Source organism: Phyllobates terribilis, unplaced genomic scaffold (assembly GCF_046119375.1).
Source record: "Phyllobates terribilis strain yellow unplaced genomic scaffold, ASM4611937v1 Scaffold_5__5_contigs__length_657084704, whole genome shotgun sequence".
In the NCBI taxonomy this organism is placed as follows: Eukaryota; Metazoa; Chordata; class Amphibia; order Anura; family Dendrobatidae; genus Phyllobates; species Phyllobates terribilis.
Window position 1 is genome coordinate 363,971,920 of NW_027362765.1, and position 72,089 is coordinate 364,044,008.

The window sequence follows — 72,089 nt, forward strand, 5'->3', positions numbered from 1 at the left end:
TGCTTAAGCAAAACCAGGGCTGCACAGCTCTCCCTTTTCCCTGTACTCAGATGTATTCACATCTCTTAGACATTAATACATCTGAGCAGCAACACTGCAGCGCTGGGAGGAGGGGAGCGCCCCTCAGCTACCCGGCCCAAAGTGCAGTGGAGTGAAGAGGTCACACACTGCTGACCTCATCACTCTGCTGCTGTCAGATCACTGAGCCACAGAGCAGCAAAGATCGCATCTTGCCTGCATATGAGGCAGTGTGGAATATTGTGAGAGGGAGCTGCGTGGGGGTGGGAGGACCAGATGGTCAATTGTTGGGACAGTATGGAGAGGAGGGAGCATGGGGGACAATATAGAGGAGTGGGGGGACCATTTGGAGAAATGGGGGGCTGTATGGAGAAATGGGAGTGTTGGGGGACAATATGTAGAAATGGGTGTTCAATATGAAGAAGTGGGGGGACAGTATGGAGAGGTGGGAGCATAGAGGACAATATAGGGGAACAGGATGGACAATTGGGAGCGTCTGATGACCATATAGAGAAGTGGAACTGTGGGGTGATTGTATGGCGAAATGTGGGACAATATGGACAAGTTGGGGGACCATAAGGAGAAGTGGGGGACATTATAGAAAGGTGGGGGGACTGTATGGGAAAATGGGAGCATGAGTGGGTGGTATGGAGAAGTGGGTGTACAATATGAAGAAGTGGAGGGACAGTATGGAGAGGTGGGAGTGTAGGGGACAATGTGGAGAAATGGGGGAACAGGATGGAGAATTTGGAGCTAGTGGGGACCATATGGAAAAGTGGGAGTGTGAGGGGATTGTATGGAGAAAAGGGAACAGTATGTAGAGATGGGAGCATGGGGGGACAGTATGGAGAGGTGAGAGAGTGGGCGACAATATGGAGAAGTGAGGGCACAGTATGGAGAAGTGGGGGAACAGTATTGGGGTATCAGCAGGATGAGGATTTTGTGCAGGTTGGGGATAGATGGGGACGGGGCTGGATGTGTGAGAAGTCAAATGTGTTTTCGTTGTAATCTCTGCAGACAAGTCCTGGCTGGAAGAAGTTTTCATGTCGGTCTGGGCCAGATGGAAAAGACGGGAAAATGAACGACTCCACAAGAGAGAACGTCATCTGTAAGTTACTATATATATATGTGCTGTAATTACTTGTAAGGTCGGCAGGTCTGGCAACTACCACTATATGTAGAGATTTATTCTCAGTAACAGCGCGGTCATTTGCTGAGGTTCCTCTTTACCCACAATCAGGGTGTGCCACCGTAGTTGTACCCACGGTTACCTTGTTAGGGGCCCACTCAGATGTTTCATCCCCCCACCCAGGGCTGAACCCCTAGCTACGCCTCTGAGTCCAATTTACTCTGAGCCCCTGAAATGAGGAGGATTTGTAGAACAATTGCTGCAATTCCTGAATGTTTCACAGGATATTTCTGTTCAACCCCTTTAACTAAACCTGAAAGTCTCCACTTCAGTCACCTCTCAGTTGTTTCATTTTAAATCCAAACTATTGGCCTGCAGAGCTGAAATCACCAGGATTCGTCACTGGCCAAAGATTTCTGGACCTAACCATGCAAATTGTCTCTTCAGAGAGGAAGAGACCTTGAACTCTAGCGCCACCTACTGGAAGTAGCAATCCTAAAAGTCACTATCGACCCTTTAAAAAGCCTTGTAATATTAGGGTGCGTGCACACGGTCATGAAACGCTGCGGATTGGATGCAGAGCACTTGCACTGTGTGAAAACCGCAGTGTTCTACATTACATTCAAAGTGGATGGGATTTCAAGAAATCCCCTGCCCACTATGCGTGTCCGTGCACAGTGTTTCAGGGTACTGCCCCTCGTCAGTGCAAAGTATGAGATATGATTTGGCTAGGTGAGAGGCTCTGGACTGAGGTCTAAGGGGTAAATTTTTTCCTTATGGAGTGACATGCCAGGTCTGGCATGCCAATATGAAAACTTACCACTTAGATCCCAGTCTTAACCTCTCACCCAGCCAAATCAGATCCCACACTTTGCACTGATGAGGGGCAACACCCAGAAACACCATGTCTACAAAATGAGATTCTGATTTGACTTTTATCCTAAGTCATGTGACAAGGCTCGTTAAAGGGTCGATATTGACTTTTAGGACTGTTACTTCCTGTAGGTGGCACTAGAGTTCAAGTCCTCTTCCTCTCTGAAGAAACAATTTGCATATTTAATTTCGCAGAGGTGCATGCAAGGTGTCTAAGCCAGACCTGGCATGTCACTTACCCCTTGGACTTAACAGTAATGTGTCCAGGGATGAGATCCAGACAGCTGAAGGAGGCAGCAGCAGCAGGGTGGAGGAGATGATGACATCACTAGTGGGAGGAGTCAGACACAGGGGAGGAGAGGATGACATCACTAGTGGGAGGAGTCAGCCACAGGGGAGGATAACATCACTAGTGGGAGGAGTCAGACACAGGGGGGGTGCACATCACTAGTGGGAGGAGTCAGACACGGGGGAGGAGAGGATGACATCACTAGTGGGAGGAGTCAGCCACAGGGGAGGATAACATCACTAGTGGGAGGAGTCAGACACGGGAGGAGAGGATGACATCACTAGTGGGAGGAGTCAGCCACAGGGGAGGATGGCATCACTAGTGGGAGGAGTCAGCTACATGGGAGGAGGGGATGACATCACTAGTGGGAGGGGTCAGCCACAGGTGAGGAGAGGGTGACATCACTAGTGGGAGGAGTCAGCCACAGGGAGGAGTGATGACATCACTAGTGGGAGGAGTCAGACACAGGGAGGAGAGGGGACATCACTAGTGGGAGGAGTCAGACACAGGGAGGTGATGACATCACTAGTGGGAGGAGTCAGACACAGGGAGGAGTGATGACATCACTAGTGGGAGGAGCAGTGACCCTGCTTCTTCTGCTATGTCCTGTTACTGTCTAGAAGAGTGCAGAGAATGGAAACAGTCGCGCTCTATTCACACACATGCGCCAAAACGGGACACAACGTCTCTTTTCACTTGTGATTTTCACAATTTTTTTCCACCAAATTTGATTCAAATATTTTTGCACACAGCTCCACTTTCTTCTGCCTTCAGCCGATACTGTGACTGTTTAGTTATTGTGACTTTTTAGCGCACAGATTTGCTGTGGATTTTTCTAAACCGCTGTGTAACGTTTCCCGGTTCATGAATGAAGCGCAAGGAAATAAACAGCTGCGGCAGCAGCACGGCGCAGGAAGCTCACTCACTCATTCACTTTGCTGGTACTGTGTTAAACAGTTTTTTTTCTGTGAAACATGCGAGAAAAAGTATCAGTGTGTGAACGAGCCGTAATAAGACCCTGCTTATTCCCGCTCCGCAGGCGTCTTATACACTTGTGTACACAGCTCCACTGCGCGGCCACACATCTCCGTCACTGCCGGTCACGTGTGCTCATGGCTACGCAATCGCCCCACTGAGAACAGCAAGCGTCACCATGACAACCGCTCCCCACACCACGTGACGCAGGGAACGCGACCTCACGTCCTGTCTTCTCGCGGGATCTCAAAATCTCGCGAGAGCAAACCGCGCTGAAAGGAGCGGAGACGGTGAGTGACGCCGGGAGCGGAGGGCCGGGTATGCTGCCGGGGAGCGGGGGCGGCGGCTGTGGCCGGAGGTGGAGAAGGGACCAGTGTGACGGTGCCGGCTCCGCTCAGCAAACTTCAACCTCCCACGGTCCAGGCCCGAGGCCGCCACTATAGTGTGTCTTTGTAATTCTCAGCTCCACTCGTGTATAATACACGGAGCACGTGACTGTCCGTCCACTGTACACGTCATCTCCATAAAGACCCCAAGAAGAATCAGCACAAGGGTCTGACCCCCCCCCCCCCCCTCTGGAGAGGTCCCGGCCCCCCACGTTCCCCCCTCTGGAGAGGTCCCGGCCCCCCACGTTCCCCCCTCTGGAGAGGTCCTGGTCCCCCACATTCCCCCCTTGGGAGAGGTCTCTGCCCCCTTGGGAGAGGTCTCTGTCCCCCACATTTCCCTCTCGGGAGAGGTGTCTGCCCCCCACGTTCCCCCCCTCGGGAGGAGAGGGGTCTCTGCCCCCGCACATTCCCCCCTCGGGAGAGGTCTCTGCCCCCTCGGGAGAGGTGTCTGTGTTAGTATAAAATTAGAGGTAAACTAAATGTTTCAAAATAATGACAGCAGGATTGTTAGTTACCATGGAGACACATTGGGCTGCGGAGGAGCTGGTGAAACAATGCAATAAGTGTAATCTGTGTGATGTGATGACTCCTGGACACTTCTGTCCTTTGACTTCTTTTACAGATGGCAGAAGAACTTGCAAAGCAGCTTGCAGGCTACAAGGCCCAACTGCAGCAGGTGGAGTCGGCGTTAGCTGCCAATGGAGAGAATGAAGATTTACTGAAGCTGAGGAAGGATTTACAGGTGAGATGAGTAATAGCGGATGGGGCTGTGCACATGTACCGCCGCTGATTCCTGTCACTGACGTCCACCATCAACTGTGGGAGCGCAGAGGATCGGTGGAGCACAACCCAGGGCCGTGTCATCAGATCCCACAGCTCTAGGGAGGTGCAATGCATTCTCCAAGGATGTGCCATCACTTAGTGATTGCTGGGGATCCCCACTGTTCCTGAGAATAAAGGGGCTGCAGTGCCTTGCACGGCCTCGGCCTTGGCAGCCGCACCACTGTGCAGAGAACTGCTTTCCTATGCAATCCCTATAGGTTGTTATTTGCAGGGGTCCCAGCTGTCCAACCCTTGTGACTCCCCCCTTTGGCAAAGATCATTGAAATTAGCATATCAGGTGTAATAAATCAATGTAAAACCGAATGTGAATTTAGAAAAAAATAAAGCAAAAAAGAAAGGCTCGGTACTCAAATTTGTCGTAAAATAAAAGTAAAAACTACCCAGTACTGACCTGGTGACGCCTCCATTGAGTCCCCAAGTGAGTTTGTTTTCGTCATATTTCTGCAAGTAAGTAACCGTCCTTTTCGGTAAATTCCCAGCTCTGATGTCCCTCTTCTTGAATATATGATGTTTTTTTCCAATATAAAAACTGGGGTCCCCACGTAACTAATAGTTTACGTATTTTGGCGCGACTAACTGAAGGCTATGTGACGGCAGATCCCAGCACTTCTCTCTGACACCAGCAGACGGTACATCCCCTGTAACTGGTGGAGCCTCTTGCAGGGCTCCACATTGCAGCCTGATGTGGTCTGTGGTGCGGGGTCAGCAGCGTCCCTCCTCGTATCAGATGCAAGCACAGGCTATACACCGTGTGTGCTGTATGTCCAGGTGTTGGTTGCAACCTACATACAGTAACATGGTGCAATAGAAAGATGCTGGTCAGCGGGGGCTTCATGTGGACGTGCTGTCAGCTGCCAATCGCTCTGGTCTACGGCAGCCATGTCCACCTCTGCAGACGGCATTGTACACTCATCTACTAGGTTTATGTACCTGTCGGTGATCCTATATGGAGTCCGCCGGTCTCGTAGTGTGCACATGTAAGGCTGGAGAAATACTACAGAACTGCACTCAGTATTCCCTCTCTATTTTTCCTTTTCAGGAAGTTATCGAGTTGACTAAAGATCTCCTGTCGTCCCAACCTTCAGAAGCCCCCGATAACTCTGATGACCTCACGTCAGCCAGCGACAGCCTCACCTGGAAGGTGGGGGACAGATGTATGTCCGTGTGGACAGAGGACGGACAGTAAGTGACCGGCGAGAAATTGTTTACATTTGCCATGAATCAGTTCAGTGTGGTGGTAAGAGTGGGCTATGGACCCCAAGATAGTAAACTGCTTAAACTAGGTGGGATATGTGCCGACCGCAGACGTCTGTAGACGTGAAGTTTTCTCTCTCCGTCCCCCATCAAGACTGCAGCTACTGCAAAAATGTGGTCATGCCAGAAAGCCTTATAGAGGGGGGCCTACGCTGTTTATAAATATATTATTATTATTACTGAGTAGAAACGTAGATTTTCAGCTAATTGCTTTGTCATGGCTGCCATATTCCACTACAGGCTGTAACATCCGATGCTGATGTGCTCGCGCCACATCGGCTCAATGCACCAACAGATTGTGTCCAGACTGATTGCACTGTGTGATGTTCGCGTCGTGCTGTGATACAAGCCATTACTCACACGCTTACAGCCCTGATCTCTTTACAGATGGTACGAGGCCGAGATCGAGGAGATAGATGAGGAGAATGGGACGGCAGCCATTACTTTCCTCGGTTATGGAAATGCAGAAGTGACTTCTCTGCTGAACCTGAAGCCCTTAGAGGAAGGCAGGAAGGCGAAGGAAGACAGCGGCAGCCTCCCAATGTCTAAGTGAGTACCTCTCCACATCCCTCGCCTCTTCAGTGTCCAGTATTCAGAGTGTTCACGGCTGCTCCGTACTTTACGTTATGTCCTCCTCCCTCCAGAAAAGAAATGATCGCCCAGCAGAGAGAATATAAAAAGAAGAAAGCGTTGAAGAAGGCGCAGAGAATAAAGGAGTTGGAGGCGGAACGAGAAGATCAAAAAGTGAAATGGCAGCAATTCAATAACAAGGCCTATTCTAAGAACAAGAAAGGACAGGTAAAGCCACCTGCTGAGGAGTAAGACAAGACGTCAGTGCTTGATCCCCAGCCACCTCCTCTCCAGAAAACCCTGAATCCTCTTTCAGGTGCCTTGGGAGGTTTGGTGGGAACTCGCACGGGAGCTGGTGCTATAAAGTGACACGTTGGCCTAACTTTTCTAGGAACATTGCATCATCCTAATGGTAACCACATTAAACCTCATATTAATATTAAGGTGGTCGTCTATTCATATGATACTGATGACCAATATCCTATTCAAGAGTAAAGGAACTGATGTGCGGCTTCCTCCGCAGCTGCTACACATTGAATGGAGCCATGCTGTGCCGCTGGGGCTAGTAATTACTGATCAGTGGGGGTGTTGGCTGTCGGACCCCCCAACCGGTCTGATTTTAATGATATCTCCTAATGATAGGTCATCAGCATCATGTGTCTGGACAACCCCTTTAAAACAGAAAATGACCTTTCGTTTAAGAGGTGGTTTTCTAAAAAAATATATATATATATTATATCTCCTCTTCATGATCTCGTGACTTTCCGTTTTTTCCTCCCCTTCTTCCAAGACCTATAACTTTTTTTATTTTTCCTTCAATGTGGCCGTATTAGAGCTTTTTTTTTGCGGGACAAGTTGTACCACATAGTGTACTGGTAAACGGGGAAAAAAAAATTTAAGTACAGTGAAATTGCAAAAAAAAGTGCAATTCCACAGTTGTGGGCTCTGGTACTAGTCCTCTCCCCTTGGTATATACTGTAATGGCTGTGTACATCATGTCCTGGCAGTGGAGTTGTGAATGTCGGGGTGAATCCCTCTGGGATTGCAGCGTGGAATGTGCGCTCACCATTTGTGTTCTGCTAATGGATCGGTTCCCCCCGTCTGCTGACGGTGACCGGACCGGGTGATTACATCCCTCCTGTACAGTCCCAGCACCTGGTCCGCAGCGGCCGCACTGCTTATAGTAAGTTACATTTACACACTTTAGTTGCAGCTGAAGGCGATCCGTTGTCACATCAAATTTTATGTGGAAAATATTTTTATTTTTTCAACTTTTCATGCTGATGATTGAGGCTCCTAACATCATGACATCTCATTGTAATTACACGCAGTATAATGAAAAATACCAATATTTATATATCCCGATCCATCAGTCGTTTATTTGTGATGTTTTAGCTCACCTCCTCCCCATCCATGCACAGTGACCTCTGCACAGATTACAGAGCATGCCCACAACACTCTCCCATACAAATCAGTAGTTAATGTCATATCACACCTTCTCCCCCTTTCTCCCTACACAATGATCTGTGCACAGGTTATAGAGCATACCCGGAATGCTCTCCCATTAAAGTCAATGATTCATGTCCTAATTCACCTTCTAATTCACCCTCCCTGTAAATTACCTCTGCAAAGGCCATAGAGCATGCTCACAGCACTCTGCCATACAAGATATGCGTACAGCTCACCTCCTCCCCCTCTGGACAGGCCACAAAACATGCCGAGAAAACTCTCCAAAAGGAGTCACTGAGTCCTCTACAGGCTACAGGTTACTGTGCTCCATGTGACTGCTGGAAATATCTACAACAAGGATGTCAAACACACAGAGGGCTAAAGTTGCTCGCCAACCAGTATACAGAATAATGGGCCCCACACAGTACTACATACAGAATAATGGGCCCCACACAGTACTACATACAGAAAAATGGGCCCCACACAGTACTACATACAGAAAAATGGGCCCCGCATAGTCCTCCGTACGGGACAATGGGCCCCGCATAGTCCTCCGTACGGGACAATGGGCCCCGCATAGTCCTCCGTACGGGACAATGGGCCCCGCATAGTCCTCCGTACGGGACAATGGGCCCCGCATAGTCCTCCGTACGGGACAATGGGCCCCGCATAGTCCTCCCTCCGTAGGGGACAATGGGCCCCGCATAGTCCTCCCTCCGTAGGGGACAATGGGCCCCGCATAGTCCTCCCTCCGTAGGGGACAATGGGCCCCGCATAGTCCTCCCTCCGTAGGGGACAATGGGCCCCGCATAGTCCTCCCTCCGTAGGGGACAATGGGCCCCGCATAGTCCTCCCTCCGTAGGGGACAATGGGCCCCGCATAGTCCTCCCTCCGTAGGGGACAATGGGCCCCGCATAGTCCTCCCTCCGTAGGGGACAATGGGCCCCACCTAGGGGTGGTGGTTCTGGTGTCGCGGGCCAAATAAAATCACCCTGTGGGCCAGAGTTTGACATGTATGCTCTGCAATAAGAAAATAAAAACCGATATGGAAAGAATATTTTAGTTTTCTGGTTTCAAAGTAAGAAAACAAAACCGGAGCCTGCCCCTTCCTTCTCCGGCCCCTACAGTGTGTATGTGGCCGTACATATACAGTGGGTACGGAAAGTATTCAGAACCCTTTCAATTTTTCACTCTTCGTTTCATTGCAGCCATTTGATAAATTCTAAAAAGTTCATTTTTTTTCTCATTAAAGTCCACTCAGCACCCCATCTTGACTGAAAAGAAATTCTACATTTCTGTTTTTCAATTTATTAAAAAAGAAAAACTGAAATATCACATGGTCATAAGTATTCAGACCCTTTGCTCAGACACTCATATTTAGGTCACATGCTGTCCATTTCCTTGTGATCCTCCTTGAGATGGTTCTACTCCTTCATTGGTGTCCAGCTGTGTTTAATTAAACGGATAGGACTTGATTTAGAAAGGCACACACCTGTCTATATAAGACCTCACAGCTCACAGTGCATGTCAGACCAAATGAGAATCATGAGCTCAAAGGAACTGCCCAAGGAGCTCAGAGACAGAATTGTGCCAAGGCACAGATCTGGCCAAGGTTACAAAAGAATTTCTGCATTACTCAAGGTTCCTAAGAGCACAGTGGCCTCTGTAATCCTTAAATGGAAGAAGTTTGGGACCACCAGAAGTCTTCCTAGACCTGGTCGTCCAGCCAAACTGAGCAATCGTGGGAGAAGAGCCTTGGTGAGAGAGGTAAAGAAGAACCCCAAGATCACTGTGGCTGAGCTCCAGAGATGCAGTAGGGAGATGGGAGAAAGTTCCACAAAGTCAACTATCACTGCTGCCCTCCACCAGTCGGGCCTTTATGGCAGAGTGGCCCGACGGAAGGCTCTCCTCAATGCAAGACATATGAAAGCCCACGTAGAGTTTGCTCAAAAACACATGAAGGACTCCCAGACTATGAGAACTAAGATTCTCTGGTCTGATGAGATGAAGATAGAACTTTTTGGTGATAATTCTAAGCGATATGTGTGAAGAAAACCAGGCACTGCTCATCACCTGCCCAATACAATCCCAACAGTGAAACATGGTGGTGGCAGCATCATGCTATGGGGGTGTTTTTTAGCTGCAGGGACAGGACGACTGCTTGCAATTGAAGGAAACATGAATGCGGCCAAGTACAGAGATATCCTGGATGAAAACCTCTTCCAGAGTGCTCTGGACCTCAGACTTGGATGAAGGTTCACCTTCCAACAAGACAATGACCCTAAGCACACAGCTAAAATAACAAAGGAGTGGCTTCAGAACAACTCTGTGACCATTCTTGACTGGCCCAGCCAGAGCCCTGACCTAAACCCAATTGAGCATCTCTGGAGAGACCTGAAAATGGCCGTCCACCAACGTTCACCATCCAACCTGACGGAACTGGAGAGGATCTGCAAGGAAGAATGGCAGAGGACCCCCAAATCCAGGTGTGAAAAACGTGTTGCATCATTCCCAAGAAGACTCATGGCTGTACTAGCTCAAAAGGGGGCTTCTACTCAATACTGAGCAAAGGATCTGAATACTTATGACCATGTGATATTTCAGTTTTTCTTTAATAAATTTGCAAAATTTTCTACATTTCTGTTTTTTTTTCAGTCAAGATGGGGTGCAGAGTGTACTTTAATGAGGAAAAAATGAACTTTTTAGATTTTACCAAGTGACTGCAGTGAAACAAAGAGTGAGAAATGTAAAGGGGTCTGAATACTTTCCGTACCCACTGTAGATCGGGCTGCTGAGTTTTGGGCACCCAGTCACTAATCACTGTCGGGATCTCTTGTGTTTTTGGATTCCCTATACCCGTCAGGACGGCCGCTGCTGCCTCTATTGGTCCCAGCAGTCGTGTGACTGATCGCAAGATCACCGGAAAGTAGGGCAGTATTTAATGTCTTATTTCTTGTACATTTCTTTTCTAGGTGAAGAGAAGTATTTTCGCCTCCCCTGAAAGCGTCACCGGCAAGGTTGGAGTCGGCACGTGCGGCATCGCGGACAAACCAATGACACAGTATCAAGACACGTCCAAATACAATGTACGGCACCTGATGCCCCAGTAACGCCCCGGACACCCTTAGGCTGACATCTTCCTTTTTATTGTTATATTTTTCTAAAACTAAATTATTTGTTGTCGTCTGAGGAAAAGCGCAACTCCGCATTCGTTACCGAGCCCAGGTACCAGGATGTCTACTTTTCGGTGGAACCAGGGGAGGTACAAGGGGCCACGTAGCGTTGTGTATACGGCGGAAGAGGCCTCCGTCGTGCACCAGATCCATAGGTGTAAATAATGAGAACCCGATGAAGTAATGAACGTGACCGCGATGATCAGCGACCTCCATTCAATCCGCACAGCGCTGCAGACCGTGCGGCAGGCGACTTCCAGGGATTGTTTAGTCTTATGTAAATCAAGTTTAATGGGGTTAACCACATTAAGGGCCAATTTCTGTGAAGCCCTGAATTGTTGTGCACCGTCATAAGCAATCGTGAGCTTCGCCATCACTTATTCCCTGCTGTGCATTGTAGATGTGCAGGACCCTTGTCCGGGTGCCACGTCTGTAGTCTGGGACCCCCGGACTAGAGCCCTGTGAACGTCCTACTTTGTGCCGGCATCACCTCCACATCTCCTGGTCTGTAATTCCTGCTACGTTGTGGTGTGACGAGGGCATGATGCCTGCAAATCAGAAGAGTCCCCGGTAGGTCGTCCGGGGAAGTCTTGACGATATTCATGATTTTGTGCCCAATTTTAGGGCTTTTTTTTTTTTTTTTAAAGATCTATTGGTCAGAAAGTGTCCGACCCCTTTAATAAACTTATAATGAAATATTCTGCAATTTTTTTACATACTTTAGTTTAGTTTGGGTTCAGTTATTAGCCATTTTCAAGGTCTCTGCTTCCTGTCAGTGAATGGTGCGTGTCACGGTTCAGAAGTGGCGCAGCCCCTCGTGGCCTGTAGACACGTCCTGTATATATGTAGTGGACCGTGCGGCCTCCACACACCCCGGTCATCGGACTTCTCTCTTGTATATAGGACATTTGTACCTCTGTGACCTTGTACAGTTTCCAAAATGTTCAGCAAAAACCAGGATGCTGCAAACTCCTCATCCGTTTATTCCCCCTCACCCATCCGGCAACATACAGCATTGATTTCTCACATAAAGTACAAGGCCCCCCCATCCCTTCAACAGCCGAACGCTTCCTGGGACAGGAAGGGGGCGCTACCGAGGCCACATCTGCAGCGACCACTCATTTAGCAGGTTAATGGTTTATTCTGTGCTGGATGGTGACTTATTTTCTATAACAAGTGTGAATTTCGGTTTTGTATGTAACTTTTTACCAAAATAAAACATTTTAAAATGATTGCTATTATCTATAAGTAATATAATACACTACATGGAGGAGGAGGAGGGGGATGTAGCTGCAGGGCTTCTGTCTCTGGAGGAGGAGAGGGGGGGATGCAGCTGCAGGGCTTCTGTCTCTGGAGGAGGAGAGGGGGGGATGCAGCTGCAGGGCTTCTGTCTGGAGGAGGAGAGGGGGATGCAGCTGCAGGGCTTCTGTCTCTGGAGGAGGAGGGGGATGCAGCTGCAGGGCTTCTGTCTCTGGAGGAGGAGGGGGATGCAGCTGCAGGGCTTCTGTCTCTGGAGGAGGAGGGGGATGCAGCTGCAGGGCTTCAGTCTCTGGAGGAGGAGAGGGGGGATGCAGCTGCAGGGTTTCAGTCTGGAGGAGGAGAGGGAGGATGCAGCTGCAGGGCTTCAGTCTCTGGAGGGGGCGGGGGGGATGTAGCTGCAGGGCTTCAGTCTCTGGAGGAGAAGGAGGATGCAGCTGCAGGGCTTCTGTCTCAGGAGGAGGGGGATGTAGCTGCAGGGCTTCTGTCTGGAAGAGGAGGGGGATGTAGCTGCAGGGCTTCTGTCTGGAAGAGGAGGGGGATGTAGCTGCAGGGCTTCTGTCTGGAGGAGGAGGGGGATGCAGCTGCAGGGCTTCAGTCTCTGGAGGAGGAGAGGGGGGATGCAGCTGCAGGGCTTCAGTCTCTGGAGGAGGAGAGGAGGGATTCAGCTGCAGGGCTTCAGTCTCTGGAGGAAGAGAGGAGGGATTCAGCTGCAGGGCTTATGTCTCTGGAGGAGGAGGGGGATGCAGCTGCAGGGCTTCAGTCTCTGGAGGAGGAGAGGGGGATGCAGCTGCAGGGCTTCAGTCTCTGGAGGAGGAGAGGGGATGCAGCTGCAGGGCTTCAGTCTCTGGAGGAGGAGAGGGGATGCAGCTGCAGGGCTTCAGTCTGGAGGAGGAGAGGGAGGATGCAGCTGCAGGGCTTCAGTCTCTGGAGGAGGAGAGGAGGGATTCAGCTGCAGGGCTTCAGTCTGGAGGAGGAGGGGGATGCAGCTGCAGGGCTTCAGTCTCTGGAGGAGGAGAGGAGGGATTCAGCTGCAGGGCTTCAGTCTCTGGAGGAGGAGAGGAGGGATTCAGCTGCAGGGCTTCTGTCTCTGGAGGAGGAGGGGGATGCAGCTGCAGGGCTTCAGTCTCTGGAGGAGGAGAGGGGGGATGCAGCTGCAGGGCTTCAGTCTCGAGGAGGAGAGGGGGGATGCAGCTGCAGGGCTTCAGTCTCTGGAGGAGGAGAGGAGGGATTCAGCTGCAGGGCTTCAGTCTCTGGAGGAGGAGAGGAGGGATTCAGCTGCAGGGCTTCAGTCTCTGGAGGAGGAGAGGAGGGATTCAGCTGCAGGGCTTCTGTCTCTGGAGGAGGAGGGGGATGCAGCTGCAGGGCTTCAGTCTCTGGAGGAGGAGAGGGGATGCAGCTGCAGGGCTTCAGTCTCTTGAGGAGAGGGGGGATGCAGCTGCAGGGCTTCAGTCTCTTGATGAGAGGGGGGATGCAGCTGCAGGGCTTCAGTCTCTGGAGGAGGAGAGGGGGGATGCAGCTGCAGGGCTTCAGTCTCTGGAGGAGGAGGAGGAGGAGGATGCGGCTGAAGGCCTTCTGTGCCCCTCACACCAAGAAGAGTTGGACCACCCCGCAGAGGAAAAATACTCATTTCCACAAAGCTGCAGTGATTCGGACGTTATAATAGCATTAGGCTTCATCATACAGTTGTGTTCGATTTTTATTTTTTTTTTTTTTTTGCTTCTGAACCACAATTTGCGTCCTTATATATATTTTTTTTTCTCAAATACTTGCCCCCTATGTACAAGAATATAACTACTATAATACTGCCCCTATGTACAAGAATATAACTACTATAATAATGCCCCTATGTACAAGAATATAACTACTATAATACTGCTCCCTATGTACAAGAATATAACTGCCATAATACTGCCCCCTATGTACAAGAATATAACTACTATAATACTGCCCCCTATGTACAAGAATATAACTACTATAATACTGCCCCTATTTACAAGAATATAACTACTATAATACAGCCCCCTATTTACAAGAATATAACTACTATAATACTGCCCCTATGTACAAGAATATAACTACTATAATACTGCCCCCTATGTACAAGAATATAACTGCCATAATACTGCTCCTATGTGCAAGAATATAACTACTATAATACTGCCCCCTATGTACAAGAATATAACTACTATAATACTGCTCCTATGTACAAGAATATAACTACTATAATACTGCTATGTACAAGAATATAACTACTATAATACTGCCTCTATGTACAAGAATATAACTATAATACTGCTCCTATGTACAAGAATATAACTACTATATTACTGCCCCCTATGTACAAGAATATAACTACTATAATACTGCCCCTATGTACAAGCATATAACTACTATAATACTGCTCCCTATGTACAAGAATATAACTACTATAATACTGCCCCTATGTACAAGAATATAACTACTATAATACTGACCCCTATGTACAAGAATATAACTACTATAATACTGCTCCTATATACAAGAATATAACTACTATAATACTGCTCCTATGTCCAAGAATATAACTACTATAATACTGCCCCTATTTACAAGAATATAACTACTATAATACTGCCCCTATGTAAAAGTACATAACTACTATAATACTGCTCCTATGTACAAGAATATAACTACTATAATACTGCTCCTATGTACAAGAATATAACTACTATAATACGGTCCCTATGTACAGGAATATAACTACTATAATGCTGCTCCTGTGTACAAGAATATAACTACTATAATACTGCTCCTATGTCCAAGAATATAACTACTATAATACTGCCCCTATTTACAAGAATATAACTACTATAATACAGCCCCCTATGTACAAGAATATAACTACTATAATACTGTCCCTATGTACAGGAATATAACTACTATAATACTGCTCCTATCTACAAGAATATAACTGCTATAATACTACTCTCTATGTACAAGAATATAACTACTATAATACTGCTCCTATGTACAAGAATATAACTACTATAATACTGTCCCTATGTACAGGAATATAACTACTATAATACTGCTCCCTATGTACAAGAATATAACTACTATAATACTGCCCCTATGTACAAGAATATAACTACTATAATACTGCCCCTATGTACAAGAATATAACTACTATAATACTGCTCCTATGTACAAGAATATAACTACTATAATACTGACCCCTATGTACAAGAATATAACTACTATAATACTGCTCCTATATACAAGAATATAACTACTATAATACTGCTCCTATGTCCAAGAATATAACTACTATAATACTGCCCCTATTTACAAGAATATAACTACTATAATACAGCCCCCTATGTACAAGAATATAACTACTATAATACTGCCCCTATGTAAAAGTACATAACTACTATAATACTGCTCCTATGTACAAGAATATAACTACTAGAATACTGCTCCTATGTACAAGAATATAACTACTATAATACGGTCCCTATGTACAGGAATATAACTACTATAATACTGCCCCTATTTACAAGAATATAACTACTATAATACAGCCCCCTATGTACAAGAATATAACTACTATAATACTGTCCCTATGTACAGGAATATAACTACTATAATACTGCTCCTATCTACAAGAATATAACTGCTATAATACTACTCTCTATGTACAAGAATATAACTACTATAATACTGCTCCTATGTACAAGAATATAACTACTATAATACTGTCCCTATGTACAGGAATAGAACTACTATAATACTGCTCCCTATGTACAAGAATATAACTACTATAATACTGCCCCTATGTACAAGAATATAACTACTATAATACTGCTCCTATGTACAAGAATATAACTACTATAATACTGACCCCTATGTACAAGAATATAACTACTATAATACTGCTCCTATGTCCAAGAATATAAGTACTATAATACTGCTCCTATGTCCAAGAATATAAGTACTATAATACTGCCCCTATTTACAAGAATATAACTACTATAATACAGCCCCCTATGTACAAGAATATAACTACTATAATACTGACCCCTATGTACAAGAATATAACTACTATAATACTGCTCCTATATACAAGAATATAACTACTATAATACTGCTCCTATGTCCAAGAATATAACTACTATAATACTGCCCCTATTTACAAGAATATAACTACTATAATACAGCCCCCTATGTGCAAGAATATAACTACTATAATACTGTCCCTATGTACAGGAATATAACTACTATAATACTGCTCCTATCTACAAGAATATAACTGCTATAATACTGCTCTCTATGTACAAGAATATAACTACTATAATACTGCCCCTATGTACAAGAATATAACTACTATAATACTGCTCCTATCTACAAGAATATAACTACTATAATACTGCTCCTATGTACAAGAATATAACTACTATAATACTGTCCCTATGTACAGGAATATAACTACTATAATACTGCTCCTATGTACAAGAATATAACTACTATAATACTGTCCCTATGTACAGGAATATAACTACTATAATACTGCTCCTATCTACAAGAATATAACTACTATAATACTGACCCCTATGTACAAGAATATAACTACTATAATACTGCTCCTATGTACAAGAATATAACTACTATAATACTGCTATGTACAAGAATATAACTACTATAATACTGCCTCTATGTACAAGAATATAACTATAATACTGCTCCTATGTACAAGAATATAACTACTATATTACTGCCCCCTATGTACAAGAATATAACTACTATAATACTGCCCCTATGTACAAGCATATAACTACTATAATACTGCTCCCTATGTACAAGAATATAACTACTATAATACTGCCCCTATGTACAAGAATATAACTACTATAATACTGACCCCTATGTACAAGAATATAACTACTATAATACTGCTCCTATATACAAGAATATAACTACTATAATACTGCTCCTATGTCCAAGAATATAACTACTATAATACTGCCCCTATTTACAAGAATATAACTACTATAATACTGCCCCTATGTAAAAGTACATAACTACTATAATACTGCTCCTATGTACAAGAATATAACTACTATAATACTGCTCCTATGTACAAGAATATAACTACTATAATACGGTCCCTATGTACAGGAATATAACTACTATAATGCTGCTCCTGTGTACAAGAATATAACTACTATAATACTGCTCCTATGTCCAAGAATATAACTACTATAATACTGCCCCTATTTACAAGAATATAACTACTATAATACAGCCCCCTATGTACAAGAATATAACTACTATAATACTGTCCCTATGTACAGGAATATAACTACTATAATACTGCTCCTATCTACAAGAATATAACTGCTATAATACTACTCTCTATGTACAAGAATATAACTACTATAATACTGCTCCTATGTACAAGAATATAACTACTATAATACTGTCCCTATGTACAGGAATATAACTACTATAATACTGCTCCCTATGTACAAGAATATAACTACTATAATACTGCCCCTATGTACAAGAATATAACTACTATAATACTGCCCCTATGTACAAGAATATAACTACTATAATACTGCTCCTATGTACAAGAATATAACTACTATAATACTGACCCCTATGTACAAGAATATAACTACTATAATACTGCTCCTATATACAAGAATATAACTACTATAATACTGCTCCTATGTCCAAGAATATAACTACTATAATACTGCCCCTATTTACAAGAATATAACTACTATAATACAGCCCCCTATGTACAAGAATATAACTACTATAATACTGCCCCTATGTAAAAGTACATAACTACTATAATACTGCTCCTATGTACAAGAATATAACTACTAGAATACTGCTCCTATGTACAAGAATATAACTACTATAATACGGTCCCTATGTACAGGAATATAACTACTATAATACTGCCCCTATTTACAAGAATATACTATAATACAGCCCCCTATGTACAAGAATATAACTACTATAATACTGTCCCTATGTACAGGAATATAACTACTATAATACTGCTCCTATCTACAAGAATATAACTGCTATAATACTACTCTCTATGTACAAGAATATAACTACTATAATACTGCTCCTATGTACAAGAATATAACTACTATAATACTGTCCCTATGTACAGGAATATAACTACTATAATACTGCTCCCTATGTACAAGAATATAACTACTATAATACTGCCCCTATGTACAAGAATATAACTACTATAATACTGCTCCTATGTACAAGAATATAACTACTATAATACTGACCCCTATGTACAAGAATATAACTACTATAATACTGCTCCTATGTCCAAGAATATAAGTACTATAATACTGCTCCTATGTCCAAGAATATAAGTACTATAATACTGCCCCTATTTACAAGAATATAACTACTATAATACAGCCCCCTATGTACAAGAATATAACTACTATAATACTGACCCCTATGTACAAGAATATAACTACTATAATACTGCTCCTATATACAAGAATATAACTACTATAATACTGCTCCTATGTCCAAGAATATAACTACTATAATACTGCCCCTATTTACAAGAATATAACTACTATAATACAGCCCCCTATGTGCAAGAATATAACTACTATAATACTGTCCCTATGTACAGGAATATAACTACTATAATACTGCTCCTATCTACAAGAATATAACTGCTATAATACTGCTCTCTATGTACAAGAATATAACTACTATAATACTGCCCCTATGTACAAGAATATAACTACTATAATACTGCTCCTATCTACAAGAATATAACTACTATAATACTGCTCCTATGTACAAGAATATAACTACTATAATACTGTCCCTATGTACAGGAATATAACTACTATAATACTGCTCCTATGTACAAGAATATAACTACTATAATACTGTCCCTATGTACAGGAATATAACTACTATAATACTGCTCCTATCTACAAGAATATAACTGCTATAATACTGCTCTCTATGTACAAGAATATAACTACTATAATACTGCTCCTATGTGCAAGAATATAACTACTATAATACTGCTCCTATGTACAAGAATATAACTACTATAATACTGCCCCTATTTACAAGAATATAACTACTATAATACTGCTCTTATGTACAAGAATATAAGTACTATAATGCTGCCCCTATTTACAAGAATATAACTACTATAATACTGCTCCTATGTACAAGAATATAACTACTATAATACTGTTCCTATGTACAAGAATATAACTACTATAATACTGCTCCTATGTACATGAATATAACTACTATAATACTGCTCCTATGTACAAGAATATAACTACTATAATACTGCTCCTATGTACAAGAATATAACTACTATAGTACTGCTCCTATGTACAAGAATATAACTACTATAATACTGCCCCCTATGTACAAGAATATAACTACTATAATACTGCTCCTATGTACATGAATATAACTACTATAATACTGCCCCCTATGTACAAGAATATAACTACTATAATACTGCCCCCTATGTACAAGAATATAACTACTATAATACTGCTCCTATGTACAAGAATATAACTACTATAATACTGCCTCTATGTACAAGAATATAACTATAATACTGCTCCTATGTACAAGAATATAACTACTATATTACTGCCCCCTATGTACAAGAATATAACTACTATAATACTGCTCCTATGTACAAGAATATAACTACTATAATACTGTTCCTATGTACAAGAATATAACTACTATAATACTGCCCCTATGTACAAGAATATAACTACTATAATACTGCTCCTATATACAAGAATATAACTACTATAATACTGCCCCTATGTACAAGAATATAACTACTATAATACTGCCCCTATGTACAAGCATATAACTACTATAATACTGCTCCCTATGTACAAGAATATAACTACTATAATACTGCCCCTATGTACAAGAATATAACTACTATAATACTGCTCCTATGCACAAGAATATAACTACTATAATACTGACCCCTATGTACAAGAATAACTACTATAATACTGCCTCTATGTACAAGAATATAACTACTATAATACTGCCACTATGTACAAGAATATAACTACTATAATACTGCCCCCTATGTAGAAGAATATAACTACTATAATACTTCTCCCTATGTACAAGAATACAACCCCTGGCAAAAATTATGGAATCACCGGGCTTGAAGGATGTTCATTCAATTGTTTAATGTTGTTTAAAAAAAGCAGATCACAGACATGGCACAAAACTAAAGTAATTTCAAATAGCAACTTTAGGGCTTTAAGAAACACAAAGAAATCAAGATTAAAAATGTGGTACTCAGTAAGGGTAATTTTTTTCAGACCAAGCAGAGGGAAAAAATTATGGGATCACTCAATTCTGAGGAAAAAATTATGGAATCATCCTGTAAATTTTCATTTCCAAAACTAACATCTGCATCAAATTAGATCTGCTCGTTAGTCTGCATCTAAAAAGGAGTGATCACACCTTGGAGAGCTGTTGCACCAAGTGGACTAACTTGAATCATGGCTCCAACATGAGAGATGTCAATTGAAACAAAGGAGAGGATTGACAAACTCTTAACAGAAGGTAAATCATCACGCAATGTTGCAAAAGATGTTAGTTGTTCACAGTCAGCTGTGTCTAAAATCTGGACCAAATACAAACAACATGGGAAGGTTGTTAAAGGCAAACATACTGGTAGACCAAGGAAGACATCAAAGCGCCAAGACCGGAAACTTAAAGCAATATGTCTCCAAAACAGGAAATGCACAACAAAACAAATGAGGAACGAATTAGAGGAAACTGCAGTCAATGTCTGTGACCGAACTGTAAGAAACCGCCTAAAGGAAATGGGATTTACATACAGAAAAGCTAAAACATAAGCCATCATTAACACCTAAACAGAAAAAACAAGGTTACAATGGGCTAAGGAAAAGCAATCGTGGACTGTGGATGACTGGATGGAAGTCATTCAGTGATGAATCGCGAATCTGCATTGGGCAAGGTGATGATGCTGGAACTTTTGTTTGGTGCCGTTCCAATGAGATTTATAAAGATGACTGCGTGAAGAGAACATGCAAATTTCCACAGTCATTGATGATATGGGGCTGCATGTCAGGTAAAGGCACTGGGGAGATGGCTGTCATTACATCTTCAATAAATGCCCAAGTTTACATTGATATTTTGGACAGTTTTCTTATCCCATCAATTGAAAGGATGTTTGGGGATGATGACATCATTTTTCAAGCTGATAATGCATCCTGCCATAGAGCAAAAACTGTGAAAACATTCCTTGAAAGAAGACACATAAGGTCAATGTCATGGCCTGCAAATAGTCCAGATCTCAATCCAATTGAAAATCTTTAGTGGAAGTTGAAGAAAATGATCCATGACAAGGCTCCAACCTGCAAAGCTGATCTGGCAACAGCAATCAGAGAAAGTTGGAGCCAGATTGATGACGAGTACTGTTTGTCACTCATTAAGTCCATGCCTCAGAGACTGCAAGCTGTTATTAAAGCCAGAGGTGGTGCAACAAAATACTAGTGATATATTGGAGTGTTCTTTTGTGTCTTTGTTTTTCATGATTCCATAATTTTTTCCTCAGAATTGAGTGATTCCATAATTTTTTCCCTCTGCTTGGTCTGAAAAAAAATTACCCTTCCTGAGTACCACATTTTTAATCTTGATTTCTTTTAGTGCTTCTTAAAGCCCTAAAGTTGCCATTTGAAATGACTTTAGTTTTGTGCCATGTCTGTGATTGGCTTTTTTTCAACAACATTAAACAACTGAATGAACATCCTCTGAGCCCGGTGATTCCATAATTTTTCTCAGGGGTTGTATAACTACTATAATACTGCCCTCTATGTACAAGAACATAACTACTATAATACTGCCCTTTATGTACAAGTACATAACTACTGTAATACTGCCCCTATGTACAAGAATATAACTACTATAATACTGCCCCCTATGTACAAGAATATAACTACTATAATACTGCCCCTATGTACAAGAATATAACTACTATAATACTGCCCCTATGTACAAGAATATAACTATAATACTGCCCCCTATGTACAAGAATATAACTACTATAATACTGCTCCTATGTACAAGAATATAACTACTATAATACTGCCCCTATGTACAGGAATATAACTACTATAATACTGCCCCCTATGTACAAGAATATAACTACTATAATACTGCCACTCTGTACAAGAATATAACTACTATAATACTGTCCCCTATGTACAAGAATATAACTACTATAATACTGCCACCTATGTACAAGAATATAACTACTATAATACTGCTCCCTATGTACAAGAATATAACTACTATAATACTACCCCCTATGTACAAAAATATAACTACTATAATACTGCTCCCTATGTACAAGAATATAACCACTATAATACTGCTCCTATGTAAAAGAATATAACTACTATAATACTGCCCCCTATGTACAAGAATATAACTACTATAATACTGCCCCCTATGTACAAGAATATAACTACTATAATACTGCCCCTATGTACAAGAATATAACTACTATAATACTGCTCCTATGTACAAGAATATACCTACTATAATACTGCCCCCTATGTACAAGAATATAACTACTATAATACTGCTCCTATGTACAAGAATATAACTACTATAATACTGCTCCTATGTGCAAGAATATAACTACTATAATACTGCTCCTATGTACAAGAATATAACTACTATAATACTGCTCCCTATGTACAAGAATATAACCACTATAATACTGCTCCTATGTACAAGAATATAACTACTATAATACTGCCCCCTATGTACAAGAATATAACTACTATAATACTGCTCCTATGTGCAAGAATATAACTACTATAATACTGCTCCTATGTACAAGAATATAACTACTATAATACTGCTGCTATGTACAAGAATATAACTACTATAATACTGCTCTTATGTACAAGAATATCACTACTATAATACTGCTCCTATGTACAAGAATATAACTACTATAATACTGCTCTTATGTACAAGAATATCACTACTATAATACTGCTCCCTATGTACAAGAAAATAACTACTATAATACTGCTCCTATGTAGAAGAATATAAGTACTAGAATACTGCCCCCTATGTACAAGAATATCACTACTATAATACTGCCCCTATGTACAAGAATATAACTACTATAATACTGCTCCTATGTACAGGAATATAACTACTATAATACTGCCCCTATGTACAAGAATATAACTACTATAATACTGCCCCTATATACAAGAATATAACTACTATAATACTGCCCCCTATGGATTAGCATAGAGCAGTGCGGCCTTGTGAGGTGGCCTGATATCAGCAGGCTTGTCAGGAGCAGTCGTGTTTCCCTCTCATTCATTATGGATTGCTCTCCGTGATCTTGCAGTTTGTCCTTGCACACAGGAGACTGAAATAGTCAGTTTCTCATTAGCTGGAATAGCTGAGCCGGGACTACGAGCAGGAAGATTTTAAGCCGAGGAATTGTGCTAATCTCAGGAGAATTTGTGCTGCACAATAAAGTATCAGCTGTGTGGACAATGCTGATTATGTAATATCTTTTGGTTTTGTCCTTAGTGAACCTTAATAGAAGGAACCAATCTCACTGCACCTACATTGTCTCTCACCTGACTGTAAATAATGCTTAATGTCACCTCTCTTACAGTAAACATTCCAATTTCCTTTGCTTGTACAGGAAAGAATCCAAAGTTTCAATGCTGATCTAGTAAAGAATCACTTGTCTCACTTCTCTTATGGAAAAAAAAAAATCCATATTTTCACTGTTCATTCAGTAAAACATTCTTAAGTCTTACTGTACAGTAAAGAATCATTTATACGCAAAAAATCTAAATAAAAACACCACAATACAGAGACTTTTTTTTATTGTTTTGTTCCTTTCTTGGTTTCGCACCAGTTTACATAATACATAAAAAAAAAAAAAAAAAAAAACCTACGAGAACGAAATAAAATTAACAAGTTCGGCAATAATTTAGGCATTACTATAAAGAACGTCTTTACCAACAGGGAAAGTTAAATTAGTTATTCTTCTTTTACACCAGAGATGTTACAAAGGGGAAGACGTGAGAGTCAGTACGAGAGGCGACATTTACCTTGTGCACCATAATAGAATTAGTCATTAATGCTGTAAATGGGGGGAGGGGGGATTCAGTTTTTCTTTTTAGTTGCTTTAAAACAATTGTTTGAGACGTTCCAAAATTAAGAGTTTTTCAAGTGGAAACTGCTTCAGTAAACGCTCTTTTTTTTTTTGCGGCCTCTGGATTAGGCAGTGGCTCTAGAATGGCGCAGATTGTGTCAGGAGCCGCTCCCAACAGGTGACATGAATTCTTTTTTCTTAAAAAAAAAAAAAGTCATGATCAGTAAGGGAATGTTCAAACTGATTTTTTTAATGAGTTTTTAAAGCAGATTCTCCAAAATTCAACAATCAAAATTTGTGGTTTTTGAACAGTTTCTGCTCAAAAAAAACTTCTGAAAAAAAAAAAAACTGCCTGAACATACTCTACTCGAATGTGGATTTCTCACTGAAATGAATAGGATGAGTTTTCCAAAAAGTTTTTAAGGAGGATTTTGGAGCAGATCCACTCCAAAACTCTGTGTGAACATAGCCTAGTAATAGTAAAGGGCAATTCCATTCCTATCTATATTGACCTCATGGCCGTACAGGGGCCATATTTCCTGGTCTCTATTACCCGCCATACATAATGCCGTTATTCGGGTTGGGAAGTGACAACTTCTCTGTGCACATTTCTGCATCACCAACAGTGGTGGTCACTCTCCAGTTCCATAGGACGACTGGCTCAATTATCTGTAGTGCATCAATATTAAATACTGCCCCCCCTATGGGATAAAATATGGAACCTCACCTCGCAGAAACATTTTTATGGGCGACTGTAATTGCCCTTTAATTATTTTTTTTTTTGCAATTCAAAACAGTAAAAATGACATTCTAAAATAATAACTTAGCACCGCTCATCAGCACAACATGTGAAGGATGGTAAAATAAAAGTGCACTATTATTTACTAAAAAAAAATAAATAAAAAAAAAAACCAGCGTAAAAGTGGCATCTCATTTAAAATTATTAGTTGAATTTTTAGGATCAGTAAAAAAAATGGCTGATCTCTTCTGAAAACAGTGCCACACCTGTCTAGTGGCTTTGTCTGGTATTGCAGCTCAGCTCCCTTAAAAGTGAATGGTGCAGAGCTGCAATACCAGATATGTCCTAATGACAAGTGTGGCGCTGCATATGGAGTATCCCTTTAAGCATAAGGCTTATGATCTGATGAATACAGCATCTGTGGTTGTACTTTTATGTATAAGTTCAGCCGGAGAAGAAGCAGTGAAAAGAATCATCTAAAATGCACATTGACATAAATAGTAAATATTTAGAAACACTAAAAAGTGCAAAAGGGTAAAAATAAAAAAAAATGAAACAAAAAGTAACATTTTGGGTTTTGCACCAGGAGCGTGCAGGAGCGATGGCGGAGGGGATAACACAACCCGCAGGATTACTGCATGTTCAGACCCAAAGGACCAGGTCACTGCTTTCATCTGTTACATTGTGTCTTGTGTATCTTTAACACAAAAAGATAAAATGCATCTAATTTTTAAAGGGCTACTAACATTACTGAGACACGAGGTTTGGGATGCCTCGTACCTCAGCGAGGTCACACGTTGCTGGTGGACTCAGGATATAGCTACGTAGTTGTCAGATCACCATCTGCTAAGGCACATCCATTAGTTGAACACATGGGGGTTGATGGGGGAATGTAGCATTTTAGTCTTTGATTTTTTATTTATACATATTGTTTTTTTTATTCCAATTTTCCCTCCAATCCCTCTATATCCTTGTTAATGTGACTATTAACCTAAAATGCAAGCCATCAATGATCATTACTAGTCATAAATGGCCCCCCATCATTAGTATACGTAACCTGGGGGGTATCACTGTAGATACGTTCCTGTACTGTATATGCCTCCTTAATAGGGTATGGATACTTTTGCAACCAACACTTTTATTGCTCTGATGCACTTAAAATAAAAGTTAATCAATTTTGCAACTAATCTGGATTAAAAAATAAATAAATAACATCATCTAGCATTTTATGTATGCAGCTCCTATGCAGACCTATGTGTCTCCCCGGTTACAGATAACTAAACCTGCAGTCAATGTGTCACTTTTTTAAGTTTCCGTTCTCTGAAGGTTCTAAGGAGGTGTGAGCGTAGTAACATTTGACAGTTTTGTTTGCAATTTGTCATCATGGAGTCACATAGCTCAGCATAGGAGCTGTATACACATAAATGAAGAAAATTCGGGGTTGAATGCATTGATGCAGTATAAAAATATATATATATATTAACATAATCATGCACACTCAACCAATCTGAGCATGCATTTTTATGGCCAGAGGTGAAACACCCTCATACCAGACCTTCAATTTACATTGTTTGGTCTTCTAAAATCCAGAGTATTAGTTTTAGTGTAAATCATTCTTTCCACCCCACAGTAAAACTCCCCAAAAAAAGAAAATACAAGAGAAATAACAAAATAAAAATTATCCAATGAACCTAAAAACACTACAGGATAGAAGAGTCTTAGAAGACGCAGGAGTTCACGCTCTAAAAAAAAAGGAAAAAAACGGATCGCAACGTCACGCAACTTACAAAGTTGAACATTTACTTGTCTAGAAGACAGTGTGACGAAACAGCAGCCGCCCCACGGAGCGAGCGACCTTACACTGCAGGCTACAAATAGTGCTTTCATTTCCCGTAAAGATAACGGACCAGCGCTCGTACGACCCTCTGAGTCGGTAGCATTATAAATTAAAAGGGTCCTGATTCAAGATGGCGCATTGTGAACATGTAGGAAACACTGTTAAAAAATTTCCATTATATGGAATAGTATAGAACTGAAACACGAAGTCTAAGCAAAGCTGTCACCAGACAATCACGGGAACCTATTGTTTAAATCAGGCTTTTGTGTTAAATGTATTTTTTAAAATGTTAACTTTTTTTTTCCCATACTACAATCTGCATGAGTAAAAATTTTACAAAAATGTTGCAATTTCATGCAGATTATTGGGGCCATTTCAGACTCGAACTTCTTGTTTCAGGAAACATCACATGTATTGTATTGAGGCATCTAATGAGCATGTGCAAAAGTCATTATGAAGGGAGGAGGTGAGCTGTGATATCAGCTGGGTATAGAGGTGTTATCACAATCATTGTACAGGAGGAGGTGAGATGTGACATCGCTTATTGTGAATGGCAGATCCTGTGTAATCAGCTGTGTATAGAGGTGTTATCAGTCATTGTACAGGAGGAGGAGGAGGTGAGCTGTGACATCACCTATTGTGATTGATGGATCCTGTGTTATCAGCTGTATATAGAGGTGCTATCAGTCATTGTACAGGAGGAGGTGAGCTGTGACATCACCTATTGTGATTGGTGGATCCTGTGTTATCAGCTGTATATAGAGGTGTTATCAGTCATTGTACAGGAGGAGGTGAGCTGTGATATCAGCGGTGTATAGAGGTGTTATCAGTCATTGTACAGGAGGAGGAGGAGGTGAGCTGTGACATCACCTATTGTGATTGGTGGATCTTGTGTTATCTACTGTATATAGAGGTGTTATCAGTCATTGTACAGGAGGAGGTGAGCTGTGATATCAGCTGTGTATAGAGGTTTTATCAGTCATTGTACAGGAGGAGGAGGAGGTGAGCTGTGACATCACCTACTGTGATTGGTGGATCCTTCCTGTGTTATCAGCTGTATATAGAGGTGTTATCAGTCATTGTACAGGTGGAGAAGGAGGTGGGCTGTGATATCAGCTGTGTATCGAGGTGTGGTGTGTCATTGTAATCCTGTCCATGATGATAATGAGACTACTGAAAACTGTTTCTGAAAGGACAGGAAGTACGAGTCTAAAAAAGCCCCAGTGGTCAGTGTGAAAACTGCAGGATTACTTAATTTTTCTTTATAAAGATTGTGATATGAAAGCAAAATTACATTGCCAAAAATGTTTAAAAATTACACGTAAATACAAAAACCTAATTTAAACACTAGGTCACTTTTTCTGGTGATCACTTCTGTATAAAAGGGCAGCTCCACCTAAATTTAGTTTAAAAAAAAAAATCTCATTAGTAATGCAGGTCAATATGGTGAACGGCAAGTCATGGCTACTGCTTCCATCACAGCTGGCAAGTGTGTCATATTGGTCATACTGCCGGCTAGGTGCCAATTATCAGTAGTGGTCAGGCCACCAATCAAGACAGACGATCTCCTGCCGCCGCTGCCTTATTAATCAGATTTTTTTTGTAAAACTGAGATAGAGAACTCTTTAAACTATCAACCAAATCCTTGTTGGTTTTGCAAAATGCTCAGGCGGTGTGATTATAGAAGTGCCACAAGTTCTGCGCATGCTATAACAAGAGGCCATGCTGAGGCTTGTAGTTCTGCCAGAGTTTTGTCTAGTGCATCCAAAATAAAAGTTATGAGCAAACAAAAAGTTATTTAGTGAATTGTGAAAAATGTAAATGCGATATCGTCACCAAGTGTGGACGTTCCAGCGCGAGTTGCCAAATACCAAGTCCTTAGAGGTCAAGATGATCAAAGGCTGGGACAAACTTCTTGTAAACTTGGCTGATGGAAGTAAAGAAACTTTTTGCTGGTAGATTGAATATGTATCAAGGACCATCTCAGGAAGGAACTAAAGAATAGTAACTGTAACTGGTCTCCGGAATGAAGGGTACTACAAGACCCAGCAGAGAGCACGCCGTTGACCACAATGAGGAAATTCTTTGTTTTACACCATTCCGTGGTGAGTTTGTATAAAAGTCTTCTAAGATGCCGAATTAAGGCAAAGACCACATGACAATGAATCTCATCTTCAAAGATAACATACAGATTTTGTATGGAATATGTAACACCGTAGGCAGTTGTGCTAAAAAGTTTAGACCGCTGTAGTGACCTCCGAAACTGCGGGAGTTGTGTGGTCTTCAGGGAATGCCCTTATTAAGAGAACGAGCTGGTCAAAAGTTGTTTTTTTTTGGTCCAGCAAAACAGAAGAAAATCCCCTACAACTGTCCAACTCCATTCAGGGCTGGAGATCTGAGGAACAAAAATTTTGATTGACTCCAATAGTGCAGAACTAGTGAGTGCGGGCAGCCAGTCTGATCCACTGCCGTCAGCCCAGGACTCTTAGGCGGGGACAGCCAGTCTGATCCACTGCCGTCAGCCCAGGACTCTTAGGCGGTGGCAGCCAGTCTGATCCACTGCCGTCAGCCCAGGACTCTTAAGCGGTGGCAGCCAGTCTGATCCACTGCCGTCAGCCCAAGACTCTTAGGCGGTGGCAGCCAGTCTGATCCACTGCCGTCAGCCCAGGACTCTTAAGCGGTGGCAGCCAGTCTGATCCACTGCCGTCAGCCCAGGACTCTTAAGCGGGGGCAGCCAGTCTGATCCACTGCCGTCAGCCCAGGACTCTTAAGCGGTGGCAGCCAGTCTGATCCACTGCCGTCAGCCCAGGACTCTTAAGCGGTGGCAGCCAGTCTGATCCACTGCCGTCAGCCCAGGACTCTTAAGCGGTGGCAGCCAGTCTGATCCACTGCCGTCAGCCCAGGACTCTTAAGCGGTGGCAGCCAGTCTGATCCACTGCCGTCAGCCCAGGACTCTTAAGCGGTGGCAGCCAGTCTGATCCACTGCCGTCAGCCCAGGACTCTTAAGCGGTGGCAGCCAGTCTGATCCACTGCCGTCAGCCCAGGACTCTTAAGCGGTGGCAGCCAGTCTGATCCACTGCCGTCAGCCCAGGACTCTTAAGCGGGGGCAGCCAGTCTGATCCACTGCCGTCAGCCCAGGACTCTTAGGCGGGGGCAGCCAGTCTGATCCACTGCCGTCAGCCCAGGACTCTTAGGCGGGGGCAGCCAGTCTGATCCACTGCCATCAGCCCAAGACTCTTAAGCGGGGGCAGCCAGTCTGATCCACTGCCGTCAGCCCAGGACTCTTAAGCGGTGGCAGCCAGTCTGATCCACTGCCGTCAGCCCAGGACTCTTAGGCGGGGGCAGCCAGTCTGATCCACTGCCATCAGCCCAGGACTCTTAGGCGGGGGCAGCCAGTCTGATCCACTGCCATCAGCCCAAGACTCTTAGGCGGGGGCAGCCAGTCTGATCCACTGCCGTCAGCCCAGGACTCTTAAGCGGGGGCAGCCAGTCTGATCCACTGCCGTCAGCCCAGGACTCTTAAGCGGGGGCAGCCAGTCTGATCCACTGCCATCAGCCCAGGACTCTTAGGCGGGGGCAGCCAGTCTGATCCACTGCCATCAGCCCAAGACTCTTGAGCGCGGGCAGCGAGTCTGATCCACTGCCATCAGCCCAAGACTCTTGAGCGTGGGCAGCGAGTCTGATCCACTGCCATCAGCCCAAGACTCTTGAGCGGTGGCAGCCAGTCTGATCCACTACCGTCAGCCCAGGACTCTTAGGAGTGGTATAGCAGCTTGATACTAGCACTGGAATATCCCTCATCGCTGCCCAGGCTCTGCCGGCTACTGTGGTCCTCCAGGTCACTGATGCTGGTGCTGCTAGAACTGTCCACTTCTAAGTTGGAGAATTCTGTGCTTTCGATGTCCACCTCGATCTCTTCTGTAGGGGAGAAAGAACATAATCATCAATTAGGGAATCATCATAACAAAATATTCCCGACCTTCATCACTGCACGTGGGCACAGGACGTCTGGATCATGCTACAATGTCTACCCTGGGCTTATGGGTTCGGATTAGCAGCATCACCATGTCCATCACCATTTCCAACCACCCAGTGTACGGGCACTGCAGCACAAGACGACGCAGCGCCAGACTGGTGCTCCTGCCCTTTCCAATGATCAGAGTGATACCATATTTCACAAGAGTGGCATATTTTATAACAGAGGAATTCCCTGTTAAGGTGTAAGAACGGCTCTCGTCAGTCTTACCTCGTTCAGAGTCAGACCGGTCAGAGGACATGCTGGAACCGACACTGTCCGCTCGCACGCGCTCCGGCTCCGCACAGCCCTGCAGCTGCTCCAACCTTCTCTTCAAAAACCGCTGCTCCCTTTCCAACATCTCCATCTGGTGTTGGCCCTTCCGCGCAGAGTCTTCAAGTTTCTACAGGGACATAAAAAAAATTACCTTTACACCCCCCAAAGTGACATCACTGATCTCAAATCCCAGGGGATCACTGTTCCTCTTGGCGTGAATATCCGAGACTGGGGCTTTTGTAACAATCCAGTCATGCCCCGTGCACCCAAACTACTTGATGGAGGGAGGACTTCACATCCTCTAACATCCTCACACGTATATAAAATCCCCGGGACTCAGATCTGCCCCCCATCCTCCTTCCCTCCACAACATTTAGCTCTGATGCCTGCTGTCCATACCTTGATGTGCAATTTGGCTTTGTTTAGTAGCCCCAGGGTGGTGTGCCTGCTGCTGTCGGCCTCTAGGGGTATAAGGTCCTTCAGCCGTTCTAGGCAGAGTCGTAAGTGGGCCCTCCTGAAAAAGAAAGTCACGCACCTGTCACATGATTTCTCAGGGGGGTTTAATTAAAGGGGTTGTCCACTACTCTTATATTGAAGGCCTATCCTTAGGATTGGTCATCAATATCAGATCCGTGGCGTTGCGACACCTGACAACCACCACTGATCAGCCATTCCTGGAGACGGCCTGATTTGATCAGTTGCAGGCTGCACAGCACACCTGACGGCTGCACCGCACACCTGACGGCTGCACAGCACACCTGACGGCTGCACGCCACACCTGACGGCTGCACGCCACACCTGGCGGGTGCGGTGGGGGACTGCACATCTGCCCCTGTTGGAATGGATGTGCATCTCTGTAGCTGATCACATCAACCGGGAACAGCCGATCAGTGGAGGTTGTAGGGGGTCCGACAACCTTAGGAAGGGCTCAAACCTCTATTCTTGACACAGTATTAATTCTATTTGCACAAAGACACTTAAGAGGAGAATCCCCTTAATAAGAGTCTTTACCGGTCTGCGCTGGCCCAGGGGTGAACACATAACAGGGACCCCTCGTCCGCACTCCTGTTCCCATCTCTGTTCTCACTACTAGATTATTTTTATTCCATTTTTATTAGCTCTGAAACGGTCACCGGATGCCAGAGAATTTCACTCCGAGTCTTTATCTGTACAGAACACGCTTGGCGCGGCGCCCGCACTACGTCTGACCTGTCCGTATCACACTCTATGTTGCCAAATGTGTCTCTCGGGGCCAAACTGGCGGCTAATGCTTCATCACCTCATCTTATAATAGCCCCCCCACCTGGGGTGATATATGTAAGTTATGGGTCAGGGGTCGCCTCATATATATAAATTATGGGTCAGGGGTCACCTCATATATGTAAGTTATGGGTTGGGGGTCACCTCATATATATACAGTATATATATAAGTTATGGTTTGGGGGTCGCCTCATATATATACAAGTTATGGGTCGGGGGTCGCCTCATATATACACAAGTTATGGGTCAGGGGTCACCTCATATATACAAGTTATAGGGAGGGGGTCACCTCATATATATATAAGTTATGGTTCGGGGGTCGCCTCATATATATACAAGTTATGGTTCAGGGGTCGCCTCATATATATACAAGTTATGAGTCAGGAGTCACCTCATATATACAAGTTATAGGGAGGGGGTCACCTCATATATATATAAGTTATGGTTCGGGGGTCGCCTCATATATATACAAGTTATGGTTCAGGGGTCGCCTCATATATACACAAGTTATGGGTCGGGGGTCGCCTCATATATATACAAGTTATGGGTCGGGGGTCGCCTCATATATATACAAGTTATGGTTCGGGGGTCGCCTCATATATATACAAGTTATGGTTCAGGGGTCGCCTCATATATACACAAGTTATGGGTCGGGGGTCGCCTCATATATATACAAGTTATGGTTCGGGGGTCGCCTCATATATATACACAAGTTATGGGTCGGGGGTCGCCTCATATATATACAAGTTATGGTTCGGGGGTCGCCTCATATATACACAAGTTATGGTTCGGGGGTCGCCTCATATATACAATTTATAGGGAGGGGGTCGCCTCATATATACACAAGTTACGGGTCGGGGGGTCACCTCATATATACAAGTTATGGTTCGGGGGTCGCCTCATATATATACAAGTTATGGTTCGGGGGTCGCCTCATATATATACAAGTTATGGTTCGGGGGTCGCCTCATATATATACAAGTTATGGTTCGGGGGTCGCCTCATATATATACAAGTTATGGGTCGAGGGTCACCTCATATATATATAAGTTATGGTTCGGGGGTCGCCTCATATATACACAAGTTATGGTTCGGGGGTCGCCTCATATATACACAAGTTATGGGTCGGGGGTCGCCTCATATATACACAAGTTATGGGTCGGGGGGTCACCTCATATATACAAGTTATAGGGAGGGGGTCGCCGCATATATATATATACACAAGTTATGGTTCGGGGGTCGCCTCGTATATACACAAGTTATGGGTCGGGTGTCGCCTCATATATATAAGTTATGGGTCAGGGGTCGCCTCATATATATAAGTTATGGGTCGGGGGTCGCCTCATATATATAAGTTATGGGTCGGGGGTCGCCTCATATATATAAGTTATGGGTCGGGGGTCGCCTCATATATATAAGTTATGGGTCGGGGGTCGCCTCATATATATTATGGGGAGGGGTCACCAGATTTTGCAATAACCTCCCACCCCTCCCCCACCATATCACCTGGGGGGAGTTATTATAAGTTATGGGGGGGGGGTTTTTTTCGCCTGATCTTACATATATCACCATATCACCTGGGGGGAGTTATTATAAGTTATGGGGGTTTTTTTTTTTCGCCTGATCTTACATATATCACCATATCACCTGGGGGGAGTTATTATAAGTTATGGGGGGGGGGGGGTTTCGCCTGATCTTACATATATCACCATATCACCTGGGGGGAGTTATTATAAGTTATGGGGGGGGGGGGGGTTTCGCCTGATCTTACATATATCACCATATCACCTGGGGGGAGTTATTATAAGTTATGGGGGGGGGTTTCGCCTGATCTTACATATATCACCATATCACCTGGGGGGAGTTATTATAAGTTATGGGGGGGGGGGTTTCGCCTGATCTTACATATATCACCATATCACCTGGGGGGAGTTGTTATAAGTTATGGAGGGGGGGGGGGGTCGCCTGATTTTATAACAACTCCCCCATCCCCAGGGTGATATATGCAAGTTATGAGGAGGGGGGGGGGGGGGGGAACCTCACATATGTAAGTTATGGGGAGGGTCGCCTCATATGTATAAGTTATGGGGGGGGGGGTCGCCTCATATGTACAAGTTATGGGGAGGGTCGCGTCATATGTATAAGTTATGGGGGGGGGTCGCCTCATATGTACAAGTTATGGGGAGGGTCGCGTCATATGTATAAGTTATGGGGGGGGTTGCCTGATCTAATAACAACTCCTCCCTTCCCCCAGTGTGATATATGTAAGTTATGAGGAGATGGGGGGGGGTTCGTCGCCTGATCTTCTAATAACCCCACCCCCCGGGGTGATGTATGTAAGTTATGGGGAAGGGGGTCGTCTGATCTTATAATAACCCCCCCCCCCCCTCGGTGATTATAAACTGTTTATTGTTCTGGCTATAACCCTAATAAATCATCGGCTGCAGGGGACAATGTGTAATAAATCCTGTGACCCCGTCCTAACCTTGTGTCCCCCCAGCCTCCCACATTCCTTGAGTCCTCACTCCCCCATGCGGACCCCAGCCTTCCTCATACAGTCCCTGCACTCTCAGGAGTTTCTCACATTAGCCCAGATCCAGAGGAGGATGAGGGTTATCACTGACATCACTGCCCCCGCCGGCTGTCACCCAGCTTTCCCCGACTCCTGAGAGACACATCCCACATGGCGCAGTCTCAGCCAATCACATGGCGCAGTCTCAGCCAATAAGTATCCGGCAGCGACTCACCGATTCTTCTCCAACTCGTTGTGCGTCGACCTGAAGAAAGAGAAAGAAATCATATCAGTAACAAGCAATGATGGGGGTTGTAGTGCTGCGCAGGTCTCCGAGAGTGTATCATGCATGAAAAGCTGAGATGTAACTGTTTAACCAGCAGTATCACACATAATGGGCTTAGATACACAGTTCAGCAGAGAGTATCACAAATAACAGGCTTAGATACAAAGCTTAGCACATGGTATCACACATAATAGGATTAGAAAATAACAGCCAGAATCACACATTAAGTTTTTAGATACATCAGCTCAGCAGTCAGTATCACATATGATGGGCTTAGATGCAGCAGACAGTATCACACATGATGGGCTTAGATGCAGCAGACAGTATCACACATGATGGGCTTAGATGCAGCAGACAGTATCACACATGATGGGCTTAGATGCAGCAGACAGTATCACACATGATGGGCTTAGATGCAGCAGACAGTATCACACATGATGGGCTTAGATGTAGCAGACAGTATCCCACATGATGGGCTTAGATGCAGCAGACAGTATCCCACATGATGGGCTTAGATGCAGCAGACAGTATCCCACATGATGGGCTTAGATGCAGCAGACAGTATCACACATGATGGGCTTAGATGCAGCAGACAGTATAACACATGATGGGCTTAGATGCAGCAGACAGTATAACACATGATGGGCTTAGATGCAGCAGACAGTATCACACATGATGGGCTTAGATGTAGCAGACAGTATCACATATGATGGGCTTAGATGTAGCAGACAGTATCACACATGATGGGCTTAGATGCAGCAGACAGTATCACACATGATGGGCTTAGATGCAGCAGACAGTACCACACATGATGGGCTTAGATGCAGCAGACAGTACCACACATGATGGGCTTAGATGCAGCAGACAGTATAACACATGATGGGCTTAGATGCAGCAGACAGTATAACACATGATGGGCTTAGATGCAGCAGACAGTACCACACATGATGGGCTTAGATGCAGCAGACAGTATCACACGTGATGGGCTTAGATGCAGCAGACAGTATCACATATGATGGGCTTAGATGTAGCAGACAGTATCACATATGATGGGCTTAGATGTAGCAGACAGTATCACACATGATGGGCTTAGATGCAGCAGACAGTATCACACATGATGGGCTTAGATGCAGCAGACAGTACCACACATGATGGGCTTAGATGCAGCAGACAGCATCACACATGATGGGCTTAGATGCAGCAGACAGTATCACACATGATGGGCTTAGATGCAGCAGACAGTATCACACATGATGGGCTTAGATGCAGCAGACAGTATCACACATGATGGGCTTAGATGCAGCAGACAGTATCACACATGATGGGCTTAGATGCAGCAGACAGTATCACAAATGATGGGCTTAGATGTAGCAGACAGTATCACACATGATGGGCTTAGATGCAGCAGACAGTATCACACATGATGGGCTTAGATGCAGCAGACAGTATCACACATGATGGGCTTAGATGCAGCAGACAGTATCACACATGATGGGCTTAGATGCAGCAGACAGTATCACACATGATGGGCTTAGATGCAGCAGACAGTATCACACATGATGGGCTTAGATGCAGCAGACAGTATCACACATGATGGGCTTAGATGCAGCAGACAGTATCACATATGATGGGCTTAGATGTAGCAGACAGTATCACACATGATGGGCTTAGATGCAGCAGACAGTATCCCACATGATGGGCTTAGATGCAGCAGACAGTATCCCACATGATGGGCTTAGATGCAGCAGACAGTATCCCACATGATGGGCTTAGATGCAGCAGACAGTACCACACATGATGGGCTTAGATGCAGCAGACAGTATAACACATGATGGGCTTAGATGCAGCAGACAGTATAACACATGATGGGCTTAGATGTAGCAGACAGTATCAGATATGATGGGCTTAGATGTAGCAGACAGTATCACACATGATGGGCTTAGATGCAGCAGACAGTATCACACATGATGGGCTTAGATGTAGCAGACAGTATCAGATATGATGGGCTTAGATGTAGCAGACAGTATCACACATGATGGGCTTAGATGCAGCAGACAGTATCACACATGATGGGCTTAGATGCAGCAGACAGTATAACACATGATGGGCTTAGATGTAGCAGACAGTATCACACATGATGGGCTTAGATGCAGCAGACAGTATCACACATGATGGGCTTAGATGTAGCAGACAGTATCACATATGATGGGCTTAGATGTAGCAGACAGTATCACACATGATGGGCTTAGATGCAGCAGACAGTATCACACATGATGGGCTTAGATGCAGCAGACAGTATCACACATGATGGGCTTAGATGCAGCAGACAGTATCACATATGATGGGCTTAGATGTAGCAGACAGTATCACATATGATGGGCTTAGATGTAGCAGACAGTATCACACATGATGGGCTTAGATGCAGCAGACAGTATCACACATGATGGGCTTAGATGCAGCAGACAGTACCACACATGATGGGCTTAGATGCAGCAGACAGCATCACACATGATGGGCTTAGATGCAGCAGACAGTATCACACATGATGGGCTTAGATGCAGCAGACAGTATCACACATGATGGGCTTAGATGCAGCAGACAGTATCACACATGATGGGCTTAGATGCAGCAGACAGTACCACACATGATGGGCTTAGATGCAGCAGACAGTATCACACATGATGGGCTTAGATGCAGCAGACAGTATCACAAATGATGGGCTTAGATGTAGCAGACAGTATCACACATGATGGGCTTAGATGCAGCAGACAGTATCACACATGATGGGCTTAGATGCAGCAGACAGTATCACACATGATGGGCTTAGATGCAGCAGACAGTATCACACATGATGGGCTTAGATGCAGCAGACAGTATCACACATGATGGGCTTAGATGCAGCAGACAGTATCACACATGATGGGCTTAGATGCAGCAGACAGTATCACACATGATGGGCTTAGATGCAGCAGACAGTATCACATATGATGGGCTTAGATGTAGCAGACAGTATCACACATGATGGGCTTAGATGCAGCAGACAGTATCCCACATGATGGGCTTAGATGCAGCAGACAGTATCCCACATGATGGGCTTAGATGCAGCAGACAGTATCCCACATGATGGGCTTAGATGCAGCAGACAGTATAACACATGATGGGCTTAGATGCAGCAGACAGTACCACACATGATGGGCTTAGATGCAGCAGACAGTATAACACATGATGGGCTTAGATGTAGCAGACAGTATCAGATATGATGGGCTTAGATGTAGCAGACAGTATCACACATGATGGGCTTAGATGCAGCAGACAGTATCACACATGATGGGCTTAGATGTAGCAGACAGTATCAGATATGATGGGCTTAGATGTAGCAGACAGTATCACACATGATGGGCTTAGATGCAGCAGACAGTATCACACATGATGGGCTTAGATGCAGCAGACAGTATAACACATGATGGGCTTAGATGTAGCAGACAGTATCAGATATGATGGGCTTAGATGTAGCAGACAGTATCACACATGATGGGCTTAGATGCAGCAGACAGTATCACACATGATGGGCTTAGATGTAGCAGACAGTATCACATATGATGGGCTTAGATGTAGCAGACAGTATCACACATGATGGGCTTAGATGCAGCAGACAGTATCACACATGATGGGCTTAGATGCAGCAGACAGTATCACACATGATGGGCTTAGATGCAGCAGACAGTATCACACATGATGGGCTTAGATGCAGCAGACAGTATCACACATGATGGGCTTAGATGCAGCAGACAGTATCACACATGATGGGCTTAGATGCAGCAGACAGTATCACACATGATGGGCTTAGATGTAGCAGACAGTATCACATATGATGGGCTTAGATGTAGCAGACAGTATCACACATGATGGGCTTAGATGCAGCAGACAGTATCACACATGATGGGCTTAGATGCAGCAGACAGTATCACACATGATGGGCTTAGATGCAGCAGACAGTATCACACATGATGGGCTTAGATGCAGCAGACAGTATCCCACAATGGGGTTAGATACAGCATCTCAGCAGACGGTATCAGATATAAAAGGATTAGATACAGCCGGCCCCTAGCTCTTGGAGGGTATCCCGGTGTCTCAGGACATCTTGTATGTTGCACAGAGTTCACTTGAGGTTAGGAGACGCAGAATAACAGGAACCGGCGGAGAACATGTAAGCCGCTTAGTGCCAGACACATAAAGCTCATGTTCTGGCCGCACAGTAACCCGGCCCCAAATATCATAGCAGGCGGATGACAGCGTGGATCCCCTCCGGGGTCATAAACCTGCAGGACGCGGCCCCCCTCCCTGTAATGGGACTGGGGTATCATGAGGTCACACAGTCCAAGATGGAGGAGCCAAAAAATGCTGAATGGAAAATCTAGATCACGGGGGTTTGTGTTTTTCTGGGCTGGATGTAGATACAGATTATCTCCCATCTGGAATCACTTTACTCCACTTTTAACCCTCCTGCTGCAAATGGGACTGGAGGCCTGAATGGTAAATCTGCGGATGTGAGCGATGCAGCAGAGCCCAGATTGTCATTTAGCACGGCTCGTGATCCCATCTCTGATTCTCCCTAATTTTTTAAAGTTAAATGATAAACTCGGCTCTGCTACATCTCTTCGTATTGGATTCCTCAAATATTGGAGCACGTCTTTCCAAATCCTGTTCTTTTCCACTGATTCAAGAGTCTTAAAAAGACCCCAAATAAGAACAGGAAATCCTTGTTTTCTAGAAGCGCAGACACAATGTTCACATCCAGAAATAAAGGCCAAATCTCCCGGGTAAAACTTCATTTCTGGAAACTGCATCAAAAACAGAGACAACTCTACCCAGCATTGTCCACTCTTAAATTGTAGAGGTCGCTGATGTCATTTCCTGCCGGTCCTGCGTATAGAGCCACGCTGAGAAGAAGCAAAACAGGAAACCCTCATAGTCAGTTCTGCAGAAAACTGCAGCTTTTACATAGAAGCAGCTCCTTGAAAATTAGGGCATGTGCACCCGATACCCAGTTTATATACTCTCCAGAGCACAACTCACTATCCTGCTGGTGCAGTCACTGTGTACATACATTACATTACATTACTGATCCTGAGTTACATCCTGTATTATACTCCAGAGCACAACTCACTATCCTGCTGGTGCAGTCACTGTGTACATACATTACATTACATTACTGATCCTGAGTTACATCCTGTATTCTACTCCAGAGCTGCACTCACTATTCTGCTGGTGAAGTCACAGTGTACATACATTACATTACTGATCCTGTACTGATCCTGAGTTACCTCCTGTATTATACTCCAGAGCTGCACTCACTATTCTGCTGGTGCAATCACTGTGTACATACGTTACATTACTGATCCTGAGTTACCTCCTGTATTATACTCCAGAGCTGCACTCACTATTCTGCTGGTGCAGTCACTGTGTACATACATTACATTACTGATCCTGAGTTCCATCCTGTATTATACTCCAGAGCTGCACTCACTATTCTGCTGGTGCAGTCACTGTGTACATACATTACTGATCCTGTACTGATCCTGAGTTACATCCTGTATTATACTCCAGAGCTGCACTCACTATTCTGCTGGTGCAGTCACTGTGTACATACATTACTGATCCTGTACTGATCCTGAGTGACATCCTGTATTATCCTCCAGAGCTGCACTCACTATTCTGATGGTGCAGTCACTGTATACATTACATTACTGATCCTGAGTTACATCCTGTATTATACTCCAGAGCTGCACTCACTATTCTGCTGGTGCAGTCACTGTGTACATACATTACTGATCCTGTACTGATCCTGAGTTACATCCTGTATTATACTCCAGAGCTGCACTCACTATTCTGCTGGTGCAGTCACTGTGTACATACATTACTGATCCTGTACTGATCCTGAGTGACATCCTGTATTATCCTCCAGAGCTGCACTCACTATTCTGATGGTGCAGTCACTGTATACATTACATTACTGATCCTGAGTTACATCCTGTATTATACTCCAGAGCTGCACTCACTATTCTGCTGGTGCAGTCACTGTGTACAATACATTACATTACTGATCCTGAGTTACATCCTGTATTATACTCCAGAGCTGCACTCACTGTGTACATACATTACATTACTGATCCTGAGTTACCTCCTGTATTATACTCCAGAGCTGCACTCACTGTTCTGCTGTTGCAGTCACTGTGTACATACATTACATTACTGATCCTGAGTTACATCCTGTATTATACTCCAGAGCTGCACTCACTATTCTGCTGGTGCAGTCACTGTGTACATACATTACTGATCCTGAGTTACATCCTGTATTATACTCCAGAGCTGCACTCACTATTCTGCTGGTGCAGTCACTGTGTACATACATTACATTACTGATCCTGAGTTACATCCTGTATTATACTCCAGAGCTGCACTCACTATTCTGCTGGTGCAGTCACTGTGTACATATATTACATTACTGATCCTGAGTTACATCCAGTATTATACTCCAGAGCTGCACTCACTATTCTGCTGGTGCAGTCACTGTGTACATACATTACATTACTGATCCTGAGTTACATCCTGTATTATACTCCAGAGCTGCACTCACTATTCTGCTGGTGGAGTCACTGTGTACATACATTACATTACTCATCCTGTACTGATCCTGAGGTACATCCTGTATTATACTCCAGAGCTGCACTCACTCTCCTGCTGGTGCAGTCACTGTGTACATACAATACAGTACTGATCCTGAGTTACATCCTGTATTATACTCCAGAGCTGCACTCACTATTCTGCTGGTGGAGTCACTGTGTACATACATTACATTACTGATCCTGTACTGATCCTGAGTTACATCCTGTATTATACTCCAGAGCTGCACTCACTATTCTGCTGGTGCAGTCACTGTGTACATACATTACATTACTGATCCTGAGTTACATACTGTATTATACTCCAGAGCTGCACTCATTATTCTGCTGGTGCAGTCACTGTGTACATACATTACATTACTGATCCTGAGTTACATCCTGTATTATACCCCAGAGCTGCACTCACTATTCTGCTGGTGCAGTCACTGTGTACATACATTACATTACTGATCCTGAGTTACATACTGTATTATACTCCAGAGCTGCACTCATTATTCTGCTGGTGCAGTCACTGTGTACATACATTACATTACTGATCCTGAGTTACATCCTGTATTATACTCCAGAGCTGCACTCACTATTCTGCTGATGCAGTCACTGTGTACATACATTACATTACTGATCCTGAGTTACATCCTGTATTATACTCCAGAGCTGCACTCACTATTCTGCTGGTGCAGTCACTGTGTACATATATTACATTACTGATCCTGAGTTACATCCAGTATTATACTCCAGAGCTGCACTCACTATTCTGCTGGAGCAGTCACTGTGTACATACATTACATTACAGATCCTGAGTTACATCCTGTATTATACTCCAGAGCTGCACTCACTATTCTGCTGGTGCAGTCACTGTGTACATACATTACATTACTGATCCTGAGTTACATCCAGTATTATACTCCAGAGCTGCACTCACTATTCTGCTGGAGCAGTCACTGTGTACATACATTACAGATCCTGAGTTACATCCTGTATTATACTCCAGAGCTGCACTCACTATTCTGCTGGTGCAGTCACTGTGTACATACATTACATTACAGATCCTGAGTTACATCCTGTATTGTACTCCAGAGCTGCACTCACTATTCTGCTGGTGCAGTCACTGTGTACATACATTACATTACTGATCCTGAGTTACATCCTGTATTATACTCCAGAGCTGCACTCACTATTCTGCTGGTGCAGTCACTGTGTACATACATTACTGATCCTGAGTTACATCCTGTATTATACTCCACAGCTGCACTCACTATTCTGCTGGTGCAGTCACTGTGTACATACATTACATTACTGATCCTGAGTTACATCCTGTATTATACTCCAGAGCTGCACTCACTATTCTGCAGGTGCAGTTGCGGTGTACATACATTACATTACTGATCCTGTATTTTCCTCCAGAGCTGCGCTCGCTATTTTGCAGATTTCGAGCTATTTTCTCTGACTCTTAATCTCTATTACTAATATCTGGTCAGGATTTATTTATTGCAGTGAATTGCTCTTGATTTTAGTGTAGGGTTTCGCTGGACAGTCAGGATCGGGGACGTTGGTTGTGATCTTGTATATTTTGGCTAATACCGCTGGTATTTTTCATCTTTGCAGGACACAGCGGGGTCCTGTAGTAGGGGGGGGGGGGCGCATTGGGGTGTCTGTCCCTTTGGGGTGCACTCATATAATGCTGGGCAGCCCCCTGATACAGCTTATTGGACACGCTCATACTATTGTAAGCCACTGTGGTGCACTACACGTATCTGTGTGATTGGCGCCTTATCCGTGTGCATTTATAATACACATATGATGGGAGTGTGAGTGGTCGGCCATCAGCACATACACCTGTGCTCCCTCCGCCTTTCATAACAGGACCATGACCCTCCGGCAGGATATTAGTATGTGACCCCATATTGCTGACGGCCTCTTCTTTTCTTTGACACTTTTTTTTTTATTTCCAGTAAATCACTCTGCGTCTGCCCAGATCCTTGTATTTTGGGAAGAATCGGTTTTACACCAGGTGTTTTACCGCCATCTGACGTAGGAAGAGTTAACGGCCTCATCGTACGGTATTAGCTCAGCCAAGGATGTATTCACAAGCATGCTGACGGTCTCCAATAACATCTATCAACATTATATCTATTCACAAGCATGCTGACGGTCTCCAATAACATCTATCAACATTATATCTATTCACAAGCATGCTGACGGTCTCCAATAACATCTATCACCATTATATCTGTTCACAAGCATGCTGACGGTCTCCAATAACATCTATCAACATTATATCTATTCACAAGCATGCTGACGGTTTCCAATAACATCTATCACCATTATATCTATTCACAAGCATGCTGACGGTCTCCAATAACATCTATCACCATTATATCTATTCACAAGCATGCTGACGGTCTCCAATAACCTCTATCACCATTATATCTATTCACTAGCATGCTGACGGTCTCCAATAACATCTATCACCATTATATCTATTCACAAGCATGCTGACGGTCTCCAATAACATCTATCACCATTATATCTATTCACAAGCATGCTGACGGTTTCCAATAACATCTATCACCATTATACCTGCTGCTTTGGAATATAATAGGACTGGGGTAAATGTGATGTGGAGGCAGAAATTGCTCAAGAAAGGGAACAAGACTTGTGTGAACTGAAATGTAGATTCATTTAGACAACTAGGCAGGTGGACAAGTGAGCATCCCTGCGAGAGCGACAATGGGCACCCAAGAACCAAAGAAATCTAGCAGAACTTCTAACAATGGGACAGAAGTTGACAGTTTGGGGTGTCCCTTTAACATGTGTGAACCCCCCGTTCTGTATAACACGTCGGATCGGTTCTTACCTGTTTGTGCTGCTTCCTAGATTACTACTTCCGCTACTACTACACCTCTTGGATTTTAGTCTTCTTGTTTTAAGCCTGTGAAGATCCGAGCTGTCGCCAGAGGGGAAGCTGGAGGCGTAGCCATGTTCACACTCTGCGGACATAAAAAAAATCAGGAGTCAGAATCTGTGCTATAACAACGGCAGTGGTACTGCTGGGACTTGTAGTTTCCCTTTTATCAATTAATTCTGGGAAAGCTGGGTAATACATATTCTAGTCAGCCGCCACCATTAAAGCTCCCAAAAAAATTAAATAAATGTGCAATCAGTAGGACGGGATATTTATGGTTTATTGGATGGTGGATTAGGGGAATATCTATGTATATTCATCATCTTCTATATAAATGAGATACATTGTTGCACTTTTATAAAGGGTACAGAAAAGTTACATTATTAATATATAAAGATGTTTTTTTTCTGGTCACCAGGAGTGAATACTTTGTAACCGTCACCTCCAACTTCACAATCAGAACTCTGTACCATCCACCCTTCACAAACTGAGTCACCGCATAGTGATCTGTGCAGGGGCACGAGTGCCCAGCGTCGTGGCATCTGGGGCGTCATTTTACACCCGACACAGAAGAAAGTCAAATAAATCCCCCCCCACCCGCTACTTATTCACACATATATTTATAGCATTTCACATAAAAACCACAAGTTACCCTGTGTGCAGCAGCGGCATGTCTAACACTCGGGCACATCCAACTCCACACACAGGGGTGGGGATCACACATCAAAACAACCAGAGACCCCATCATTGCTACATGCACACTACATCTCCCACAATGCAATGCACCAAAAAAAAAAAAATGAACATTTCTTTTAAAAAATACAGACAGACGACATCTTTACCTCGCTCCCTCCTGTCCAGATAATCGGCAGCATCTAAGAGCCTCTGAATATTTAACATTCGTACGCAGTCCATAATGCAGTTTGTAGCCTTCAAAAAAATGTGAATTTGAAGTGCAAAAAAAAAAAAAGTGCTAGAATTATTTGCAAATAAATTATAAAAAGTTTCAAAATGTCTCTGATCCGTAAAAGACTAAATGCTGTTTGCATGAAATTAATAGAGATTTTAAAGGGCCCAGTAAGTTTTTGCAGCAGAGCAAGGCCTCAATAGGGCAGAGGAGCCTGATGAGGGTTTCAGTGCAGAATAAAAAGAAGGCGGAATGGCAGCTGATCCGTGCAGAGAGGAATGTTCTGCAGGGTGGAAAGAAGAAAAAAAATAGGTAATAAAAGGGGAAATGTGGTGTGAGCTGCAGGAGGGACTGGACTGTGAGCTGCCCACACTGCACTGACATCCAGATAAGAGTTTGTTTACTTCTTGCAGCAGAGACAGAGGGCTGGTCCCATGCAAGCTGAGCTGCAAGGAGCACTGGGAGTTGTAGTTTTCCATTCTGCAGTGAGCACATTCTTAACCCTCTCATTGCTAGAAGTTACTATTTTTTTTTTTTTGGTAGAAACAAAAGGACCCCTTGTCAAAAGCCAAACTTATAAATATGCAGATGTGACATGCAGCAGACAAGCTGGGGGCTCAAGACATTAGCATAAATGCAAATTGACCAGAATCTCCACACAAATATCCTAATAAACCCAACTTTTCAAAAGTTAAGATTTCTAGAAACAAAATGTCAGCTGCATATTCAGGAGTTACATTTGCAATATTGTATTTATATTATTGTGATCTTTTCTATTTTGATACTGTTTTTTTTTTTACTTTTGTTGCTTTTCTATCTATCACAGCGGTTTGCGGGGTTGGATTCTTTGTTACAGATTTGACATAAAGGCCTGGTCATGTGAAGGTCCTGCATCCAAAACTGACATTGGGGGAGATTATTTGCCTCCAGGGGGTCTCTCATCCATTTAAGTTATTTTCTAAGTAGGCTTGATGGTATGTGACCTGTGTGGGATCATCGCATCTGTGGGGGTCTCAATCAGTTCTTCTGTAGGGCTCCTGGGGCCACAGTGCAACACTGGTTGGTAATACAATTGCTCTTTGGTTATCATAGGAGGCAGATATTGACCTACATGCATAGATGTAGGGTTACACAATTGCAGTTGTTACTGTGAGTATTGTGCCAAGTGTGATCTTGCACCTTCCTTTTCTGGAGTCTAACAGACGCTTATTTCAGGGGACATAATAAAATCAGGCAGAAACATATGATTTATACAATTGTTTGACCCATAGAAACCACAATGTGGCCAGATCCCATTGCAACCAGTCGACAGATACACGTGGCATGGCAGGATTATAGTGACCGGTAGGTGTACCCTTCCTCACCCCATCACACTCCTCCGGCATGGCAGGATTATAGTGACCGGTAGGTGTACCCTTCCTCACCCCATCACACTCCTCCGGCATGGCAGGATTATAGTGACCGGTAGGTGTACCCTTCCTCACCCCATCACACTCCTCCGGCATGGCAGGATTATAGTGACCGGTAGGTGTACCCTTCCTCACCCCATCACACTCCTCCGGCATGGCAGGATTATAGTGACCGGTAGGTGTACCCTTCCTCACCCCATCACACTCCTCCGGCATGGCAGGATTATAGTGACCGGTAGGTGTACCCTTCCTCACCCCATCACACTCCTCCGGCATGGCAGGATTATAGTCACCGGTAGGTGTACCCTTCCTCACCCCATCACACTCCTCCGGCATGGCAGGATTATAGTGACCGTTAGGTGTTCCCTTCCTCACCCCATCACACTCCTCCGGCATGGCAGGATTATAGTGACCGGTAGGTGTACCCTTCCTCACCCCATCACACTCCTCCGGCATGGCAGGATTATAGTGACCGGTAGGTGTACCCTTCCTCACCTCATCACACTCCTCCGGCATGGCAGGATTATAGTGACCGGTAGGTGTACCTTTCCTCACCCCATCACACTCCTCCGGCATGGCAGGATTATAGTGACCGGTAGGTGTACCCTTCCTCACCCCATCACACTCCTCCGGCATGGCAGGATTATAGTGACCGGTAGGTGTACCCTTCCTCACCCCATCACACTCCTCTGGCATGGCAGGATTATAGTGACCGGTAGGTGTACCCTTTCTCACCCCATCACACTCCTCCATTATTACAGCTGTGGTGAAGAAGGTATGTCCTATGCAGGTTAATGCTATGGACAGGGAAGAGATGAGCACCTATTGGGGTTACCACTTCCTTACCCATAAACCATGGATGCTTGGGGCAGTCAATCACATTCTTAAGTTTTTCTTTCAATTTTTAAAACTACAAATTGGGAAGTTGGACATAAGGGAAGTGAGGTGGAAGGTCACACCGGTCCCTGATCCAAAGCAGGTCAGGGGGCTTCAGCAAAAGAGGAACCATGAGATGGTGTGTGACCACCGGCTCTCTGTGCCTCATGAGCAGACAGGGGTTCAGCAGTTTATCGGGAGAAAGTATTTGAGGAGTGAGAAAACCTATTTACTATTACAGCAAAGCAACAGAACAAGATAAGATAAGCGATTGAAAAGATATGCAGGACCCTGAGCCATCAGGCATATTGCTAAGGGTGGTCCGCGGCCTCTGGACCAGAGTCTGGGAATCTCTCCCTCCTTAGGCCTCATTCAGACGTCAGATTTTTTTTCGCGTCTGAGAAAATCGGATTATTCTGATCAGAGTTTTTTTCAGAGTTTGATCACAGTGCGGTCCGAGTATCGTCCGACTTTCTCGTACGAGGAGAAATAAAAAAAAAATAAAAAAATTCTCCACCTTCTTCATTCTGACAGTTCGTAAAAATCTGACCACACGCGGATGTACCCTGAGTGCAATACGATTTTTTTTTACAGACCCATTGACCTGCATTGCCGATTTTGATCTGACCCTCGGATATTTTCCGCTTACCACTCGGTCCAAGGAAATAATACCGGACACGTGAATGGCCCCATAGACTATCGATGAGAATCACAGATAACACGCTTATGAAAAATTCGGACGTCTGTATAAGGTCTAACTGCTGGATTCCTAGCGCCTCTTCTGATTAGTAGGCTCGGTGCAATGACTACCGACGTGGCTGCTGCGCCAGGAGCCTACAAATCTATCTGATCATCTCTATAATATATCATTGCTATAGACACGAGAACAATATTCTGCGTCTCACCGCAAGAGATATTATTTACTAGTGGAACATTCCGGAGAGTTCGGAGTTTGGCACATATTTGTCCAATACATTTAGCAAAATGCATCGGCTAAAAATGTCCGACAGTCATGATGACGAGCAATTTATTGGTGTGTCGTATCTAATATCCAAATAACAGCAGCTCTCCTCCAATAAGTGCAAATCCAACAGCAACGTCTCCGTTCCTCCTGAACCTTTCTCATCCAGGTCAGAGGTAGCGGTGACACCGGGGTCCTGAGGTCGCCCCCGATCCAGTCTACCATGTAAGAGCCTGCCATTATATTTGGAACATGGACCTATCCCATTTTTTCTCTATGTTATCAGAGGACTCTGTTGCACCCATCCTTACCACAGCGGGGACTGTATTCTTTTTTTTATTCTTTTCTTGTACATCTATCTAGTTATCATAATTGACCAAAAAAAAAGTCTCAGGGCCCCGGTTTAGCAGCCACTTTGGTAGTCCATGGCCACCACATCTTGTCCTCCCTGCTCAGAGCCTCTTCTGATTAGTAGGTACAGGGTGATGGCATCATTGCGGGGTGATGCCCAGATGACATCATGCCGGACCGACTGATCAGAAGAGGATCGAAGATGGTAGAAAAAGATTCCGAGGTCTATGGTCTGAGGTCCATGGACTACCAAAACGGCAGGAGAACCAGGGCCCTGAGAATCCTTTCAATCAACTCCATTATGACGATATCATATATATATATATATATATATATATATATATATATATATATATATATATATATATATATATATATATATATATTTTTTTTTTAACTTAAATTGATTATCCGTCTTGGTACAAGCAATTACCATTTCTGGAGGCCTCTCCCCAGCTCCTCCAGACTAACAACACTGCAGAGTCTGTCCTCCTCACCCCATGTGACGGAGCACTGTGAGAATAGGTCACCCCCCCCCCCCCCCCTCAAGTCTTTTGTCCACTGCAATTAAGTCCTGTCGCTTTAAACAAGAGGATGATGTCATCAGCCCAAAGAACAATCAGGTCCCGCCCCTCAGCAGAGCCCAGCAACCGCCTACATCACAGTGTCGGCTGCGCTCTGATTGGTGGACAGTTAATACCTGGTCCTGCCTTTCTTGACAGATAGCCAATAGAAAAGCAGCGATTGGGCTCCAGATGGAAACCACGTGTGCGGAGAGGAAGTGCAGGACGTGTGATGCTGCGAGAGCACCTGAGACTAGTGCGGGACCGGGGACACGTGACTGCTGATACAATGTAACAAGTACGGACGGAACGTTCCATGTGCAATCAGCACGATGGGGGGGGGTTCTAAGTAAATGTTCTGTAACTTCAGGGCTATAAGGTAGTGATTCTACACAAGACTTGGCCAAGTCCATCCATGGAAAATTACTCACAAGGAATGGCAGACTAGAGGTGGACACAGATGTCAGATGGCCTCAATACATAGAGAAGGGACAGAGACACCTGCCATTTCTAGAAGGCTCTGAACTATAAATCTACCCAATTATCTGGAGGGGAGTGTAGCCATGTACATGGGGGAGATCCCTCCTTTTCCTGCCTCTTTAAATCACCCAGCTTTCCCAGAAACAGATGAGACCAATAAATATTTGTATTTCACTGTGACTAAAGGACAACATTATTTTCTGGAGATTTATTGGTGAAAATCCATTTGACAGCACAGGGAGCTCCAAAGTTTTCTAAAGTTTAAGAAGTAAAGTAAAAGAAGAGTATCCACCAGTATATAGAGAGTATCCACCAGTATATAGAGAGTATCCACCAGTATATAGCTATATACCAGCAGCACACACCAAAGAAAACTCCAAGCAGAGAAGTGTGTGGAGAGACAATGGCCGGGGCTGGATTGTAGCCACATGCTGGGGACAGACAGGGTCTTTGTACCACAGCAGACAGGGAGGGTGGGGGTCTGTGCAGCTGCACTGGGGCAGCCACTGCTAAGGGTTAATCTACAGGTGCAGATGGGGAACATAGGGAATACGTGCAATGCGTAAATCTACTCTGGTGAGACCCCTGCTGCCTGTCAAAGACCCCAAACAGTAACGAGATAGGATTTCTCTCTCTTATAGTTACAGTTTATTTGTCGAATAGAGAAGATTTATTCTAATACTGAAGTTCTATATTCTGCACTGTACAGAGGGGGCATTTACTGGAGACCCCCCCAAATGATCTGTGAAGAGGATGATGATGATGGTCAGTCCTGAGGAGCAGATACATCACTCATCACACTGCCCCCCACAGATACTGTACAAGCCCCTGGGCACAGAGCCTGGCAGGACGAGGGGCAAAGTGAGGGTGACAGGGCTGGCGATTAACCCCTTACATGCAGGGCCATGATGCATCAGCAGATGGCAGGTGCCATGTGTAAGCTTCCTTATGCTGTCACACTTTGTAGTGGTGTAATAATGTGAATTGTGACCTGTTCCTGTCCTGTAGATTGTGGATTACACTGGGGCTGATACAAGGTCGTGGTTATTACAGGAGAATGTATCAGACCACTGTGTGGCCCATTCTAGGTGCCTGCATGTGGATCTCCTGCCTCTGGATCATTTGCTTCTAGCTTTTAGTTTGGGTTCCTGCCCTGTATTTTCTGTGTAGGCCTCGTGAATATGGATGTGCAGAGTTACACCCGCGGGCACTGAGGGCCTCCCCCCTCCCGCGGGCACTGAGGGCCTCACCCTCCTGCGGGCACTGAGGGCCTCACCCTCCTGAGGGCCTCACCCTCCCGCGGGCACTGTGGGCCTCACCCTCCTGCGGGCACTGAGGGCCTCACCCTCCTGCGGGCACTGAGGGCCTCACCCTCCTGCGGGCACTGAGGGCCTCACCCTCCTGCGGGCACTGTGGGCCTCACCCTCCCCCGGGCACTGTGGGCCTCACCCTCCCCCGGGCACTGAGGGCTCTTTGTGTCCTGATGACACGTGCAGTGCCAGCATCACAGCAGACAATAAACCCCAGCAACAGTCACTGCCCTGGTGCTCATTACACCCCAGATACTGACTAATGCCCCCACAAGTGAATGGGGTCAACAGCACATATATAAGGGATTGCAGCACAAGGTATACAGTATATATACGTGGGAATACAGCACAAGGTATACAGTATACACATGTAGTGTCCATGACATAGAAGAGTATGTAGGAGCAGATAACATAGAATCACACATGTAGGAGCAGATCACATAGAATCACACATGTAGGAACAGATCACATAGAATCACACATGTAGGAACAGATCACATAGAATCACACATGTAGGAGCAGATCACATAGAATCACACATGTAGGAGCAGATCACATAGAATCACACATGTAGGAGCAGATCACAGTATCACACACTTATATAGGAGCAGATCACAGTATCACACACTTATATAGGAGCAGATCACAGTATCACACACTTATATAGGAGCAGATCACAGTATCACACACTTATATAGGAGCAGATCATAGTATCACACACTTATATAGGAGCAGATCATAGTATCACACACTTATATAGGAGCAGATCATAGTATCACACACTTATATAGGAGCAGATCATAGTATCACACACTTATATAGGAGCAGATCACATAGTATCACACACTTATATAGGAGCAGATCACAGTATCACACACTTATATAGGAGCAGATCACAGTATCACACACTTATATAGGAGCAGATCACAGTATCACACACTTATATAGGAGCAGATCACATAGTATCACACACTTATATAGGAGCAGATCATAGTATCACACACTTATATAGGAGCAGATCACATAGTATCACACACTTATATAGGAGCAGATCACAGTATCACACACTTATATAGGAGCAGATCACATAGTATCACACACTTATATAGGAGCAGATCACATAGTATCACACACTTATATAGGAGCAGATCACATAGTATCACACACTTATATAGGAGCAGATCACATAGTATCACACACTTATATAGGAGCAGATCACATAGTATCACACACTTATATAGGAGCAGATCACATAGTATCACACACTTATCTAGAAACAGATCATACAGTAAAGATTTCGGAGCAGGCTATATACCAGGAGCAGTGCACATGGCCTGTATATGAGGTGACTGTAGACATCAGAGCAAATATCACCAGCACAAGAAGCACAGATTCATGTATGATGAGGACACATCGCACACAGGTGCAGGATCAGTACATGTGCAGGACATACAGAGGCTACATGCTGTACTGTATATGGGGTGATAGTAGCTTATATGTAGGGACAGCACTTATAGAAGGTCACACATGGTGGCAGTGACCCATGCCCAGTGCCCGGCTGCTGCACTGTATATGGAGTGCTGCACTGTATATGGGGTGATAGTAGCTTCTATGTAGGGACAGCACTTATAGAAGGTCACACATGGTGGCAGTGACACATGCCCAGTGCCCGGCTGCTGCACTGTATATGGGGTGATAGTAGCTTCTATGTAGGGACAGCACACTTATAGAAGGTCACACATGGTGGCAGTGACCCATGCCCAGTGCCCGGCTGCTGCACTGTATATGGAGTGCTGCACTGTATATGGGGTGATAGTAGCTTCTATGTAGGGACAGCACTTATAGAAGGTCACACATGGTGGCAGTGACACATGCCCAGTGCCCGGCTGCTGCTGGCAGATTCTGGCTGGTAACAATAGGATGGTGCCTGTTCTTTGTCTGGACATTAAAGAACAAGAAGAAACATGAAAGTTCTTCAGTTTTCGGCACCAGGAATCTGTTAGTCCAGGGCTCATAGAAGGCCTTACACCATGCTCAGGGCACAATGCCATCTTCTGTTCATGCCAAGCTGGCACCGGGCTCACAATAGACCAGGCTGCACTCAGACCCCCTCCACATCCTTTGTTTCTCTGCAGCCCCCTGGACTGCATATCCCCCGATTCTCCCACACCCCGGACCCCTCCATCCTTACTTTTCCTGTCTTGGTCCAGTCTCTCCAGGTAACTGGCTGCTTCCAGCAAGATCTGCACATTGTCCAAGAAAGTGGTGATATGCCCCATGTCCTGCCCCTGAGTGCCCAGTAACTCAGTCAGGGGGCACCTGGGTATCTGTGAGCCTGTGTCCATCATGTTGTCTTTCCTGGGCCGCCCTCTGACCATGTCTGCTAGGATGATCTGCTCTCCCTGTCCTGGGGGGACTCCACAATAACCCCCTGTGCACTTTATTCACTGGATGCAGGCGGGAGCCGGGCAGGTCCTAATGCCGCCGGCTGACCTACATTAGCATATACAGCAGGCAGCAGACACACAGTTACCGCCAGACAACAGGTTTAACCGCCTAAACCCCGGACAGTCAGTCCCACCCAGCAACCAGACAAGTGTGCAATCAATACAGGCAACAAGCCCAGCATCCTTCCTCCATGCTCCAGCCATGAGGCAGTATCCATACACTATTCCTTGCAAGGGACATATGGGGTTAAATCCTTAGTAATGCTAAAAGTAATACAAACTTTTTTTTCTTCATTTTGTTACTTTGTAAATTGTGTGACTCAGAGACCCAGCATGTGATGTGATACAATGTAGCAGGTTGCATCATCTGGAACATATTGGGAGTTGTAGTAGTACTAGTCACATGTGGGGACTGTTATTATGTTTGCTACAATGTACCAGTAAACTTTTACTATCTGGCTTATGCATAGACAAGCTGGCACCTGTGGTACCACAACAGGTTAGAAGCCATTCAGCGCATGGGGTATCAGAGAAAGTTAGAAATTTGAACAATTTATACAATATTTACATAATTTATTGTAAAAATAGGAGCTAGAATATACATAGTACACGGGGTCAGGAGCTGCCCCCTATAGGGCGATTTCATAGTTACCTTTTATATACATGACCAATGGATGCACCTGTGATAATCTCTGCTGAACTGCCTCTTGGCCCCATGCACACTGGACGTCTTTTGTGCAATTGAGCTATAGTCGCTCCACGTGCCGCCATAATGTGCCCGTTTACAGCACTGTATGATATACGGGTTCCTCCTTAGATTTCGCCTATATAATAAATATTATGTGGAGCTATAACATAACAAAGTACACAAGGCCTGAAAAATTCTAAATGTCACCAACTTGAATACAATGTCAAATTATAAAACCTCTCAAAAGTGATGAATGTAAATTGAGAAACAAAATAACAAAAAAATTGTAATTTTGACTGATTCAACCTGGAAATATAGAAATCAAGAAAATTGACAAAATTAACAACTTTGAAGCTACACTTAAATGGTCGCTGTACTCTAAACAAACTGCACAAATAAATGGCATAAGCCAATATAAGAAACTTTATAATATGTCTTATCAGAGAAATCTGCTTCTTTCTCCACTTATGAGCCACTTCTCATTTCCTCTGCCTCTTGATCTTATCATTCACATTGAAAAAAAAAAACTGCTAATACCTGTTCTGCTTAAGACAACATGGACTGCCAGCTGGGGTCAGGCTAAAGTTATCAAAATCTAGGAGAGGATGAGGAAGGAGTAGGGAAAGAAAGACAAGAGAGATACTGCCTCAGAACTGGATTTACAGCTACACTATCTGGTTATGTTGTGTAATATCCTCCATGCTATTGCTTTCCAGTAAGTGCTTTATCTCACTCCAGAGCTGCATTCACTGCTACACTGCCAAGTACTGCTGTATTCTATCCTCCATGCTGTGGCTTTCTAGTAGGTGTTTTATCTCACTCCAGAGCTCAATGCACCGCTACACTGCCCAGTACTTCTATATAATGTCCTCCATGATGCTGCTGCTTCTGAACATATGTTTCATGGAGACAGTAGAGCAGGAATCCCTCATGTCTGTGTTAGGTAATTAGAGATAAAATGGTGAAAAATGCAGGATGCAAGTCTTATAATGACCAGAAATTGTGATATTCCTCATGTGCACACACACAACAGCTGAAATGAATGGTAACGTATGAAAAAAATAAAACAATTCAGGCATCTAAAGAGAGGAAGCTGACAGTCGAGAGTGTCCAAAAGGTCCAGATGACAGAGAATGGAGCCACAGGGGGACACACTGTACGTACAACCTGTACAGCTTTATAGGGGCCCTGTAAGTTTAGGGGCCCATCGTCCCTATAAAACAATCTTCCTACTGTATCGTAGATTTCATATAAGGGATCGACCAATGGATTCAATTTCTCGCAATTGCTGGTAGATTTTTATAAAGTCTAAGAGGGGATATTTCCTGACTCAAGCTAGGGGCCCAAACACTGTTCTTGCAAGGGGGCTCTCTGTACCCACCACTCGGTTATTGCTGAGCGGGTTTAGTATTACTTTTTTGAACAGTAACCGATAGATATCCTAAATCATATTCCAAAGCTGTTGTTTTTTTGTCTGAACACAGTCCCATCATTTTTTTTTAATTTTTGGGTCCAAGCAATGCAATATAGCGCCCCCATCATTCCTGAGCACTACTCCTCCTTGACATTGAATGGTTAAACCCAGCAGAGCTAATCTTTCTTTGAATGTCCCCTCTAATCCCTCTGCACCAAGGCCTGGAATACTGTAGCCTGTGGCTGCCTTCTGCTCTGGTCTTATACAAGGTCTGGCCATGACCAAGGTGCGGAAATGACAATGGACGGCGGCCCCTCAATCTGTCATTGCTGCTGAGAATGAAGCTTCATGGTGCCAGGACTAGAAACAGACACGTGTTCTGCCCGCAGGCAAAGATTCTGCTGCAATGGACGGAATGTGATAATTTTAGTAAATATTTGTGAAAGCTTTAAGATCTCTGCTTGCTGTTTGCTTATAGAATCATTTTATGTCAAGAAGCAAAAAAAAAATCCCTTATTATTCAAGTATGATAGATGCAGGAGCTGTTACATTGTATCTGAGTTCCTTCCAAACAACAACAGAACAAGAACAGGAAGGATATTCGGCCTCTGTCATGTCCCAATTCATTGACAAAAGCAGAGATGTTGCAGTTGATGGCTCGCAGATTGTCTTGTTGGCCTTGCATGTGGATCAATACTGCAGTTATGGTGGATAGTTACTTTCTGACGTACGTTTTGGAATAGCCACCCTAATAATAAGGTTCTGAAGTGAGAGTTAAGGCTACTTGGCTACTTGCTCTCAATATACAGACTTGCCCTTTAAAGGGACACTCCAGGCACATCTGAATCACTGTGTTATATGACCTGGGCGGGGCATGACACATTAATTTAAAGGTCCCAGCCCCCTTGAGTTTTTCCTGGACTCTGGAGTTCATAGTTGTGACTTTTTATTACTGTGTTGAATCTTCTTGTACTTTTGGTCGATGGCCCTGGAGTTATGTCAGCGATAGACGCCTCCTCCAGGGCCGGGGAAGAAGAAGGGCTCTGACATCCAGATAGCAGGATGATACGGACAGTTCTCACTGTTCTTGGTTGTTCCTCCAGGTTTCCTAGAAATTCTGTAAGAGTTAAAGTCCTTTGTAGGACCAGATGAAGTCGTTATAGTTAAAGGGGAAATATTTTTTAATTTTGTTTGTTGTACAGTAAACGAGAGAAATACAAAATTCTGATTATTTCTGGGGGTAGTCAGAGAAATACTGATGTAGGAGCTGAGCAAGGAGGAGGAGGGACATGTATGTTTATTTCAACCGGGGGCACTGTGGATGTCGCTGTTCTTATGGGGGCACTGTGGATATTGCTGGTATTATGGGGGCACTGTGGATGTCGCTGTTCTTATGGGGGCACTGTGGATGTCGCTGTTATTATGGGGGCACTGTGGATGTCGCTGTTCTTATGGGGGCACTGTGGATATTGCTGGTATTATGGGGGCACTGTGGATGTCGCTGTTCTTATGGGGGCACTGTGGATGTCGCTGTTCTTATGGGGGCACTGTGGATGTCGCTGTTCTTATGGGGGCACTGTGGATGTCGCTGTTCTTATGGGGGCACTGTGGATGTCGCGTTCTGATCACCAGATGTTATACGGTGGTTGTTCTGTGGTTAGTGGCGGCTTTCATGTGGTGAGCGATGAATATCAAAGCCCTTCGTAAACTTCTCCACAGAAGTCTCGTCCCGTCACTGAGCCTCATGGCTGCATCTGCTGCAGCTTATGTATATACTGTGTGTGTAAATATACTGTGTGTGTGTATATACATACATATATACATACATACATACATACATACATACATACATTTATATACACACATACCTATATACACCAAGCTGCAGCCATTACTGTCACTTATTCTGTAGAGATCTGACATTGATGGGATTTCTGTTTCTAGATTACCCGACGCCCCGAGAACAACATATAATTCCATCATCTCATTTTGTACCTGGTATAAAATCGCAAGTAAAATATTTGACATATACAGTACTTGAAGCTCATGAAGAGAATGCCAAGAGTGTGCAAAGCAGTCATCAAAGCCAAAGGTGGCTACTTTGAAGAACCTAGAATATAAGACATATTTTCAGTCGTTTCACACTTTTTTGTTAAGCATATAATTCCACATGTGGTAATTCATAGTTTTGATGCCTTCAGTGTGAATGTACAATTTTCATAGTCCTGAAAATACAGAAAAATATTTAAATGAGAAGGTGTGTCCAAACTTTTGGTCTGTACTGTACATGTCCGGTGGGATTCCCTCCCGGCCCCTCTCACTGGAGAAGACTCTTCTTGATGACCCACCACAGTGTCCATTGACTTGAGTGGTGCGTTGTCTTGTACATTGAAGTCTATGTGAGATCCAGAAAGAATCTTTATTGATTTCTGTGGAGACTGCGGCGGCCATGAATAGGTAGATGTGGACTCCCATCATCCGTGCTGCTGCTGGAGGTTTGCGTAAGACGCTGATTACATAATGTGTTTGTCAGTTATAGATTACATCAGTTGTTTGAAACCTGTGGCTCTTTCTAAACTACAACTCTCAGCATGTTGTCACAGCCTTAAGTAGATGTGCAATCTAAGAGAACGGAAATGAGGAATTGTAGTCCACACTACTTAAAGTGGGAGTCCCTCCTGTGCAGTCACTGTGTGCAGCCTCTCCCTCCTGTGCAGTCACTGTGTGCAGCCTCTCCCTCCTGTGCAGTCACTGTGTGCAGCCTCTCCCTCCTGTGCAGTCACTGTGTGCAGCCTCTCCCTCCTGTGCAGTCACTGTGTGCTGCCTCTCCCTCCTGTGCAGTCACTGTGTGCTGCCTCTCCCTCCTGTGCAGTCACTGTGTGCTGCCTCTCCCTCCTGTGCAGTCACTGTGTGCTGCCTCTCCCTCCTGTGCAGTCCCCGTGTGCTGCCTCTCCCTCCTGTGCAGTCCCCGTGTGCTGCCTCTCCCTCCTGTGCAGTCCCCGTGTGCTGCCTCTCCCTCCTGTGCAGTCCCCGTGTGCTGCCTCTCCCTCCTGTGCAGTCCCCGTGTGCTGCCTCTCCCTCCTGTGCAGTCCCCGTGTGCTGCCTCTCCCTCCTGTGCAGTCCCCGTGTGCTGCCTCTCCCTCAATGGATTATATGAGATAACATTGTTTATTTATTCATTTATTTTACAGGTTTCCTGTCGTTCTATGGAATTGTGTGTTGAGCAATTGCCGACATCATGTTATTAGAATTATTTTTTTTTTAACCTTCGTCCTGAAAAATTCTCAGAATTGTCTGTAACGTTCTGGAGTCGCTTTTAGGAACATTTCACAATGTAACGTGGACGATGGTTAAGAAATACAAGAGTCTTGAAGCTTCACTTTGCGCCCCCTTCAGCCCTGTGTACCCTGCGGTTTATCTCGTATGATCAGTATTTGGAATAATCAGGATTTTAAGTAGTGGCCTCTGCTGCACCTGTTCCCGACCAGAACATAAGCCAATAGTAATCCTCGCTGCCCCATCACCTGCTGTCGGTCCTGCGCTCACTATTTGAAGAGCAAACCTGTTTTACTAGTGACAATTGTTCTCACCATCTGTGCAGAGCGCCGGCGCATATTTATAGGGACAAGAGGCCGAAAATGGACCAGTATAATACATGACCGGAACACAACAAGCTTATGTTATACCATGTACCATCTCACCCAACAGCCATAGCGTACAGTGAGGAAAGTAAGTATTTGATACACTGCCGATTTTGCAAGTTTTCCCACCTACAAAGAATGGAGAGATGTGTAATTTTTATCGTAGGTCACTTCACCTGTGAGAGACAGAATCTAAAATAAAAAAAACAGAAAATCGCATTGTATGATTTTTACATTTTATTGCATGAAATAAGTATTTGATACAATCAGTAGCATAGCTACTGGGGGGCAAAGGGTCTCCGCGCTCTGAGGTGCCCACCTGGAGCTAAGCTACTTTTAACTGTATCAACGTGCAGGCGATACAGATAAACTCTGTTTCTCCCTGCACTGCCGCTATGGGGGCCGTGAGCTGGGGGCCCACCCCCCGCCAGTTCAGCTGTACAGTTGAAAGCGATGGAGGAGGGAACGTCGGCTGACACTTCTTCCCCCACCATCCTTCCTCGGTGTCTGACTTCTCAGCGCGATGACGTCACTATAGGCGTCCTCTACGCTGGGATGTGCGACGCTTCAGAACACAAGCTGCGGCGACCAGATCAGCGGGGAACGAGGAGGAGAGGTGAGTATTGTATTTTATTTTTATTTTTTTAAGAACATTGTGGTGGCCATAACTGTATTGAGGACTATGGGGGTGAATTATACTGTATGGACTATGGGGGTGCATTATACTATATGGGCTATGGGGGTGCATTGTACTGTTTGGACTATGGGGTGCATTATACTGTAAGGGCTATGGGTTGCATTATAATGTATGGGCTATGGGGTGCATTATGCTGTATGTACTATGGGGTGCATTATACTATATGGGGGTGCATTATGCTGTATGTACTATGGGGTGCATTATGCTGTATGGGCTATGGGGGTGCATTATGCTGTATGTACTATGGGGTGCATTAAACTGTATGGGCTATGGGGATGCATTATACTGTATGCAAGCAATTATACAGTGTGAAAGCTTTATGTGGGGTCCATCATGCTGTGTAGGGCCATTATACATTGTGGAGAGATGGGGGGCCATTATATTGTATATAGGCCCATTATACTGCATGGAGGACTGCGTGGGGGGTCACAGATGGGGGACCATATTGTGTTGGGGTCACAATAGTTTTCCAGGGCAGTTGAGGGGTGGGGTACAGTAGGACCATATACTTTACGAATGCAATGAAAGGGGAATCTAGGGCTCCAGTAGGAGGAAAATTAGAGGGCGCACAGTACCACACAGTAGGTGCAGTAATAGGGACACGGCAGCAGCGGATCAGTATTGAGGTATGAGCAGGGTGAGGAGTTTGTGCAGGTTGGGGATAACGGTGCCTAAATGTGAGAAGTCAGATGTGTCTTTGTTGTAATCTCTGCTGACGAGTCTTGGTTGGAAGAAGTTGTCATGTTAGTCTGGGCCAGATGGAAAGGCGGGAAAAATGAACGACTCCACCAAAAAGAACATCAGCTGTAAGTCACTCACTCTCTGTAACTGTACTGTGATCTCTTATACAAGTGCTTCTCACTAAATTACAATATCATCAAAAAGTTAATTTATTTCAGTTCTTCAATGCAAAAAGTGAAACTCCTATATTATATAGAGTCATTACACACAGAGTGATCTATTATATAGAGTCATTACACACAGAGGGGTCTATTATATAGAGTCATTACACACAGAGGGATCTATTATATAGAGTCATTACACACAGAGGGGTCTATTATATAGAGTCATTACACACAGAGGGATCTATTATATAGAGTCATTACACACAGAGGGGTCTATTATATAGAGTCATTACACACAGAGGGGTCTATTATATAGAGTCATTACACACAGAGGGATCTATTATATAGAGTCATTACACACAGAGGGATCTATTATATAGAGTCATTACACACAGAGGGATCTATTATATAGAGTCATTACACACAGAGGGATCTATTATATAGAGTCATTACACACAGAGGGATCTATTATATAGAGTCATTACACACAGAGGGATCTATTATATAGAGTCATTACACACAGAGGGGTCTATTATATAGAGTCATTACACACAGAGGGATCTATTATATAGCGTCATTACACTCAGAGGGATCTATTATATAGCGTCATTACACACAGAGGGATCTATTATATAGAGTCATTACACAGAGGGATCTATTATATGAGTCATTACACACAGAGGGATCTATTATATAGAGTCATTACACACAGAGGGGTCTATTATATAGAGTCATTACACACAGAGGGATCTATTATATAGAGTCATTACACACAGAGGGATCTATTTCACGTGTTTATTTCTGTTAATGTTGATGATTATGGATTACAGCCAATGAAAACACCGAAGTCATTATCTCAGTAAATTAAAATAATTAACAAAAAACACCTTCATAGGCTTCCTAAGCTTTTAAAAAGGTCTCTCAGTCTGTTTCAGTAGGCTCCTCAATCATGGGGAAGACTGCTGACTTGACAGATGTCCAGAAGGCAGTCACTGACACACTCCACAAGGAGAGTAAGCCACAAAAGGTAATTGCTAAAGAAGCAGCTGTTCACACAGTGCTGTATCCAAGCATATTACTGGAAAGTTGAGTGGAAGGAAAAAGTGTGGTAGAAAAAGGTGCACAAGCAACCGGGATAACCGCAGCCTGGAAAGGATTGTTAAGAAAAGGCCATTCAAAAATTTGGGGAGATTCACAAGGAGTGGACTGCTGCTGGAGTCATTGCTTCAAGAGCCACCACACACAGACGTATCCAGGACATGGGCTACAAGGGTCTCATTCTTGTGTCAAGCCCCTCATGACCAATAGACAACGCCAGAAGCGTCTTACCTGGGCCAAGGAGAAAAAGACCTGGACTGTTCTCAGTGGTCCAAGGTGTTTTCAGATGAAAGTAAATTTTGCATTTCATTTGGAAATCAAGGTCCCAGAGTCTGGAGGAAGAGTGGAGAGGCCACAATCCAAGCTGCTGGAGGTCTATTGTGAAGTCTCCACAATCAGTGATGGTTTGGGGGGCCATGTCATCTGCTGGTGGAGGTCCACTGTGTTTTATCAAGACCAAAGTCAGCGCAGCCGTCTACCAGGACATTTTACAGCACTTCATGCTTCCCTCTGCCCACAAGCTTTATGGAGATGGAAATGTCATTCTCCAGCAGGACTTGGCCCCTGTCCACACGGCCAAAAGTACCAATACCTGGTTTACACACAACAGTATCACTGTGCTTGATTGGCCGCAAACTCGCCTGACCTTAACCCCATAGAGAATCTATTATAGAGAATCTATGGGGTATTGTCAAGAGGAAGATGAGACCCCAGACCCAACAATACAGATGAGTTGAAGGCTGCTATCAAAGCCACCTGGGCTTCCATAACACCTCAGCAGGGCCACAGGCTGATCCCTCCATGCAGGGCCGGCTCCAGGTTTTTGTGTTGGCCCTGGGCATAAGAGTCTCAGTGGCCCCTTTAACACATACCACGATTCCTGATGCACAGATACCGCAGAGAAATATACAGTACACCTTCTCATTTAAAGATTTTACTGTATTTTGATGACTATGAAAATTGTACATTCACACTGAAGGCATCAAAACTATGAATTACCACATGTGGAATTATATACTTAACAAAAAAGTGTGAAACAACTGAAAATATGTCTCATATTCTTGGTTCTTCAAAGTAGCCACCTTTTGCTTTGATGACTGCTTTGCACACTCTTGGCATTCTCTTGATGAGCATCAAGAGGTAGTCACCGGAAATGGTCTTCACTTCACAGGTGTGCCCTGTCAGGTTTAATAAGTGGGATTTCATGCCTTATAAATGGGGTTGGGACCATCAGTTGTGTTGTGCAGAAGTCTGGTGGATACACAGCTGATAGTCCTACTGAATAGACTGTTAGCTGCTTTTTTCTTGCCATAATACAAATTCTAAGTAAAGAAAAACGAGTGGCCATCATTACTTTAAGAAATGTCCAAACTTTTGATCTGTACTGTATATATAGTGCAATGCCGAAGATTTCACTTCTTACATTACATGACAGATATCTATTGTAAATTCCATAATAGCTCAGAAACCGGCGAATCGCTCCACACAGTATACTGGCCCCCATATAATGCTCCATACAGGATACTGGCCCCCATATAACGCTCCATACAGGATACTGGCCCCCATATAACGCTCCATACAGGATACTGGCCCTCATATAACGCTCCATACAGAATACTGGCCCCCATATAACGCTCCATGCAGGATACTGGCCCCCATATAATGCTCCATACAGGATACTGGCCCCCATATAACGCTCCACACAAGATACTGGCCCCCTTATATCGCTCCATACAGGATATTGGCCCCCATATAATGCTCCATACAGAATACTGGCCCCCAAATAATGCCCCATGCAGGCTGTCCCCTCCCCATATAATGCCCCATGCAGGATGTCATCCCCCTTATAATGCCCCATGCAGGATGTCACCCCCCCCTTATAATGCCCCAAGCATTATGTCACCCCCCTTTTAATGCCCCAAGCATTATGTCACCCCCCCTTATAATGCCCCATGCAGGATGTCACCCCCCCTTATAATGCCCCATGCAGGATGTCACCCCCTTATAATGCCCCATGCAGGATGTCACCCCCCCCTTATAATGCCCCATGCAGGATGTCACCCCCCCTTATAATGCCCCATGCAGGATGTCACCCCCCCTTATAATGCCCCATGCTGGATGTCACACACCCCTCCCTTATAAAGCCCCATGCAGGATGTCACCCCCCCTATAATGCCCCATGCAGGATGTCACTCCCCCTTATAATGCCCCATGCAGGATGTCACACCCCCATATAATGCCCCATGCAGGATGTCACCCCACCCTTTTAATGCCCCATGCAGGATGTCACTAACCCCCCCCCCCTCCGTTATATTGCCCCATGCAGGATGTCAGTCCTCCCCACCATATAATGCCCCATGCAGGATGTCACCCCCCCCCTTCTCTTATAATGCCCCATGCAGGATGTCACCCCCCCCTTTCTCTTATAATGCCCCATGCAGGATGTCACCCCCCCTTCTCTTATAATGCCCCATGCAGGATGTCACCCCCCCCTTCTCTTATAATGCCCCATGCAGGATGTCACCCCCCCCCTTCTCTTATAATGCCCCATGCAGGATGTCACCCCCCCTTCTCTTATAATGCCCCATGTCTCCATACATTAAAAAAAAAAATCAAATACTCCCCTCACTTCTCACCTGCTGCCGCTGCTCCGGACTCCTCAGCGTCGCCGGCCTCATCCTGCTCTGCACTGTGATGGCTCAGGAGAGAGCACGGTGTAAAGACGTCACCGTGCCCTCTGACCTGAGACGTCACAGTGCAGCCGCCGCGGAGGATGCAGGAGCTGCTGCGGAGGCACGGGGAGAGGTAAGTATTGTGCCGGCTGCCGGGGCCCTGAGCAAGCGGGGGGGGGGGGAGGGAGCTGACACCGCTCTCCTCCGCTCACGAGTCCCATAGCGCGGCGGGGTGCCCGACGGCGAGTGGTCCCCCCTGCCCTGCCTCCATGCCACATTGCCGCATTGATGCAGTAATTGATGCAAAAGGACCAAGTATTGAGGCATTTACTGAACAGACATTTCAGTAGGGAAACATTTCGGATTTTCAAAAACATTTTTCAAGCTGTTATAAAGTATTCTAATTTACTGAGATAATGACTTCTGTGTTTTCATTAGCTGTAAGCCATAATCATCAACATTAACAGAAATAACCACGTGAAATAGATCACTCTGTGTGTAATGACTCTATATAATAGATCCCTCTGTGTGTAATGACTCTATATAATAGACCCCTCTGTGTGTAATGACTCTATATAATAGATCCCTCTGTGTGTAATGACTCTATATGATAGATCCCTCTGTGTGTAATGACTCTATATGATAGATCCCTCTGTGTGTAATGACTCTATATGATAGATCCCTCTGTGTGTAATGACTCTATATAATAGACCCCTCTGTGTGTAATGACTCTATATAATAGACCCCTCTGCGTGTAATGACTCTATATAATAGATCCCTGTGTATAATGACTCTATATAATAGATCCCTCTGTGTGTAATGACTCCATATAATAGATCACTCTGTGTGTAATGACTCTATATAATAGATCCCTCTCCATGTAATGACTCTATATAATAGATCCCTCTGCGTGTAATGACTCTATATAATAGATCCCTCTGTGTGTAATGACTCTATATGATAGATCCCTCTGTGTGTAATGACTCTATATAATAGACCCCTCTGTGTGTAATGACTCTATATAATAGACCCCTCTGTGTGTAATGACTCTATATAATAGACCCCTCTGTGTGTAATGACTCTATATAATAGATCCCTCTGTGTGTAATGACTCTATATAATAGATCCCTCTGTGTATAATGACTCTATATAATATGAGGTTCACTTTTTGTATTGAACTGAAATAAATTAACTTTTTGATGATATTCTAATTTTATGAGATGCATCTGTATATGTACAGCTGGTGTAACCTGGGTATCTCCGGTATATAATTATATATGTACAGCTGGTATAACCTGGGCATCTCCTGTATATAATTATACATGTACAGCTGGTATAACCTGGGCATCTCCTGTATATAATTATACATGTACAGCTGGTATAACCTGGGCATCTCCTGTATATAATTATACATGTACAGCTGGTATAACCTGGGCATCTCCTGTGTATAATTATATATGTATATGTTGAGCCATTATCTGCTGAGCTGCTGTATCTGATACATGTGGCGTTGTCCCTGCGTTGCGTCCCCTCCTGTTACTTTCCATGAACAGATAGAGGTCGGCGTCTCAGAATATAATATCGGCAGCGGCTGGAGACGCCGGATCAGACCCCATTGTCCGGAGGTCATTCTAGACGTATAATCTCCTCGTCAGCCAAAACATTGTGGAAGATCTAATATGGCACTAAGAAGTGATGGAGAGATTAGCCCGACTGTCCTGATCTCCCCCTGGGACCGTCACCGTCCCATGTAACCTGCAGTGATGGCAGGAGACCCAATATAAGAGGGTGTCCTATTATCACATGTGATGTATAAATGAGTACGCCCCCGCAGATTTCTCAGAACACCTTTACTTTCCTTTCAGGCTCATCATTTTCTATGGGACACCGCACTACAAAATACTCTCACAAATGTGCGGCATGGACTGCAAACAAGATTTGTTATTTTGCACCCAAAAAAGTAATTCTCCTAACAAATTCATTCCAGACCGTGTTACCAAAATGAGTAGACCCCAATGAAAGTCCTAATTAACAAGAATTCACCCACAGGTCAGTCTAATTCCTTATTGCACCAATGTCCAGCAGACGAGGGACTATGAAAAAAAGGGCGATACTTAAAGGGAACCTGTCACCAGCTTTATCCCATATAACCTGCGGCCACCACCTGTCAGCCCTGTGTTACAGCATTGTGGATGTTGTATATAAGTCTCCAAGCCGCCCTGCAAAACAAAGAAAAGCCCTCCTGGGCGGTCGGGTCCGATGGGTGTTGCCGGGCTTGCTTCAGCGCCTCCTCTCTTCTTGCGATGCCATCCTCCTTCTGTGCTTCATGTGGATGACGCGTCCCACGTCATCCACCCAGTGCTCCCCATCACGCTCCTGCGCAGGCGCACTTCTCTCTGCTCTGCTGAAGGCGGATCACAGGTTCTGCACATGTGCAGGGAAAGGCTAAAGCGCGCCGGCGCATGTGCACTAGAGTACTGTGCTCTGCCCTCAGCAGAGCAGAGAGAATGCACCTGCGCAGGAGCGCGATGGGGAGCACTGGGTGGATGACGTGGGACGCGTCATCCACATGAAGCAGAGGAGGAGGATGGCATCGCAAGAAGAGAGGAGGCGCCGGACCAGGACCAGCGACACCCATTCTTGTGTAAATGTGTACGGGCACCAGATACTGAGGATGGAGGTGACGCAGAGTCATCAGATACTGATGATGGAGGCCTCAGGAGGTCACCAGATACTGATGACGGAGGTGATGGGCGGTCACCAGATACTGATAATGGAGGCGACGGGCTGTCACCAGATACTGATGATGGAGGCCTCAGGAGGTCACCAGATACTGATGACGGAGGTGACGGGCGGTCACCAGATACTGATAATGGAGGCGACGGGCTGTCACCAGATACTGATGATGGAGGTGACGCTGGTCACCAGATACTGATGATGGAGGTGACTTGCGGTCAGCAGATACTGTTGATGAAGGCCTCAGGCGGTCACCAGATACTGGTGATGGAGGTGACGCTGGTCACCAGATACTGATGATGGAGGCGACGCACGGTCACCAGATACTGATGATGGAGGCGATGCACGGTCACCAGATACTGATGATGGAGGCGATGGATGGTCATCACATATTGATGATGGAGGCGACGCACGGTCACCAGATACTGATGATGGAGGTGGCAGGTGGTCACCAGATACTGATGATGGAGGCGACGCACGGTCACCAGATACTGATGATGGAGGTGGCAGGTGGTCACCAGATACTGATCATGGAGGTGACGCACGGTCACCAGATACTGATGATGGAGGTGGCAGGTGGTCACCAGATACTGATGATGGAGGTGACGCACGGTCACCAGATACTGATGATGGAGGCGACGCACGGTCACCAGATACTGATGATGGAGGTGGCAGGTGGTCACCAGATACTGATCATGGAGGTGACGCACGGTCACCAGATACTGATGATGGAGGTGGCAGGTGGTCACCAGATACTGATGATGGAGGTGACGCACGGTCACCAGATACTGATGATGGAGGTGGCAGGTGGTCACCAGATACTGATGATGGAGGCGATGCATGGTCATCAGATACTGATGACGGAGGAGAAGGGCGGACACCAGATAATGATGGAATTTACATTTCTCTTTTCTTCATTCACTTTGCATTTTGCTAATTGATAACAAAGTATTAACACTTTTATCTCTGAAAGCTTCTTACTCTGCAGCATTTTTTCTGCCCACAACCTTCGCACGGTGTGTGTCTTAGGTTTGGTGTTTTGGGGTCTTTATGTGCATTACTTTCATTGTACAATGATTATTGATCTGTAGTCTATAAATCATTTGATGAAACAAGCATAACTCTGATTAATATTGATAAGTTTGTGACCCCCCCCCCCTCCCCGGCAGACTGTGTGTAGTCACCAGGTGGAGGGATGTTCAGGTATCGGAGAGGATGAGCCTCATTTGCTCTCATTCCACAACGTTCCTGCAGCTTTTGTACTCCGACTCCTATAGACCGTATACACCGCACCTGCTCCCCTCATAGACAATGCACGTCTACCTGTAATGTGACCCCATACAATGGGGACTGACAGCAGGGCTGGATTATAGGGAGGGCACAAGGGGCATTTTCCCCCAGGCTTACTCGGCCAGTTTGGCTATGTGCCCACGTTGCATTTATGAAGCAGAAAATTTCTGCTGCATAAATGCAAGTCCTCTCCCGGAAAAACGCATGCGGAATTCCGCACGCGTTTATCGCGCGTTTTTCGCGCGTTTATCACGCGTTTTCCACATGCGGAATTGCCTTGCGTTTTTTATGCATTGAACAAAGGCAATTCTGCTTGCGGAAACGCAAAATTAAATGACATGCTGCGGATTTTTGAACGCAGCATAAACGCTGCGGAAAAATCCGCAGCATGTGCATAGAACTTGCGGAATCCCATTGGGGACCATGGGGTGCGTGTTACCAAGCGTTTTTCAAGCGTTTACGCTGCGGAAATTCCGCATCAAAAACGCTTGAAAAATGCTACGTGGGCACACAGCCTTTCCCTACTGCTCAGGTGGATCACAAGAACCTGTTGTCAAGTGGGTGCAATGGAGACGATGACCATCGTATCCTATCTGTGGTTGTACCGGGGGTGGGGGAAGGGTGCCATGCATTCTGGTCTCTTCCTATAGAAAATTGTGTTGCTATAATATTAAATGTTCCAGTTCATGTGAAGAAATTGACTCCGCACGGTGCTGCACAGGGTCAATGATCATGTCAATGCTAAATGTACAGACCCATAAAGGGGTTTTCTGAAGTTGTATCTCCTGGAGTGCACGGCCCCCCGGCCCCCGACCTCCTGCTGTGCGCAGGTCGGTGCAGCACCATGGTTGATCCACTGGCCTGAGCTGGGCTCTCTCCCAGGCTGCTAGAAGGGGCAGCTTTTCAGGGGGACTGAAGCCGGGTCCAGCGATCCTGCCAGCTTTAGGGCAACGCCGGCAGGCTGTTTTGTCGGACTGCACTTGATCCGAAATTTTGGACGAGCCCAAGGACTGGGAACAATCTGTGAGTTTTCAGAGTTTTGGAAATCTCATTTTTGGCTCATTTTGCCTGAGAATTCGTCACACAGTGGATGTCAGTGAGGGGTGTTGTCGTCAATTATTAGAGAGCCATAGTGATAATTGCTACAATGTATCAATGGAGGGAAAATGTATCAATCCGAAGTCCAGGCCGTTTAGCTCACAGAGTGTTCAGATCGGATGCGACCTCTCCAGCCATTTTCAGCTTAAGGCAACGGCCCCACTGTCAGTATTTGGTCAGTATTTTTTTCTCAGGAGTGGGAGCCAAAACCAGGAGTGGGTGATAAATGCAGAATTGGTGACTTGTTTCTATTCTACCTTTTCTGATTGTTCCTCATCTGGTTTTGGCTCCAACTCCTGAGAAAAAATACTGACCGAATACTGATAGCGGGGCCGTGGCCTTAGGGAAAGACAAAAACTAATGATTTCCATAACTGACAGAAAGCAGAGATCTTGAAAATGATAAATAATAGAAACCCATAGTCTCCGATTCATCAATGCAATTGTCAGAATTCTGACCTAAAACGCTTCGAAATGTCATGAAGTTTTTGTGCAATGCGGTTTTGTGCAAATGTAGCGACTTTCGGCTGTTTCATACCAGTTTTGAGCAGTTCCACCAAAATGGGCAAACTGGGGCAGACTGGAGTAAGATTTGTGGAGAGGCGCACAGAGGGTCACATCACTTTTCAGACACGCCTGATTCATTAGGAGCCATGCGCCTCTGACTCCAGCACACCACCCCGGTGAACGCCCTGGTGAACAACGCTGGTCCTGATGAATTTGGGACAATGTATAGTAGAAAGCTGCAGAAGTTTTCATTATATCAGGAGCATCCAACTGGAAAGGACTATGTTTCTTCTGATGGTGAAGAATGGATGTTATGCTCTGCAGACACAACCTTATAGGGGCATACAGGCCCCCATATCTGTCTATACATCAGCAGAACACAACTGTGTCCGTCCTAATGGCTCGCCCCGACGTCAGCCATCTCTGAAGTGACGAACATTATTATTTGTTTTGGGAAACAGATTTTGTCCAGGAGTTTTCTGTGGAAATTCCAAGGGAGACAAAGTGGCGGAAGAGTCTTCAATGTGCCGGGGGCTATCAGTCCGCAGATAGTGGCCCCTATTAGTGGCCGTTCTAATCTGTCAGTGCTGACAGCGATAGCCACGGCCTCTTTATTTGTTCACCACTTTATAGTCAGTGTGTCCTCCCATGACTTCCCACGGGCTCATCAGAAGCCTCCGCCACGTTACATTATTTATAAATGCCGAGCAAACATGGTGCTGCAACTCTAAAGAGGCAAAATCTGCATTTCCAACTTCAAAAAAAGTCAGCAAATCTTTTCTCTGGGCTTTGAAGTGGTTGTCAGGAAGAGCAAGACTCAGCGCTCAGTGTCCTGACACCATCACCAGGACTCCTTGTTCTCAGTGAGGACTCAACAGGCTGCAGCCCCCATCATCCCACCTCCCTTCCCTTCCAGCCTCCTCTGCCCCCAGGCATCAATGTGTCATCTGCAGAATGTTTACTCTGCAAAACTGATGCTGCCCCGGTCATAAAGGCCGAAAACATATAGAAAAAAAAGCAAAAATAAGGAAAACCACAATGTGTTCAGACCTGGACTCCCAGAATGAGTCACTGGCAAGAGGCGAGCGAAGAAAAAGCCATGTATGAGATATCTTATTATACCCTATGTAATGATATAT

At 44.5% G+C, this 72,089-nt stretch overlaps 2 protein-coding genes across 5 annotated transcripts; one reads left to right on the forward strand and one right to left on the reverse strand.

Moving 5' to 3' along the window:
- Nucleotides 1-3,512: 3,512 nt before the first annotated feature.
- Nucleotides 3,513-12,192, forward strand: SMNDC1 (survival motor neuron domain containing 1). Of its 3 annotated transcripts, none has more exons than XM_073684740.1 (6): nucleotides 3,513-3,602; nucleotides 4,293-4,412; nucleotides 5,553-5,695; nucleotides 6,155-6,316; nucleotides 6,412-6,565; nucleotides 10,759-12,192. In XM_073684740.1, exons 2-6 carry the CDS (start codon nucleotides 4,293-4,295, stop codon nucleotides 10,894-10,896), a joined length of 717 nt encoding a protein of 238 aa, XP_073540841.1. In that variant the 5' UTR covers nucleotides 3,513-3,602; the 3' UTR covers nucleotides 10,897-12,192. The 3 variants fall into 3 exon arrangements, with proteins under 3 accessions (XP_073540841.1, XP_073540843.1, XP_073540842.1); XM_073684742.1 differs by having other exon boundaries at nucleotides 3,535-3,574; XM_073684741.1 differs by lacking the exon at nucleotides 3,513-3,602 and adding an exon at nucleotides 3,621-3,726.
- Nucleotides 12,193-26,966: 14,774 nt separating this feature from the next.
- MXI1 (MAX interactor 1, dimerization protein) lies at nucleotides 26,967-54,325 on the reverse strand. Of its 2 annotated transcripts, none has more exons than XM_073684743.1 (6): nucleotides 54,010-54,325; nucleotides 44,914-45,046; nucleotides 35,323-35,352; nucleotides 31,715-31,829; nucleotides 31,271-31,442; nucleotides 26,967-30,942 (listed from the first exon to the last, which is right to left on the reverse strand). In XM_073684743.1, the coding sequence occupies exons 1-6, from the start codon at nucleotides 54,194-54,196 to the stop codon at nucleotides 30,779-30,781; spliced, it is 801 nt and encodes a 266-aa protein (XP_073540844.1). In that variant the 5' UTR covers nucleotides 54,197-54,325; the 3' UTR covers nucleotides 26,967-30,778. The 2 variants fall into 2 exon arrangements, with proteins under 2 accessions (XP_073540844.1, XP_073540845.1); XM_073684744.1 differs by lacking the exon at nucleotides 54,010-54,325 and adding an exon at nucleotides 45,804-46,298.
- Between the last annotated feature and the right edge of the window lie 17,764 nt (nucleotides 54,326-72,089).

What these genes read in the sequence shown, in the direction of transcription:
- SMNDC1 (XM_073684740.1), top strand. Translation starts at nt 4,293, where the DNA reads ATGGCAGAAGAACTTGCAAAGCAGCTTGCAGGCTACAAGGCCCAACTG. An exon ending in AGCTGAGGAAGGATTTACAG is followed by an intron (nt 4,413 to 5,552) that starts GTGAGATGAGTA and finishes TTTCCTTTTCAG; the next exon opens with GAAGTTATCGAGTTGACTAA. An exon ending in GGCAGCCTCCCAATGTCTAA is followed by an intron (nt 6,317 to 6,411) that starts GTGAGTACCTCT and finishes TCCTCCCTCCAG; the next exon opens with AAAAGAAATGATCGCCCAGC.
- MXI1 (XM_073684743.1), bottom strand. Translation starts at nt 54,196, where the DNA reads ATGGTCAGAGGGCGGCCCAGGAAAGACAACATGATGGACACAGGCTCA. An exon ending in AACGAGTTGGAGAAGAATCG is followed by an intron (nt 31,830 to 35,322) that starts GTGAGTCGCTGC and finishes TTTCTTTTTCAG; the next exon opens with GAGGGCCCACTTACGACTCT. An exon ending in CCGGTCTGACTCTGAACGAG is followed by an intron (nt 30,943 to 31,270) that starts GTAAGACTGACG and finishes TCTCCCCTACAG; the next exon opens with AAGAGATCGAGGTGGACATC.